The 69,511-nt window shown below is 49.7% G+C and overlaps 3 protein-coding genes across 3 annotated transcripts; 2 read left to right on the plus strand and 1 right to left on the minus strand.

Moving 5' to 3' along the window:
- The first annotated feature begins 1,787 nt into the window (after positions 1–1,787).
- EPHA10 (EPH receptor A10) lies at positions 1,788–35,034 on the plus strand. The gene is made up of 17 exons (XM_054292550.1): positions 1,788–1,878; positions 2,985–3,049; positions 4,839–5,508; positions 14,790–14,945; positions 16,068–16,409; positions 22,110–22,234; positions 24,517–24,670; positions 26,064–26,172; positions 26,882–26,937; positions 27,677–27,802; positions 30,104–30,289; positions 31,158–31,219; positions 31,307–31,510; positions 32,652–32,801; positions 32,924–33,117; positions 33,190–33,354; positions 34,092–35,034. The coding sequence occupies exons 3-17, from the start codon at positions 4,905–4,907 to the stop codon at positions 34,204–34,206; spliced, it is 2,748 nt and encodes a 915-aa protein (XP_054148525.1). The 5' UTR covers positions 1,788–1,878; positions 2,985–3,049; positions 4,839–4,904; the 3' UTR covers positions 34,207–35,034.
- An 11,994-nt stretch (positions 35,035–47,028) lies between these two features.
- Positions 47,029–51,458, minus strand: CDCA8 (cell division cycle associated 8). Its single transcript, XM_054292606.1, has 10 exons — positions 51,317–51,458; positions 51,093–51,221; positions 50,815–50,849; positions 50,268–50,343; positions 49,828–49,958; positions 49,471–49,544; positions 49,084–49,182; positions 48,074–48,200; positions 47,490–47,576; positions 47,029–47,210 (listed from the first exon to the last, which is right to left on the minus strand). The coding sequence occupies exons 1-10, from the start codon at positions 51,396–51,398 to the stop codon at positions 47,154–47,156; spliced, it is 897 nt and encodes a 298-aa protein (XP_054148581.1). The 5' UTR covers positions 51,399–51,458; the 3' UTR covers positions 47,029–47,153.
- A 233-nt stretch (positions 51,459–51,691) lies between these two features.
- Positions 51,692–53,321, plus strand: CUNH1orf109 (chromosome unknown C1orf109 homolog). The gene is made up of 4 exons (XM_054292589.1): positions 51,692–51,957; positions 52,025–52,207; positions 52,303–52,424; positions 52,728–53,321. Exons 1-4 carry the CDS (start codon positions 51,692–51,694, stop codon positions 52,793–52,795), a joined length of 639 nt encoding a protein of 212 aa, XP_054148564.1. The 3' UTR covers positions 52,796–53,321.
- The last annotated feature ends 16,190 nt before the right edge of the window (positions 53,322–69,511 follow it).

Consider the following 69,511-nt stretch of genomic DNA (forward strand, 5'->3'; position numbering starts at 1 on the left):
ACTAGCTTTTTCCCACACTTGAGTGATCACACAAATAACTGTGATTAAAGGTCAAGTGCCTGGGTTTTTCTATTTTACTCCTTAAAAATTTATATGCGAAAGAAAACCTAGAAGTTAACATAGCATGAAATTGTCATGCAGTTCTGAGCCTTTAACGACAACTAAATATCACTTTTCCTCCTGGGTGGCTTGAGAAATCTTCAGTAATAACGGGTCACTTCTTTTGGTTTCCACTTGAGGAAGATTATAAATAAACCCTGTCTTTTGCTTCCCTGCTCTGTAACATGAAGGAGGGAGGGTTTTGGTGGTATGAACACGTGTCCCCAGCCTGCATGGCTGTTCCTGCTCTCACCAGGAGCTCCTGGGCTGCAGGTGCACGGCAGGAGGGGCTCCAGGGCTGGTGCAGCAGCACACCAAGCACTGATCCATGCTGAGCTGTCCTAGATGGGAAGAACATTGATAAATGGATTTCCTCACCAGTAAAGTTAACACAGAGAGATGAAAGGTAATGACCACGTTGAGAAATGGAGAGCTGGAATCATCCTCTGGCTCCAAATGTCCAGCTGGGCTTGGCCTGAAGTCTGAGCATCAGCACCTGTGAGCAGGGCTTGGAATGGGCAACCAGAGCCTGGCCGGGCTGTGCTGGATGGAGGCTCAATGCTTTTAATTTTAATTTATACTGCAATATTTTACATCTGACACATAATCACAGCAAAAGGAACATCTCACAGGAATAAATGTTTGCTTTGGTATCACGGTATCTGCCATCGGGGGAAAACTGGTGAGCATTCAGCCTGACTCAACTTTGCAGGAACCTGCAAGACCTACAATTAGTAATAATCAAACCTCGTTGAGTTCCTTCCCCAATGCAGAAGCTGGCGGCAAATACCTTGGCTTTTACACGAATAAAACAAAAAAGGGATTTTACACGACTAAAACAAGCCAATAAACCCTGTATCGTTAAGGCTTTGTGCTGTGGTTTGCACACCAGCATGAACACCAAGGGTGAGTCCAGCCCTTGGAATCCCAGGGCTGTGGGTGGGGAGGTCACTGGGAGCTGTGCCATGTGCTGTTTGTTTCATCAGCCCCTGGCTTTGCTGCTGGTGTTGGTCTGAAGCCACTTTCAGTGAGCTTGGAGTTGTGCTCCTTGCAGCCAAGGATTGAAGAATCGCCTCTCCAGCCCGGGCAGCCACAGCACTGTGCTGGGTGTGGGTCTGGCAGGACTCGCCCTGGCCGGGCTGCTTTTCTGTGGTTTCTCTCTCTGCATTTTTGCTTTCACAGCAGTTCCTGGGCTTGGAGGACCTCGTCATGAAGCCGGGAATAAAATTTCAAGACAGAAAGGCTCGATAAAACCGACATTCCCGGGCATCGCCTGCAGACAGGGCAGGGATGAGACTGCCCCTCTGCTCTCCCGGGCCCTGAGGGCATGAGGGGGGGCAAAGGGCTGCTGATTGCGGCCGCAGCATCTCGCCATCAGCGAGTGCAGCAGTTCCAGCAGCACAAAGCTCAGCACGGCCGCGCGTTCCCTCAGGAGCCAGCCCGGTGACCGAACCCGCCCGGTGACCGAGCCTGAGCCCTCACGGGGGCCGCCCTCCCTCAGCCGGCTCCAGAGTCACCGCCCTCCCGCCCTGGCCACGCCCCTTTTCGCCCCGCCCTTGCCTCCCATTGGCTGCGCGGGCCGAGGCCCCGCCCCGGCGGCGGCGGTTGGCGCGCAGCGGCGGCGCGGGGCGCGGAGTCGCGGCGCCATGGAGACGGCGCTGCCGCTGCCGCCGCTGCTGCTGCCGGTGGTGCTGCCTCTGCCGCTGCTGCTGCCGCTGCTGCCGCTGCTGCCCGTGCTGCCGGTACTGCCCGTGCTGCCCCGCGCCGCCGCCGAGCAGGGTGAGCCGGGCGTGGCGGCAGCGCCTCCCGGTGCTCCGGCGCCTCCCGGTTCTTCGCCACTCCCGCGCCGTGTCCCCGGTGCTCCGTCACCGCCGTGTCCCCTCGGCGCATCGGCCCCGGCTTTGGTTGCCCGCGGCGGGTTGCGCAGCGCGTTGCGGTACCGGGAGCGGCCGGCTCGGCTCGGCGCTGGGGTCGCTCCGGGATGGCCGGACCGGTTGTGGGGCGGGTGTGCCGCCGCTCTCCGGGGCGCGGGATCTCCCGGAGGAGCGGGAGAGGACGGACGGGTCCCCGTGGAGTGACCGGGTCAGCCCGGGGGGTCCCGGTCCCCGCGGTCACCGGAGGAACGAGGCAGCGCGCTGCCAGTGCCGAGACACGGTTCAACCCTGGGGTTCGCGGGGATTGCGCTGCCACGGACGGAGCCCGCTGGTCCCGGAGGCGAGAGGCGCGTCCCGGAGCGTTCCGGAGCGGTGTCAGGGATGTGCCCGCCCGATGAGCCGCCGCGCCCCTCGTTCCCGGTGTCTGAGCCCGAGGCTCAACCTGCCGCTCCGGGGCTGAGCCTGTTTGCTGGCTGTGGAAGGATCGTGAAGCTGTGAACTGAGGGAGATAGCTCTTCCTGTCAAAGACAGAATTGGCTGTTTTGTGGGAGAAGGCTGGTGTTTGCCAGGGAAATCCTTGTTTCAAAGCAGCTGCTGGTGCCTTTTGGGTCCAGCATCTGCACGCTGTGGGCATGGCACAGTGGCAGTGCTGTCTGAGATGATGGTACAGTGCTGTCTGTGCTGATGGTACAGTGGCAGTGCTGTCTGTGGGCATGGTACAGTGCTGTCTGTAGTGATGGCACAGTGGCACTGCTGTCTGTGGTGATGGCACAGAGCTGTCTGTGTGTCCCTGGGGTTGCACAGTCCTTAGGGCATTGATCAGGCACCTGTGAGCTTGTTCTGGCTGTGCAGTGGCAGCTCCGTGCTCACACGGTGATGCCATGGCTGCTGGAGCCCTGGCACAGCATGGCACTGAGCTTCCCAATGCATGGACACGGTGGGTTTTACCAGCATTTTTTAAACCAGCATTTCCTGTGTCAGGGTTTTCCTAACACGCTGTCTTGCCTGCAGTTGTCCTGCTGGACTCCAAGGAATCTCAGGCGGAGCTGGGCTGGACCTCTCACCCATCCAACGGGGTAAGCACAGGGTGGGACTGTCCCTCTGCACCACTGGGGAGGGTGGAAGGGTCAAATGCTCTGCAGTGTTTGAAGTCCTGCCTGTGAGAGCTTTGCTGATACAGAGCTGAGGTGGGGCTGGCAGCCTCGGGACCTCCTCATTCAAGGTCGATGGGTAGCTTGGCATGATCACTGCCAAGAGCCCCTGGGAGCAGAGCAAGGAGTGAGGTATCTCCTCAAAAGGGATTTTACACTACTAAAACAAACCAAAAAACAATAATAATCAGGGGGAAAACTGTTTGGGCATTCAGCCTGACTCAACTTTGCAAGAACCTGCAAGACCTACAATTAGTAATAATGAAACCTCATTGAGTTCCTTCCCTGATGCAGGAGGCTGCTGGCAAATACCTTGGCTTTTACACTACTAAAACAAAAAAGGGATTTTACACTGCTCAAACAAGCCAATAAACACTAGCTAGTTAAGGTTTGTGCTGTGGTTTGCACACCAGCATGAGCACCAAGGGTGAGTCCAGCCCTTGGAATCCCAGGGCTGTGGGTGGGGAGGTCACTGGGAGCTGTGCCATGTGCTGTTTGTTTCATCAGCCCCTGGCTTTGATGCTGGGATTGGTCTGAAGCCACTTTCAGTGAGCTTGGAGTTGTGCTCCTTGCAGCTCTGGGTTCATTTTCCTAAATGGAAATAAAGTGTTCAGAGGGAAGAGTGATAGGTCTGGAGTCATCTGTGTGGCACAGCTGTTTGTTTGCAGAAGGAACTCTGTTCTGGGTATGTTTTGACTGTTTTGCATAAATTTACCCCCAGAAAAGATTGCTCTGGGAAATTGCCAGGTTGTCATTCAGGCTGTGAGGGTTGAATCATCATCATTTCACTGATCAGAATCTCTGCTGATAGCTTTGGGGAAACCCTGTTTCACTTGCAGGATTGGAGGATTTGTCCTGTTGCAGCTGAAACTTCTCCTGGCAGAGAAGGTGCTGCTGTTCATGAGGGCATTTGACATCCTTATGTGATGATGTGACTGGTGTCCTTAGAGATGGATTTCTTGGAAATCTTGGATTTCTTTGGGTGGCCCAACCCTATCCAGCATTACACTGTGTGGATGCACCTTCCCAGGGATGGAAAATCTGAGGAGTGTGTGGGAGATGAAGGCTCTGGCTCCTCAGCAGAGGATGTGTCCAGAATCAGGCTTTGTTTTCCAAGATCTGCTGCCTTTCTGTTTGTGTTTTCACATTTGCACCTCTGTGGAGAGCTCAGGTGTTGGGTGGTCCAGGAGCAGCTGGTGGGTTTGGTGGGCTGAGGACTTCCAGTGCCTACAGCACCTTTCCAGGGACGGAAAATCTGAGGAGTGTGTTGGAGATGAAGGCTCTGGCTCCTCAGCAGAGGATGTGTCCACAATCAAGCTTGGTTTTCCAAAACCCGGTGCCTTTCTGGATGCGTTTTCACATTTATACCTCTGTGGAGAGCTCAGGTGTTGGGTGGTCCAGGAGCAGGGTTACTGCAGCTGGTGGGTTTTGGGTTTGGGGGGCTGAGGACTTCCAGTGCCTACAGCACCTTCCCAGGGATGGAAAATATGAGGAATGTGTGGGAGATGAAAGCTTTGGCTCCTGCGGAGATGATGTGTCCAGAACCAAGCTTTGTTTTCCATGAGCTCAGGTGTTGGGTGGTCCAGGAGCAGGGTTGCTGCAGCTGCTGGGTTTCGTGCCTACAGCATAATGGTGGGGAGGGGTGGCAGTGACATTTCTGCTGGTTGGTGTGTCTCCGCTGGGCCAGCTCCCAAGCTTTGTGTTCTGTCCCCAGTGGGAAGAGATCAGCGGCGTGGATGAGACCTACAAGCCCATCCGCACGTACCAGGTGTGCAACGTGATGGAGCCCAACCAGAACAACTGGCTGCAGACGGGCTGGATCGCCCGGCGCGACGGCCAGAGGATCTTCATCGAGCTGAAATTCACCCTGAGGGACTGCAACAGCATCCCTGGCGTGACCAGCACCTGCAAGGAGACCTTCAACCTGTACTACGTGGAGTCTGACTCTGACCTGGGCTGGAGTGTCCATGAGGGGAAGCACACCAAGATCGACACCATCGCTGCCGACGAGAGCTTCACGCAGGGCGACCTGGGCGAGCGCAAGATGAAGCTCAACACTGAGCTCAGGGAGATTGGGCACCTGAGCAAGAGAGGCTTCCACCTGGGCTTCCAGGACGTGGGGGCCTGCGTGGCGCTGGTCTCCGTGCGGGTTTACTACAAGAAGTGTCTGAGCACGGTGCAGAACCTGGCGCTGTTCCCCGACACGGTGGCAGAGACAGCATTTGTGACGCTGGTGGAGGTGCAGGGCACCTGTGTGGCCCACGCTGAGGTGGATGTGGATAACCCCCCTCGGATGCACTGCAGCGCAGAGGGAGAGTGGCTGGTGCCCATCGGGAAGTGCATGTGCAGCCCTGGCTTCGAGGAGAAGGACGGGGCATGCAAAGGTAAAAGTGGCCATTGGTGTCCTGGCAGGTTTTGTGTGTGTCAGTCCATGCTGCTGCCAGAGCTCTCTGGTGCCTGAGCACAGTGTGGATAAATGGATATTGGATATTGGATATTTGGATAAATGGAATTGTCTTTTGTCAGCACTATGTTTCTTTAGGTGATGGCAGCTCCCCAGTGAAACACCAGAGGTTTGTTTGGAGGGTATGGAGCTGCTCTGCAGATGCATCAGAGAGGGTTTGGTGGGCTGAGAACTGCTGCCAGAGCTCTCTGGTGCCTGACCACAGTTTGGATAAGTGGATATTGGATATTTGGATAAGTGGAATTTGCAGCAATATGTTTGTTTGGGTGATGGCAGCTCCCCATTGAAACACCAGAGGTTTGTTTGGAGGGCATGGGGCTGCTCTGCAGAAGTATCAGAGCAGGTTTGGTGGGCTGAGGACTGCTGCCAGACCTCTCTGGTACCTGAGCACAGTTTGGACACGTGGATCTATCTTTTGTCAGCAGTATGTTTCTTTAGGTAATGGCAGCTCCTTAGTGAAGCACCAGAGCTTTGTTTGGAGGGCATGGAGCTGCTCTGCAGATGCATCAGAGAGGGTTTGGTGGGCTGAGAACTGCTGCCAGAGCTCTCTGGTGCCTGAGCACAGTTTGCATAAGTGGATATTGGACATCGAATATTTGGATTGGTGGAATTGTCTTTTCTTTGCTTGGGTGATGGGAGCTCCCCAGTGAAGCACCAGAGCTTTGTTTGGAGGGCATGGGGCTGTTCTGCAGCATGGTGATGTGTCAGAGTGGGTTTGGTGGGCTGAGGACTGCTGCCAGAGCTCTCTGGTGCCTGAGCACAGTTTGGACAAATGGATATTGGATATTTGGATAAGTGGAATTTGCAGCAATATGTTTGTTTGGGTGATGGCAGCTCCCCAGTGAAGCACCAGTTTGTTTGGAGGGCATGGGGCTGCTCTGCAGCATAGTGCTGGTTAGGCAGACGTGTCAGAGCTCAGGATGCTGGCAGGCATTTCCCACAGCTTTATCTGTAATGTTAAAATTACTCTAGAACATTAATATCCCTATTGATACGCTTTGGACACGGTTTAGTGATTTGGTGACTTTACAGCTCACAAGGTTGTGTTTAAGGGCAGCTGCACAAATGGATGCACCCTCTGCCTTAAAAAGGCATCCCACTAATGAACCTGGGGCTCTGACCACTTCCATCTTTCAAAGGCAGGTCAGAGCCAGGTGTGGGATGCTGGCTGCCATGCTCTTCCTCAGGGTGTGCAGCCTCTGAATGGAGAGAATTACTGGGCTAATGCCACCCCTGGCACCTTCTTGCCAGCTGGAACCTGAGAGAGGAGGTGAATTCTTCAGTAAAACACGTTTGAAAAGACCCTTTGATGTCCAGATGATACCTTGGATGTCCCTTTTCACCTCACAAACACACTGAGAGGAAAACAGCTAAAAGTCCCAGGCAGGTGGACTTCCCCACACTGGAGGCAGGAGGTGCAGTAGGAGATGGAGCTTTCTGCCCTCCAGGAGCACATCCAAACTGGAGGTTCTGCCTTCCTCCAGGTGGTGGGGTGCCCTTCCCAGTGCTCTGGGCAGTGGCTTCTCCTTAAGAAGACCTTATTAAAGCTATCAAATTGAAATCTCAGTGCTGTTGATTGCTTCAGTGGCTGCATGGCAGCTTGCCACGCTTCCCACATCTGTTTGGAGTGGGGATTTACATAGTGAGTCCCAGAAGGCTTTTGCTAATGTTTCAGGTTTCTCTGTGTTGAGTTTAAATAATTCATATTCTCTGAGGAAAAATATTTGAAGTAATTTAATGGACATAATTAAGTTTCTCTCCCCTCTCACAGAAAGCAGGTCATTAGTCATTCTCTGTGGAGCAGCGTCTGATGTCTGGTCAAATATCAGAAAATAGTTTTTAAGGGTTGAAAGTTTTGGATTTGTTTGCAGCCCTGCATTAGCATAGTGCTAAGTGAATAGCTTGAAAAGATTCCTGATGAAAGCTGTGGGAATTCTTCAGTGAGGACAAAAGCCCTTGAGCTGGAGGCAGCTTTGGGAGTTTGGGGGTGCTAAACCAGCCAGGTGATGGCACAACACACCTGGCACCACCACTGTGATCCTGTGGAGGCTTTGGAGGGCTCAGAGGGTGGGAATCCTACTGGGCCATGAAAATTCTTGGCCATAGTCTCTGTTTCAGCTTTTACGGGCCTTGAGAGGTCTGGGTGGTGGACTGGGGGTGGTGGGGGCTTTGCTGGTGCCTGTGGGGTGGCACGGGGGCCAGGGTGGTGGTGGTGACAGGACTGTGGTGACAGCAGGACTGTGGAGGTGACACCAGGACTGTGGAGGTGACAGCAGGACTGTGGTGGTTGTTACAGGACTGTGGTGGCAGCAGGACTGTGGTGGTGGTGACAGGACTGTGGTGGCAGCAGGACTGTGGTGGCAGCAGGACTGTGGTGGTGACAGCAGGACTGTGGTGGTGGTTACAGGACTGTGGTGACAGCAGGACTGTGGAGGTGACAGCAGGACTGTGGTGGCGGCAGGACTGTGGAGGTGGTGGCAGGATTGTGGTGGTGGCAGCACCAGGACAGTTACAGGACTGTGATGACAGCAGGACTGTGGAGGTGACAGCAGGACTGTGGTGGCAGCAGCAGGACCATGGTGGCAGCAGGACTGTGGAGGTGGCACCAGGGCTGTGGTGACAGCAGCAGGACTGTGGAGGTGGTGGCAGCAGGACTGTGGAGGTGACAGCAGGACTGTGGTGGCAGCAGGACTGTAGTGGTGACAGCAGGACTATCTATGGAGGTGACACCAGGGCTGTGGTGGTGGCAGCAGGACTGTGGTGACAGCAGGACTGTGGTGGTGGTTACGGGACTGTGGTGGTGACAGCAGGGCTGTGGAGGTGACACCAGGACTGTGGTGACAGCAGGACAGTGGAGGTGACAGCAGGACTGTGGTGGTGACAGCAGGACTGTGGTGGCAGCAGGACTGTGGAGGTGGCAGCAGTGGAGGAAGCAGGACATGAACTGCTGAAGGTGTTTAACCTTGGTGGCAGAGCTGGTGTCCCTGTAACCCTGATTGAATTACTGAAAGCATCCTGTACACAAGGACAAGGTTTGTGTCCTCACTCTGAAATTAGGAGATGACAAAAAGGACAACAGGATTTCTGACTCTGCTAATTCTGGCTGCAGGAAAGCTGAGCCTTCCCATGTCCAACCTTCTGTCCTGCACCACTGACAAGTTTGCATGTTTCTGATGAATTGTTTTGGTGTTTGGTGGAGTGCAGCCATCTCTGGGGTGGGACTGCACAACTTTAGTGTCTGTTTAACATCCACCCACGAAGAAGAGGAGAGTTTGTCACTGAAAATACACTCAGACTTGTCTTGCCTGATGTATCTCTGCAGCCAGCTGCTGCTCTGTGCTTCCTCTGACCATAAAACCCATTCCCAGCAGATGCACAGCAGGCAATTGGGCAGCCCTGTGCTCTGTGGATGATCCCTTGCCCATCCCTGTTTTGTTTTCACTTGCCTTCTCAGCTTTGATGTGTTTTTGCCATTAATTTTGTCAGGTGTGAGCTGCAGCCCCTTTGTGCTGGTTGTTTTGTGTAAATGAAGCCCTGATGTGGGGGATCTGCCTGACATTTTCATTCAAAGTTGTCTCCTTCTGCTTCCTCTCTTCTATCCAATCCCTGGTAATATCTGCAAGGAGAATTTCAACAAAGCTCAAGGTTAATATTTACCAGCCAGATTTGCTGCAAATAAGACAACTTAAACCAGACATTGCATTAATATGATGGAGGCCAGTTACCAAAAATAGCAGCCAGCCACTCTTCTTTGACAGAAACAGTAAATTTGTGCTCTGGCAAAGTTTCCTCCTCAATTCATTTCCCTCCATTTCTGACAGCCCTGGCAGGAGCCAGCTCTGCCCTGCTGCTGTGTCCCATGCTCTGCTGCCCCCACCAGCACCTGGAGCCCAGCTTGCTCTGGTCAATGATGGTCTAATTAGTGTCCCTGTCCCTTGGCTACATGGGAATGACATCACTGGAAACAGTTTTAGAGTTGGAATAGTTTCTAGTGCTTTGTCAGGATTTTTAAGTGACCTTTTCAAGAGATGAGGGTTGCTCATCTCTTTAAAACCTCACACAGGAGGTGGCTTCAGTGACAGCCTTGTCCACAGGTGCTGTTTGAAATGGGGAATAACAGAAATTCCCCCTCCTTGTCTGCATCACTCGGTGGATTTTTGAGCAGCATGTTGAATTCAGCCTGCTATGGACAAAACACAAGAAAAATTTATTGTATTTCTCTTAGGGAGAAAGCAGAGGTTTAGGGTGGGAGTGGGATGTGGGGTGAGTCAGATGCTCTTCTGTCCATTGGATGTGTCCCACCACAGCATTGTGTCAGTGCAGTGTCCTTAGGTGGAAAATAAATAGTTCCATTGAAAGTTAGAGCAATTTTTGACAATATTTCGTCATTTACTGCAAAGATACCTCCTGAAGCCTGAGGTCTGCTTTTCTGTTTAAATAGAAAAAAGATGGATCCAAGTGTACAGCACTTGGAGCTTTTGATTTGTTTCATCTTTTATACATTAGCTTACAAACCTGTAAGTGCTCCTGGAGTGTTCTTTATCTGCTGACTGATGCTGGAGGATTATGCATACATTTATTTTTTCCTCCTGGGGCTCTGCAAGTTGCACAGAGCACCAGGTTTTGCTTTCATCACAGATGCAGCCACAGGCATCCCACAGTCAGGCCCTGTGCTTGCTGCTGGGTGGAACTGGAGGAAATTCCAGAGGAATTCTGGATTTGGGCATGTTGAGGGGAGTTTGTGAGGGATGGGATCAGCTGGGTGTTGGGTGCTGCCCACCAGCCACACACATGGAGCAGCAAAATGAGTCCCTAATTTTTGCTGCTGTGTGGAACTGGAGGAAATTCCAGAGGAAATTCCAGAGGAAATTCCAGAGGAATTCTGGAGCTGGACACGTTGAGGGGGATTGTGAGGTGGGATCAGCTGGGTGTTGGGTGCTGCCCCCCAGTCACACACATGGAGCAGCAAAATGAGTTCAAATGAGTCTCTCATTTTTGCTGCTGTGTGGAACTGGAGGAAATTCCAGAGAAATTCTGGAGCTGGGAACATTGAGGGGAGTTTGTGAGGGATGGGATCAGCTGGGTGCTGCTGCCCACCAGCCACACACATGGAGCAGCAAAATGAGTGTCTCTGCAGTAATGTCCAGCCTTGGAGGTGTCCATCCTTTGGGATTGCACGTTCCCTTGCTGCTCGCAGCGTGTCTGAAATAATTCTGCCTTTGGAAGTCGTGACAGATCCACACACAAATCGCTCCGTGACATTTAATTTCAGAGCAAGCTGCTCTGACAATTACAAGCATCACAAGTTGTTTGCAGGATTCCTGTGAGGTTAAGGTCATGGATATCATGGATAACGTGTTGGATGGGCTGTTGAAATCCAGAGGGGACGTGTCTTGCCCACAGCTGAGGGGGTTTGTGTGAGCTCAGAGTGCTCAGCAGGGCTGTCCTTCTGTCTGTCTGTCTGACTGGTCAGCCAGTCCTTCACCAGGAGCTGCTTGGTGGCTGCATTAGGGAGCTGAGAACACAGCAGTGAATTGCACTTGGCTCAGAGGATGTGCCTGCTTCAGTGTGTCCTTGAGGAACATTCTGGCATAAATAGCACAATGAGGTTCTGTCAGTCCTGGCTGGATTCATCAAATGCACTCTCTTAGATATTTCCAGATTGTCTTTCTTCTGGGCTAAATCACGAAATTTAATTTCTGCTGTTAAGAGTTCCTTGTTGGGGATGCACAAGGATCTTGCCCTTGAACTCAGGTTTTCGTTTTAGTACTCCACAAATTATTTAACAAGGACAAAAATTACAGAGTAGCATTGTCTAGAGGTGTCAGAATTGCTGGCAATGTGTTGGACCATGGGCTGCTTGTTGAAAACCAGTTATTAAAAACCTCCAAACTGTGTGGAAGGCTTTTGGATTCTCTGGGGTGGTGCAGCCTAAAGTTCCCATCCTGGCAGACATGGAGCTGAGAAGAAGCCAGACTCAGTGCTTGCATTGATTGCTCCTCATGCTGGCTTTGTCCCTCTCACAGAGGCACAAAGATTGGACATGGGTGCTGTCCCTCCTCTCTGCCTGCAGTATTGATCACAGCTGGTGCAGCAAGGCAAGGTGAGACCTCAAACTCAGCATGGAGGAGCAGGAGCCTCTCTGCCACCTAAGGATGTTTTCAGCAAGGCTCTTTGGCCACCTCAGTGCAGCGCTGAAGCTCTGTCAGTGGTTTACACAGGGTGCCCTGGCTGGTTTGGGCAGGGTGTCCTTGTCCATGGGCACTGCTGGCAGCGTCCGTCCCTCCTTGGGGCTGCTGTCCCCTCCTTCCCCCTGTGCTGGCCTGAGGCACTTTGCCTCTGAAGCACTGATGAAATGTTTGGAGCATAATAAACAGTGACTTGATAATGGGATTTGGATGGATGGAGTAGGGCTGTGCCAGTGAGGGGTCAGCAGGAGCTCCTGTGAGAGATGCATTGGGAACAATTTGGGTGACAGAGGTGACATTGCAGGTTTGAGTGCTGGAAGGGCCCAGTGCTCCCAGTCTGCCCTTGCTGGGAGGGATTTGGGCTGTCAGGCTGCCTGTGGTGCTGTCCTGGTTCCTGCTGTGGCACCCCCAGTGCTGGCTGCCTGTTTCCCCAGCTGTGGCTTTCCTAAAGAGCATTTTTATGAATGTCTGCTTCAACAAAGAAAATTAACACGCATTAAAGCAGATGAACTTCGTCAAATACAATTCCAGGACCAAAACTGGAAAGGAATTGATTTTGGAAGACAACCCAGTTGTAGTGTTAATTATAAATGCCTGTATAGGCATTTTGAGTGAGGCTGCAGCTGTTATTAATTCATGCTGGCACACACAGCACTGCTGCTGGTAGGACTTCACTGGGAAGGGGAATGGAAAGCTGTGCTGTGCCACTGGAGTGGGAAACCATGCATTTTCTAGGTCTGCATCCTCAGTTACCCCTGCTTTCCCCATGGCACAGGCTGGGAATGAGAGAGGACGTTGCTCTTTCCAAAAACACCCTGGTGCTAAGAGAAGCCTTTCCCAAGGTTGCTTCATGCTGGGTAATTAGCCAAGCTGCCTCTCAAATGAGTGCTGCTGCTTTGGCAGTGTGCAGGCAGTGTTACAGAGGGGGGAATGTGCTCTCCCTGGCGGTGACAGGATCCTAAATGTGTTCCTCCCCTCTTGAGGAGCTCCTGTGGTCAGCATGGTGGAGCTGGAGAGAGGCACTTGATCCATCTGACCCATCTGACTGCTTCTCTTTGGCTCTGAGACAATTATTGAATTTCATTGTTTAATAATTTAATTGTGGTAGCACCACAGGAACAGGATGGAAAGCAGTGTACAAAAAAAGAGAATTTCGTTCTATAAATTGATGACCTGATCCCCCAAAGAGCTGTCACATTCCCACTGCAGAAATAAGCAGTGTGAAACGACAGGGACACCTAAACCAGCTGGAGACCAAGAAAAACACTCGTAGGATGAGGTGGAAGAGGGTGGGAGTTTGTCTGAAAAAAGAAACAGAGACACACACATGATGCATGACATGTGCTGGGGGCACTTTTGTTCTTTTCAAGGGCAAGGTTTGGACAGCCAAGATAAAAAAAAAAATCAAATAAAGCTCATAGCTCCTTGTGGAACATACTCACATGTGGTGCCTGCTCCTGGGATGTGCAAATTGGGGCATTTTGTGGCATTATTAATGTCAGGCACTTCTGTAAACTTACTTCTGGCTGTTAGAAAACAGAGTGGGCTATTCTGAAAGACACTTCTAATTGGGAATGTTCAGTTTCCTGCCATGAGATGTCAGATTTGTGTGACAGGCACATCTGAGGGATGGGGTCTGGGTTTAGTGTTGGATCCCATCATGTTTGTAAACAGGATTGATTTTCCTGTCTGATTCAGTGATATTTCTGCCCTGTATTTCTGCCCTGTGTGGTGGTCAGTGCTGCCTAACTAAATGAAAAAGCACACTGTGTCTCCATTCTATGAATACACTACAAGTTTTTATTTTGTTTCTCAACTCTAAAGAGGGAACTGGAAATTTCAGGAGTAATTTTAACATTTGCTATTTTTTCCTGGTTTATCCAGCACCCTAGATAGGGAATGGCATTACTGTGAAAGTGCAGAGCTACAGAACCCAAATGGGTAAAACCAAGGGAATCTTTCTCTTTTGGTGCCAGGATCATGCAGGTGCTCAGGGAAAGCAGCTTAGAGGGTGGTGTCTGCTGGCCAGGGGCAGCAAAGGAGGCTGCCATGAGATGTCAGATCTGTGTGACAGGCACATCTGAGGGATGGGGTCTGGTTTTAGTGGTTGGATCCCATAGTGTTTGTCAACAGAACTGATTTTCCTGTTTCATGCAATGATATTTCTGCCCTGTGTGGTGGTCAGTGCTGCCTAACTAAATGAAAAAGCACACTGTGTCTCCATTCTATGAATACACTACTAGTTCTGATTTGGTTTCTCAACTCTAAAGAGGGAACTGGAAATTTTGGGAGTAATTTTAACATTTGCTATTTTTTCCTGGTTTATCCAGCACCCTAGACAGGGAATGACATTACTGTGAAAGTCAGTGCAGAGATACAGAACCCAAATGGGCAAAACCAGGGGACATCTTTCTTTATTGGTGCCAGGATCATGCAGGTGCTCAGGGAAAGCAGCTTAGAGGGCGGTGTCTGCTGGCCAGGGGCAGCAAAGGAGGCTGCCATGAGATGTCAGATCTGTGTGACAGGCACATCTGAGGGATAGGGTCTGGGTTTAGTGCTTGGATCCCATTGTGTTTGTCAACAGGATTGATTTTCCTGTCCTGTCTGATTCAGTGATATTTCTGCCCTGTGTGGTGGTCAGTGCTGCCTAACTAAATGAAAAAGCACACTGTGTCTCCATTCTATGAATACACTACTAGTTCTGATTTGGCTTCTCAGCTCTAAAGAGGGAACTGGAAATTTCAGGAGTGATTTTAACATTTGCTACTTTTTCCTGGTTTATCCAGCACCCTAGATAGGGAATGGCATTACTGTGAAAGTGCAGAGCTACAGAACCCAAATGGGTAAAACCAAGGGAATCTTTCTCTTTTGGTGCCAGGATCATGCAGGTGCTCAGGGAAAGCAGCTTAGAGGGTGGTGTCTGCAAAGGAGGCTCCAGGAAACAGGGAAATGCACTCATCAGACATGTCAATATTTGTGTGGCTCTCCCCTTAACAGCCTCTCTCTCTTTCAGCTTGCCTTCCAGGGTTTTACAAGCTCTCCCTCCGTCTCCCTCTGTGCTCTCCATGCCCTGAGCACAGCTTCACACATGAGGAAGCCTCCACCTTCTGTTTGTGCCAGACAAATTACTCCAGGTCTCCTTCAGACCCACCATCTGCCTCCTGCACACGTACGTCTCTGTCTGTCTGTCCAGGCACTGTCTGTCTGTCCAGGCATTCTGTCCGTCCTGCAGTGCCCAGGGCTGTGCCTGCCTGCTCTGTGTGCTCACCTCAGTCTGTGCTGGGGAGGGATGGAGGGGATGGAGGGGCTGTCCCTACAACCCAGACTGATGAGGCAGATGTGCAGTCAGGCTCACAGACTCCCTGATAAACTGGGGCACTGTCATTTAGTCACTATAATTCACAAGTTTTAATTAAATAGCCTCTAGTTAATTGGACTGGACTCCAGCTGCTCTGATGATGGATGCTGTCCAGCTGGCAGCACAGAGATGAGGAACCCTCCATGTCTGCTGAGCATGGCTGGGCAGTGTCTGACCTGGTTGGTGCTGCTCAGGGAGGTTCTGGATCCAGCCAGGTGCTCCTCACTGTGAGCTATGGCTGGTGGTGCACACACACCCCTGCAGCTGGCATCCTCTGTCCCACATCCCACTGTGCCTCTGTGTCCCCTCGTGCCACCCCTGGCTGTCCAGGACCTCTGTGTCCCTTTGTGCCACCCCTGGATATCCAGGACCTCCCTGTCCCCTCGTGCCACCCCTGCCTGTGGCTGTCCAGGACTGTCCCCCTGTGCTCTACCCCAAGTGCCTGCTCTGCTGCTCCCAGACAGAACCTTTAGGTTTGTGATGTGTTCCTCTTTGAGCCAGGTCTTATGAGCTCTCAGAGAAACCCATCACACCTGAGACAGCTCAGCTACCCTGAACGGCATAAAATTAGCAGCATGGCTTTTGAGGCAGTGTTGGAAACAGAAAAAGGTTTAATAAAAGGCAAAATGACAAAGCTCTAACAGAGAAAAACCGAGTCAGGTGTTGCAGGGGCAAGAGGTTCTTGCTCCCGCTAAAACACTCCACAAAAGTGATTATTTCCTTTGTTGAATTAGCTAAGTGGGAGCTCTTGGCCTCTGTCCAGTTGGGCAGCCCCAGGTCTGAGGTGAAGTCCCCAAGGTCCAAACTGCGAGAGGAACTTGTGGGCTTTATCCCTTTTGAAGCAGACAGAATAATTCAGTCGCTCCACCAACAGAGAGCACATTCCCATATGTTTACCCCAACACCTTTGCCCTGACCCTGTTTTCCTTGCAGGCCCCCCCTCAGCCCCCAGGAACCTGGTGTACAGCCTGCGCCAGAGCTCGCTGGTGCTGCACTGGAGCGCCCCGGCCGACGCGGGCGGCCGCAGCGACCTCACCTACAGCCTGTGGTGTGCCCGCTGCCCCGCGGGGCCACCAGGGCACTGCCAGCAGTGTGGCACCAGCGTGGGCTTCGTGCCACAGCAGACGGGGCTGGTGGAGCGCACGGCCACGCTGCTGAACCTGCTGCCCCACGTCACCTACACCATCCGCGTGCTGGCGCTGAACGGCGTCTCGGCCGTCAGCCCGCTGGGAGGGCAGCAGTATGCTGAGGTCAACGTGTCCACCGGGCACACAGGTAGGTGACACTGTTGGAATAATTACCGATATAGCTGGATGGGATGTGCTTGAGCTTGTCTGGCCTTGCTGCTGAACCAAACAGCAGCACTGTGGTGTTTCACCCCACAGACACTTTGGGCTGGCTGGGTGTGTGGTGTTTCACCCCACAGACACTTTTGGCTGGCTGGGTGTGTGGTGTTTCACCCCACAGACACTTTGGGCTGGCTGGGTGTGTGGTGTTTCACCCCACAGACACTTTGGGCTGGCTGGGTGCTGCAGCTGGGCCCGTGGGGACAAGTGCAGGCCTGCAGGAGCTCTGGTGGTGCTGGGATGGAGCTTCCCCCCATAACAGGGGCTGCTCCTCAGGTTTCCCTCTGGCAGAGAAGCTTTAAGGCGATGGTGAAGGAAAGGAGTCGGTTCTGATGGAGGGTTTGGATGCAGAGCTTTATTCTGGCCCACAGGCCTCTGAATGCAGCAACAGCTCCAACAGAACTCCCTGAGCCCGTGGTTGCTGCTCCTTTGAACCCCGGGGAGAGAGGCAGGGAAGGGGCAGGGAGCCACCAAGCAGGGACAGGAGGGGAGGGACAAAGGGACAAAGGACACCTGGATGGCCCAATGCCCCCAGGGGTAGAGGGCATCCTTTGGATCTGCCAATCACTCCATGCCCTTCTGGAATGCCAGGAGTGACAGACAGTGCTGGGAGGGGAAAGGAGAGGTGACTGGCACACCTGGGAGGGAATTATCACAGGAGGAACCCAAGGTTCTGGGGTAAACCCTGAAATCACAATGCAAGGGCACACATGGGGACAGCTCGCTGCTTTGCGCCCCTGTGGTTGCTTTGCTCTGGCATGTTGTGTCTGACACTCCTCTGGTAGGCAAGGTGTTGTTGGGGAGGATGAAACAGGAAAGCCTTATAAATATGATTGCCTGGCAAAAGATTTTGAGAATATGGAAACTATAAGTGAGATTGAAATGAGAGCAAGCTCTGAGATCCCTCGGTTACTGAACAACTGGAAAACAATGGCATGGCCAGCTGAAGGTGATCCCCTTCTGATCAAACAATCCCCTCTGCTTGCAGACAGGCCCAAGGCTCAGAGCAGACCCTGCCAGCTTGGCAGAAGGGGCCCAAAGAGGAGTTTTTAGGGTTTAAAATGTAACCCAGTGTGGTAATGTAATGATTCTTCTAGGCTGTATGGAAATGCTGTAGGATTTGTATCTTGTACTAGATTGGTTAGTGAGAATGAGAATATTCAGCACAGATAAGATTGATGGTATTGTGACGGGAACCTCGCTCTCTTACTTTCTCACCCTCTCATCCTCTCTCCCCCTCTCTTCTCTCGGGCCTGCTCTGAGCTGTGTTTGGCAGCTCCCAGCAGGGCCCTGCACCCAGGCCCTTTGCAATAAACCACAAGTTCCAGCCCTGGCTGCAGAGATCTCTGCTCTCTGCCCATCCCCACTGTCCTACCCCCATCGCTCCTACACAAGGAGTGAGCCTGGTGACAGCCTGAGATGTGAAGGGACAAGTCTGCTCTGAGATCTGGCTGCAGTTTGAATTTATAAATCAAAAAACCCCTTTCGATGAAGCAGCATTTCCAGCCCATTCATCAAAAAATCCTCCTTATAACAGATAATTCAAATGTTGGCTATCCTTCAGAAACAAAAAAATTGATTTCCCCTCTCTATCCTGCGCTGGTCTGTGACACAGTTCTTACTGTAACTGTCCCTTTCCATTTCCAGTTTGGCATTTCTGTTCCCTCAGGTAAAGGGAAGTGAGTGCCCATCCTGTGGACAGAGGGGTTGGCTCAGGAGTCCCTCCTGAGGTGTTGTCTGTGCCAAAGGACAGTCAGGTCCCTCCTGTGCTGTTGGCTCTGCTGAAGGACAGTCAGCTCTGGCTTGTCGTGTCCTTGTCCCTTCCTCGGCAGTTACATTATTAATTTGCATGAAAACCCTTTCCCAAGCCACACTTAATGGAGACAGATGATCCTCAGGTACCTCTTGGCAGGAAGCGGCCAACAATTTCATCTGAAGAGATTAAACTTTGATCTTGTTAGAAATAATTTCCCCACCACTTGATCAAATGTTTTTTTGTGCAGGTTGCTGCTTTCTCTTCCCTCATGGCATAATCCCTGTGGCTGCATTGGGGGATGCTGTGCTGCAGACTGCTCCTCAGCTGAGGTGTCACTCCTCATTAGGATCTTTGCTGTTCAAGGATGGATTTAGCTCTGGGAAGGTCTTCTGCCTCCTGAGCTCAGGCCAGGGGCACAGAGAACAGGCTGGGGTGTGGTAGGAAGCCATTCCTGCATCCTGGTGCAGGCAGAGGGACCTGGAGCTGCCCCCTTGCCTGGGCCCCCAGGTCTGAGCTGGCACAAGCTCAGGTGTGGGCAGTGAGTGCCCTGTTCTCTTAGGGAGCAAAGCAGCAAGTCAGAGATGCCAGCCCATGCCTTGGTGTAAGAGCCTGAATGAGAGATGTGGGACTCCAGGCTGTTCTCCAAAATGCAGTTTATTCCATCCAAGGTGTTACAGCAGACCAGGGTTGTGGGTGACAGAGCCTGTGCCCACAGCTGTCAGCTTTGGTTTTGGTTACAATACATTCTATACTTTTCTTTAGGTCCCAATGAATTCTATGCTTTTCTTTTGGTTACAAATGCATTATACACTTTTCTTTGCTGAGCATCTCAATACAGCAGAACCAATCTACACCTTAACTTTTATCTATAGCCTATCATAACTACTATAATTGCCATATTCATGTTACTATTCACCAATCACTAAAAGTCAGTACATTACAGTTTAAGCTAGAAGTTGGTTTTCAGTTTTCTTGCAGTGGAAAATTCTGAGACCTTTTTTCTGCTTGCAACTTTGCTGACTTGTTTGCCTGTGCTATCTTTCTGCTTGGTAAAAACATCTTCTTGTTTGGGGTGGGTTTATCCTTTGCTCTAAGCCATAAAAACCCCTTCTAACTAACACACCCTTTGCCTCCTTGGTTATCCAGTAAGACTCAGCAATTCTTTTCTTCTATATCAAAACTTGCTTTCTTTTCTATTCCTTCATCAGACTCTACATTCAAAAATCTTTCTGCTAAGCACACATATCTGTGAGACTTTCTTGTCAAACTTTCATCCTTCCCAACAGTCCTTGGCTGCTCAGAACAGCTTTTCCCCTGGGGAAGGGGGAAATCTCAGCCCCTTGCTCAATACCATGTAATCCTGAGGGAACTGAAATGCACGTCAAGAATGTGGATAATTAATCCTGTAATCTGCTCAAAATCAATGTCTCTTGTTGAGCTGTCAAGTCTCCAGATGCAGGTGGTGGCTGGGAATTACCCAAGCAGCTGAGGCTTGGAAGTTTCTTGGAACACTGACAGTTTTTATTGCTGGGGCTGCCCTGCCCTGGCTCCTCTTGCCTCTGCACCATTGGCAGGGGGTGACAGTGATGATTAACCCATTCCTATCAGCAAAAAATGGGAGAACTGAGGAGAAGCTTGTCTCCTGAGCTCTGTCTGCTGATAAGCAGGTTCAGAGGAAAAATTAAACAAGAAACAAGACCTTATTTAGCTGTCAGAGCCTGCTCCTCTAATCCAGCTCCGTGCTGTCCTTCCCCTCCAGCACTCACCAGAGGGAATTGTCCATCGCTCCTTGTAATTGCAGCCAAAAGAAGAGATGCAATTTAGTCTGCAGGTGGCAAAATTAATACTGTGTTTTTTCTAATCTGTGCCCAGCATGAGACTAAATAAAAGCGTTTGAGGAGTGAGGGGAACTGTTTGCCTGCAGGAGTGGAGCTGCATTAGCCATGTAAATATGCACTCCAGGCCACTGTCATTTGTATTCCCGGCAGGAATACAAGGCTCCTGCCTTAAAGAGCTTTTAAATCTGCTGCTGATTAATAATGCAGCCAGTGCCAGAATGCATCCTCCTTCCTGAGGCTGGAGAAGGGGGTTGAGCTGGATTTGGTCCTCCAAAGCAGATTTGCCTGTGTGTGCCTAGGGCTGACTCAGTCACCGTGGGGCAGTGGGGCTGCGGGATGAGCCAGCTCTGGGGCAAATGTCTGAGCTCCTGGGGTTTTTGCTCTGAAAAGATGCCTCTTGATGGTGAGGCAGCTTCTCTGCTTTGGAATGGAGATATCTGAGGCATGTTCAGTGTTGGGATTTTAGTAACTGGTGAGGGAAGGGAGAGGTAGCTCTATCTGCACAATCAGGGTGATTTGATGTTTGTGCCCAAGTGCAGCCGTTGGGTGCAGTGAGTTGTTCTGGGGAAGGACACAGTGCCACATGCAGTTTTATGCCTGTTCTGCTGTAGTTTTATGCCTGTTCTGCTGTAGTTTTATGCCTGTTCTGCTGCTACCCTGCTTAATCAACAGGAGAAAACCCACGTACAGGGGAATGGAGTTTATAAAATCAGGCAGAGTGGTGAATAATTTAATGTTTGCTTTTTCAAATAGAGGCAATGATAGGAGAGCTTAAAATATTGATGGGAAACACATTTTTTTCTTCACAGTGTGAAATGCTTTATAGCCTGTGTGATTTTCTTTAATGTTTTTTAAACATGTTTGAGGCTGGCACCTGCTTTTCTGTCATGTACCAGGGGCTCTGCTCTAAATTACATCTGTGAGTAGAGGATTTTTCCTGATGACTTTGCTAACAGTCAGGACCACGCAGTCAGATCTCTCCAGTCCATTTCCAGGACTCAGAGACACAGGAGGGCAGCTGGATGATATTTTATTGATGGGGATCATACAACACAGTAAGGAGCACTTAGCTTATCTCACAGGAGCAGGACCCAAGGCAGGTGTTGGGTATAATGTTGGATTATGTCCCACACCCAGAGGGAGCTGTGTGTGGGCCATGGAGCTGCACAGGAGCCCCTTTGACTCCTCTCACAGGGAGCCAAAGTGACTTGGAATCAAGGAGCAAATCACCATGAATAAAACATCATGAGAGCTTTTTATTTCAGCAAAGATTAATGAGTTAAGTAATAAATACAAAATTTCATGGATATTTAAGTTTACTTTCTAGGGACTTGTTCCTCTCCATGGGAGTCTTGGTGGGACAGAGACAGGTCCAGTGAATATCCTGATTTGATGGGAAGTAGGACAAGCTGGAAACACCCTGTGCAGCTTTTGCTGTGCCTGAGGGCTGTGAGCTGCTGCCTGCATAGTCTGGGGACTTGTTTGGAGCCAAACCTGGTTAAAATGGGAATATTGACAAGTGCATCTTGCAGTGGATGAACTAAATGGATGCATGCATGCTGGGGAGGGAGTTTGTGCTGACCAGAAACACAACACAGGCAGCTCCTGAGGCAGTGCCTGCTCTCAGAGCAGGGGTCAAACCCTCCGCAGTCCAGGGTAGTTCTGGTGTGAGGTGGTTCAGGGCTGTGTCCCACCAGCCCTCCTGATCAAAGATTGTGTTTTGCCTTTCCCAGACATCCTCAGCAGGGTTCAGAGCGCAGGACAGAGCCCATCCTCACTCCAGCAGCACTAAGCGTAGAGGATGCTGTTGGGATTTTTGCCAGATTTCCATTGCAAGCTGCCCATGGATTACAAAGCTGTTGTGTTTTACCACCAGCTTCTCCCACTGAATGGCCACCAACTCATCCTGGACCTATTCCAGCCCTGATTCAGAGAGAGGGGACTGGTGTCTGCAGAAACTGCACACTCTGTGTAAGTGAAATGTTTTACTGGAGCAGCCCCTCAGTCAGTGCCCTTTTCCTCTCTGCATTTCCAGAACCAGCTCCTGTCACTGACATCCGCACAGACAGAGTGGAGCAGAAGAGTGTCACCCTGTCCTGGCAGGAGCCAGGCCTGCTCACTGCCAATGGCACCGAGTACGAGGTCAAGTACTTTGAGAAGGTGAGCTCTGGGTGTGGGAGTCCTTAAAATCACAGGGCTTTGGGAAAGCTGCAAAAGGCAGCCTCAGAAACAGCAGAACTGTGATTGGAGCTAAGCAGAAGCCATGAGATTGGTCAGCAGAAAAATTATGTGAGAATAGAAAGGGACGGACAAATAGAACAATGGTCTGGGTATTAATGCTTAAGGAGTTAGTATTAAGGAGTATTAAGTATTAAGGAGTCTGGAATAACTCCTTAACCTGCAGAAAAGTATATCTAGTGAGATATTAGGAAGTTCTAAGCTTAATAATGGAGCTCTGTGCATTGTGTTTTAAGGCTTACAAGCAGGTATTGTATTTGAAATAAGCAAGCATTGTTTTAACCAAAGGTACATGTGCTTGTGGTGGTTAGATAGAACTACTGTCAATGTGCTTTCACTTTGTGTGATTGGTCAAAACACTTTTAAAATGAGTTGTAACATTGAGTTCTTTGTCTGCTGCCTGGGATGTGAGCTGGTGGCATCTTCCCATTGACATAATCATGTAATGAGACTGATGCTGGAAAATAAAACAGCTCAAGGCTGTTCCCCAGCAGTCCCACCCTGTTTGTGATTTGTCCAAATTCGTACATATTGCCTGGCTGGCAATACTGGGCACTGCCATGGGCTCTGCTTGTGCCGCTGGCTTTGTGCCCTTCCCCTGCCCCCTCAGGAACAGGGGTGCTGTGTGTGCCCATCCATCTGTGACTGACACCACAGTGGTTCCTACATCCTGGAGGAGATGCTCTCTGTACTCCCAGCCTGCTCTCCAGGACAGTGTTGGACCTTGTGCTCTGCAGTGGTTTAAGACTGAGAGCCACAAACCTGTGACTGTGGGTGGCCCTTCTACATGGGAAATATTTTCATGACAGTTTCTTGATTTTAAAAACTGCTGCTGTTTGACAGGTGCAGTAGGTTGGGGATTTTAGGAGAAATACCAGTGGGCAGAGCAGGGACAAAGCTCTAAATGAAAATGAATGCAGTTTATGACACAGTTCTGCAAATTACCTTATCTGCGTGTGCTCAGGCTCGTTCTGGAGCTGATGGTGTGTCAGGCACACTGTGCAGGTGACATGTCAGCATTCTGTATTTAGAAACAAGCTACCCTGAAGCTGATTCATATTAATGTGATTTGCAGCATCTGATAGATTTGAGAGGAGGGATCTGTGGAGGAGGGCAAATGCTGGAGCCCAAGACAATAATTCCTGTGCAAATGGGCTGCAGCAACATGATACTTGGGGTATGAAATGAGGAACCTTCCTCCTTGAGTAGAGAATTTAAATTCAGTTTAGCAGTTATTCACTGAAATGAGCCTCCTGATGCTGACATGGATATCAGCTTAGTTCCTAATCTTTGCTTTTAAAGCTTTTGTTTTTACTGTGAAGATTCAAAGGGGGAAACATATCAAATTGAAACACATTTGGTAGTGATGTGAGCAGTGCAGGGAGTGGCTGCTGCTCATGCCCATGCCAGACTGTGGGGCTGGGACACTGAACTGTGGGGCTGGGACACTGAACTGTGGGGTTGGGACAGTGAACTGTGGGGCTGGGACACTGCCTGTGCTGAACTGTGGGGCTGTGGGACACTGAACTGTGGGGCTGGGACACTGAACTGTGGGGCTGGGACACTGAACTGTGTGGTTGGGACACTGAACTGTGGGGCTGGGACACTGAATTGTGGGGTTGGGACACTGAACTGTGTGGTTGGGACACTGCCTATGCTGAATTGTGGGGCTGTGGGACATTGAACTGTGGGGCTGGGTCACTGAACTGTGCTGAAATGTGGGACTGTGGGACTCTGCCAGTGCTGGACAATGGGGTTGGGACACTGCCTGTGCTGAATTGTGGGGTGGGGACACTGAACTGTGGGTCTGGGGTGCCCCTTGGGGCTGCACCTGCCATTCACCAATCCCCACAGATTTGCTCCAGTCCTCAGCAGCTGCAGCAGGGGAGCAGGGCAGGGCTGGGCAGCGCTGCTGGCTGCTGCCACAGCTGGGCCTGGCATGGGCAAGTTGCCATGAGGGGTGGCACAGCTGCTCCCCACCACCCCATTTTCTACCTTCATGTCCTCACAGCACCATCCATCTCCATCTGCCGTCTCCTGTGACCTTCCCATGTAATTTCTGTTGATCAGACAGGCAGTGAATGTATTGTTTCTTTTGGAGGCTGTCCTGACAGGGCCCAGAACTGAGGACCGGACTGTGCCATGCTGGCTCTGTGTCACAGCTGTCAGTCCAGCTCCATCTCAGGTATCTCATTATTTCACAGGATCAGAGAGATCAAAGCTACTCAACTGTGAAAACCACATCAACGGCCGTGACAGTCAATAACCTGAAGCCTGGTACCCTCTACATTTTCCAAATCAGAACATCTTCCTCTCCAGACTACAACCCTGGCATTGAAGTGGAGACACTGGCAGAGTGTAAGTGCAGCAGGGCTCTGAGCTGAGCCCTGGGGAGGCTGTGCCTGCAGCTCATGCTCCTGGTTTCATGGAGCAGCCCTTGATGCTCTGGTTTTGCTGCTCCAGGTCTAAGGGTCACTGCTGCCCAGGAATTTGCTTCCCCTTGCATTTTCCCATCAGATTTTGATGAGGTTGGTCCTGCCTGTGCTGGGGGAGCCTTTCCTGGCTCTTCTCAGTGAAGAGTCAATGAGGGCAGCTGCTCTCTGGCTCCTTTCTCATGAGGAGGCTGGGACAGGCTCTGCTCTTTGGCTGAGCTTGCCCAAACCCACGCTTAGCTCATGGCTGCTCCCTGCTGCTGTCCTGGCTCAGGAGGCGCTTGGCTTGCCTGCTCCTTGGCTCAGGGCAGCCAGCAGCAGTGTTATCTGCTGAGACTTCTCCTTTTAAATTCCCATTCATAACTCTGGTCCAAAAGCATCTTATTTCACTGAGAGAGGGCTGGAGGGATGTTGGGCTTCAGCACAATCCCCCACGCTGGCTGGAAGAGCAAGGCTGAGCTGGCTGGCTCAGAACAGCTCCCACAGATTGTGTTTAACAGGGCTTTAAATTGCCTTCATTTGCCACACAGAAGACATTTCAGAATTAATTGAAGCCAATAAAAATTTTATAGAGAATGTAGTAGCTATCTAATACCCCTGTTTGCAAAAGCAGGAGGAAAAGGGATTAATGTGATGAAAGAAAACTATTTGTGAGGCCATAAATTTTGATATGTTCCTCTGATAAACAGGATTCTTCCTCAGCTCTGATTCCCAGCACCAGGAGCTGGTGCAGCAGTGCTGGGCTGCTCTGTCTGCAGTGCCCAGCATGTTGGACTGATCCCACCAGCCTGAGCTCTTAAAGCTGAACCATGTCACAGACTTGTTTTCTGAAAAATCCTTTCCTTAGGATTTTTTCTCCTGAGAAGCTGAGAGGCCTCAGGAACAAAATGTAAACATTGATTATCTGATGCTGTGGAATGCAACAGGTGCATCTGTGATTGGGCTCATAGAGTTGTTTTTAATTAATGGCCAATCACAGCCCACCTGGCTCAGACTCTCTGTCCAAGACACAAGCCTTTGTTATTCATTCCTTCTTTTTCTATGATGAAATAATTTCTTCTATTCTTTTAGTATAGTTTTAATATAATATATATCATAAAATAATAAACCAAGCCTTCTGAAACATGGAGTCAGATCCTCATCTCTTCCCTCATCCTCGGACCCCTGTGAACACGGTCACAGAACCAGAACATGAATTGTTGTGAGGATGGTGAAAAAAGCAGCCAAACTCCCACAGCTCTTCTGGCCATGGGAGCAGTGAGCAATGCAGCTGCTCTCCTCAAACCTGGCTGATGAGTGGCTCTGCTTCCCCCCTGCAGTGACAGTGGCCTCCAGTGAGCAGAGCCCCGTGCTCATCATCGCCGTGGTGGCCATCGTGGGGCTGACGGTGCTGCTGTCCCTGGTGCTCGGTGTCATGGTCTGGAGGAGGTGAGCAGGGCCAGCTATGGTCCAGGGGGGTTTGAGCTGGGGTGAGGAGCTACTGCCCAGGTGCTGCTGGGCTCTTGGAGTCTCTGTGGTCAGGATGACCCTGAGATACCTTAGAGAGTCTTTTTCCCAGCCCAGCAGCTGAAGAAGGAGTCAGGATTCTTCTGTTCTGCTTTTCAAGGTTGTTTATTTTCTCTTATCTATAACATTCTTTCTCTGACCTGCTGAGGTCTGTCTGGCAGGTCAGGTTGTGGCACAGTCCCTGCCCTTGGGGTGGTGTTAGCTTTTTATACTAAAAACTACGTGTACTTTATTTACAATAATTTTCCAATACCTATCCCCTATGTTAGACACTCTGTCTCTACTCTAAACCAATCCAGAATTGTCACCATCACAGCAGAAGATGGAGGTTAAGAAGAAGCAGGAGGAAGGACAGGACATGCCCAGATTCCTCCATCTTGCCTCCTGAACCCCCATTCTAAATCCCCAAAATTCTACTTTTTCACCCTGTGATAAATTTACTTACATTCTATTCAAACTCTTGTGGCTTGTAGCTCCTCACACAAAGTTGATAATTGTTTCCATGGGTTTAAATCGAAGGCACAGGTGGTTTTGACTCTGTGCCAAGGTCTCTGAGCCCCCTGTCAGGGTTTTGAGTCCTCCAGAGGAATGTCCTGGGTTCTGACACTGAGCATCTCCATTCTCTTTGCAGGCAGTGTGGGTACAGCAAAGCCAGCCAGGATGGGGATGAGGAGCTGTACTTCCACTGTAAGTGGCACCAGCTGTCACAGCCAGTGTGACTGTGGGGATCCCTGATTTATCCCTGATTTTTCATTGTTCATAACCAACCAAAGCAACCCTGAGCCCTCACTTTTGAAGTGCTGTCACCCTGGGTTATCCCAGAGCAGGGGCCAGCACAGCAAGGCTCTCTGAGGAGCTCCATGTGCCAGTGTCTGTCCTGGCTGCATGGGAGTCACTGTGTGCCAGAGGAAATGGGGACACTTGCAGCTTCCATGGGGTGTGTAAATTATTGTCAGCTTCTCAAGCAAACAGTTTTGTTTTCTGGGGCTACTCTGGATTATTGAGCAGCAATAATTTTACAGTTGTCAGAGGGAATTCAGATGTAGGGACTGATGAGTTTATTTGATTCCAAGCCTATGGAGTGCACACATGCTTTTCTGTTCCCCAGAGCACCTCAGAAGGAGAAGAGCCTGCCTTGACCATTCCACTTGGCTTTGGAGGGTGGGAGCTTCACTGGAGCAGAGGGGCTGCTCTCCTTTACCCAAGAGTTGTGGTAATGGAGCAGAGCAGTTGGATTCACTCAATCCTAAAAAAAAAAAAATCTTAGAAACCTTAGAACTGAGTCTTTTGCTTTGCTTATAGAAAGGTGGCACATTGGTTTTGCCCACAGACCAGGAGATGGATGAGCTGGGATGGTGTTTCCCAGGATGGGTGGGTGGAAGTTCTGCTGAGCCCCTCTCCCCTGCCCTTTCTGCCTTTCCTGCAGTTAAAATTCCAACCAGGAGGACATACATTGACCCCAGCACCTGCGAGGACCCCATGCAGGCTGTGCACCTCTTTGCCAAGGAACTGGACAATGCCAGCATCAAAATTGAGAGGATTATCAAGACAGGCAAGTTCCAGGGGTGGTGGCTGTGCTGGTGTGCTCCCCCTTCCACAGGGCCATGGCAGTCCTGGGGTTACCCACCTGCAGCACAGGAATTTATCCAGTGAGGGTTTTATCCTGAAGCTTTGTTCCTCATTCCTGGTGTTTTCCTGAGGCACTGAGCACAGCCAAGCCACGCAGAGCAGAAAGCATCAGCAATTATCTGCATCTGGGCAGTTTGACAGCAGCATGAAAACTATTTATAAATACGTGAACCTAATGATTTATCGATTTTCATCAACTTCACTGCCTAAAACTTAAAAGCAAATTAAAATCCCCTGACTGGACCCTGGAGCCTTAATGGCTGCTGTGTGCCAGAATGTGGGAAACGTGATCATTCTTTGTCATTTGTTTTCCTAAAGATAAATTCAGCTGTAGCAGCAGCAGAGGTGGAGGAAGGGAGGAGGGAGGGCTTTGCCTGCAGCTGAAGGACAGTGTTGAAGGGGAGAGGACACTGAAGAGGGGATGAGGTTGCCTCTGAACTGCAGGGTGGAGCAGCTCAGAGGAGCCCCATGTACCTTTCATGAGCAAATTGGTGTTCGAAAAATCAAGAAAGAAATTAGTAAGGAAGACATTTAAATCTAAGGAATTTGGGTGTGTGTTTGTCTTACTGCTGACCTAACAATAACCTGATTTCCAAATCAATAAAGCTGCTCATAGCTACATGCTTTTTGCTGTCAAGCCAATACTGGTTTTTTATCTTGGGAATTCTGTAGCTCCTGTTGTGGAGCACATGGCTGTGCAGTGGGATGTTCTTCCTCAAGGATTGCAGGAACCCTCCCTCACAGCCCTGCTGTGTCCAGCTCTGTGGGAAGCAGACCAGGAGGCAGAACCAGCCAGGCCCAGAGCATCACCTTGATGATTACTCCTCCTCTCATGGGCTAAAACACAATATGCACTGGGGCAGAGCATGGAGAGAACACTGAGAGGCTCTGGAGGTGCCTGAGGGTCAGCAGCTTCCATGGGGTGTATAAATTATTGTCTTATGATCACAAGCAGCCTTGTTTTCTGAGGCTACTCTGGATTGTTGAGCAGCCATAATTTTACAGACAACAGTTGTAAGACTATTGGAATTTAACAATATAGCTGGACAGGACGTGCCTGAGCTTGTCTGGCCCTTGGTGCTGAACCCAATAGTGGCACTGTGGTGTTTGACCCCACAGACACTTTTGGCGGCTGGGTGTGTGGTGTTTCACCCCACAGACACTTTGGGCTGGCTGGGTGTGTGGTGTTTCACCCCACAGACACTTTGGGCTGGCTGGGTGTGTGGTGTTTCACCCCACAGACACTTTGGGCTGGCTGGGTGCTGCAGCTGGGCCCGTGGGGACAAGTGCAGGCCTGCAGGAGCTCTGGTGGTGCTGGGATGGAGCTTCCCCCCATAACAGGGGCTGCTCCTCAGGTTTCCCTCTGGCAGAGAAGCTTTGAGGCGATGGTGAAGGAAAGGAGTCGGTTCTGATGGAGGGTTTGGATGCAGAGCTTTATTCTGGCCCACAGGCCTCTGAATGCAGCAGCAGCTCCAACAGAACTCCCTGAGCCCGTGGTTGCTGCTCCTTTGAACCCCGGGGAGAGGGGCAGGGAAGGGGCAGGGAGCCACCAAGCAGGGACAGGAGGGGAGGGACAAAGGGACAAAGGGACAAAGGACACCTGGATGGCCCAATGCCCCCCAGGGGTAGAGGGCATCCTTTGGATCTGCCAATCACTCGATGCCCTTCTGGAATGCCAGGATTGACAGTGCTGGGAGGGGAAAGGAGAGGTGACTGACACACCTGGGAGGGAATTATCAGGGGAGGGACCCGAGGTTCTGGGGTAAACCCTGAAATCATACCACAACATAAGAGGGAATTCAGATTTTGGGACTGATGAGTTTATTTGATTCCTAGGAGTGAGCTAGTGGTAAAGACTAGTTTTGCCTGGGGGTTCATTAGCAGGGGAAGGAGTTGAACCATCATTTTCGGGGTATGGGCCCAATAGGTTGTTTAGCTGACCCTACTAGAAAGTAATATAAAAGAAGTACGGAGGGTTTTGATTCCTGTAGTGTAGGTTCAATTCCTGCTTTTCTAAGTACTAGGAAATGAGAAGGCTGGTATACCTCCATGTTCACTTTATCAAAGTGACCCTTAGTGTTCAGGCACATTTCCAGTAGGGCCTTAGGTAAGGAGGTAGGCCTGCGTAGGTAGGCTCCCACACATGCACAGAACTCAGGATGGCCTGGTGTGAGTGCAATCAGTCCTTCCAGGGATGTAGTTAACCCATTTCTCTGCCATGCAGGAGAATTTGGGGAGGTGTGCCGGGGGTGCCTGAAGCTGCCCAGCAAGCGCGAGCTGCCGGTGGCCATCCGCACGCTGAGGGCCGGCTGCTCCGAGAAAAAGCAGCGCTCCTTCCTGGCCCAGGCCTGCACCATGGGCCAGTTCGACCACTCCAACGTCATCCGCCTGGAGGGGGTCATCACCAGAGGTACATTTATTGGAATATTTACCAATATAGCCGGATGGGACATGCCTGAGATGGTCTGGCCTTGCTGCTGAACCAAACAGCGGCCCTGTGGTGTTTCAGCCCACAGACACTTTTGGCTGGCTGGGTGTGTGGTGTTTCAGCCCACAGACACTTTTGGCTGGCTGGGTGTGTGGTGTTTCACCCCACAGACACTTTGGGCTGGGTGTGTGTGTGGTGTTTCACCCCACAGACACTTTGGGCTGGCTGGGTGTGTGGTGTTTCACCCCACAGACACTTTGGGCTGGCTGGGTGCTGCAGCTGGGCCCGTGGGGACAAGTGCAGGCCTGCAGGAGCTCTGGTGGTGCTGGGATGGAGCTTCCCCCCATAACAGGGGCTGGCCCTCAGGTTTCCCTCTGGCAGAGAAGCTTTAAGGCGCTGGTGAAGGAAAGGAGTTGGTTCTGATGGAGGGTTTGGATCCAGAGACTGCTCTGACTGCTGCAGCTCTCTCCCATGTGTGTGCAGAGCCAGGGTATGGATGTGATAGTTAAATGGATATTTGTGTAAATCCAAAGAAACTAGAGCATGTGAGCTGATTCTAACCCTAAAAACTAGGGTTTTTATAAGGAAAGGAAGTTCTGGCTGAGCTGGTTGCTTTTGCTTTCACTGGGCTGTGCTGTCCTTTGTGATTCAGAGCTTCTGATACTGGGATCTGTTCCCAGCTGGAAATGGCAGGGAAGCCTTGACCTAGTGCTCATTTTAACTTGGCTGAGATAACATCCTTATCTCCCCCAAAAGCCAGGCAGTGCAGGAGTTGGCACCTGGATTTGTAACCCCTGCAGGGTCTGAGTGATGGCAGCACTGACACCGTGCTGTTTGTCTGTCTGTGCAGGGAGCACCATGATGATAGTGATGGAGTACATGGGGAATGGCCTGCTGGACGCCTTCCTCAGGGTGAGTACTGGGGTCTCTGCCCAGCTTGGACTCTCCTGGCCGTGTTCCCATGTCTGCCCTTTGGCTTTTCCTCCTCTGCTTTCACAGAAACACGAGGGGCAGCTGACGGGCACGCAGCTCATCTGCATGCTGCAGGGCATTGCCTCTGGCATGGCATACCTGGCAGAGATGGGCTATGTGCACAAGAGCCTGGCTGCCCACAAGGTCCTCGTCAGCAGCAGCCTGGCATGCAAGATCACAGGGTTCAGACAGCCACAGGAAGACAAGATGGAAACCATCTTCTCCACCATGGTGAGCTGCATTTCCACATTCTGTTGTCAGCACTTTTCCTAGGCTCCCATCTCCTTCAAGTATGAGCAGGGATTCTGCACCTTGGGCTTCTTTCTCAGGTGGAAATCCAATGTGTTTGGTCAGGGACCTTCACAGCACCATGCCTGCTCTGCCCACAACCCTGCTGCACAAATCAGGGCAGAGGGACTTGTGTTTGTACAGCTGTGAGGTGGTTTTCCTTAAATATCAGTGACAAAATGCCATCAGCTCTTCCTGGGGACATCCTCCCCCTCCATTAATATTTCAGGACTCACACTCCAGTGTAGCATACAGTTGCAGTGACATTTTAAACAAATTGAGGAAAAAGTTTTCTCTTAGCACTAAATGTGCTCCTGGCACACGGATTTGCTCAGTGTCCACCCTGTGATGCCAGGTAGGGCACGATGAACACGTGAATGCCTACCTGGGAATTGCCAGCCTTGGCCACATCCTGCTGGGCTCTCAGAAGGTTGCAGTTTATTGCAGCCCCTAGATATTTGAAAAGTCTCTGTTTTGGCTGCATGTTCAAAGAATGAGTCAGAGCTCTTCAGTTCTCGGTCTCAGAGTTGTTTATTGTTCCTTATCTATAAAAATATTTCTCCTGCCCTGCCAAGATCCATCCAGCAGGACAATTCCAGGCACCCTGCCTGCCCCCAGGGCAGTGTTATCTCTTTATACTAAAAACTACGTATAACATGTTTACAATTACTTCCCAATACCTATCCCCTATGTTAGACAGTGAGCTTCTACTCTAAACCAATCCAAAGTGCCAACATCACAGCAGAAGATGGAGGTAGAGAAGAAGAAGAAAGGCTGGACATGTTGAAGTCCATCCATCCTGTCCCCAAAACCCTATTCTAAAAAAACCCCAAAATCTACTTTTTCACCTAGTGATAATTTTATTATTACACTACTTAAACCTCTGTGGCTTTCAGGTCTTCATACAAAGCTGGTAATTTGCTCCATGGGTCATAATCAAACCCACAGGTGTTCTGGGCTGTGTGCCAGGATCTCTGAGCCCCCTGGCAGGGGTTCTGGGAACTCTGGACACCCAGAGGGATGTCCTGAGTTCCTACACTGGGCCAGTAAATCCTAAATCATTGCTGCCCTTCTGCTTGTGCAGCGTGGGAAGAGCCTGGTGCTGTGGTCAGCCCCTGAGGCCATCCAGTACCAGCACTTCAGTCCTGCCAGCGACGTGTGGAGCTTTGGCATCGTCATGTGGGAAGTGATGTCCTACGGGGAGAGACCCTACTGGGACATGTCCCACCAGGATGTGAGTGCCCTGCAGCTGCTCAGTGCATGCTGCTGCAGCTGCAGGAGGGGCTGGGAGGCTTCCCCCAGGGGTTTGCCTCTGGTTTGCAGCACCAGCTGACCCCAGCCCCTGGTGTCCTGCAGGTGATGAAGGCTGTGGAGGATGGGTTCCGCCTGCCAGCCCCTGCCAACTGCCAGCCTCCCCTGCACCAGCTGATGCTCAACTGCTGGCAGAAGGACCGCAGCCAGAGGCCCAAGTTCTCGCAGATCCACAATGCCTTGAGCAAGCTGGTGCAGAGCCTGGAGACCCCAGAGTGCCCCAGCTCCACGTGTCCCAGGTGAGCACACCTGCCTGTCCCTCCTCTGCCCTGCTGTGCCCCACTCCCTGTTCACCCCTTCTCTGCTGGCAGGTCCCATGGCACCTCCATCCCCCTCTCCAAGAGAACCTTCTCGGCCTTCCCCTCGTTCAGCTCCGTGGGGGAGTGGCTGGAAGCTATAGAAATGGGCAGATACAAGGACAACTTCACTGCTGCAGGCTACTGCTACCTGGAGTCTGTGGCCAGGATGACAGCCCAGTAAGTGACCCCTTCTCCTGGCTGTAACCTCGTGTGTGGGTGTAATGAGAGCAGAGCCACATCCAGAGTGATTTACTGATAACCTGTGGTGCTGCAGCACAGGGTGGTGGGCTCAGAGCTGTCCCACACTGGTGTGCTGCAGGCTCCTGTTAGCCCACAACGCCTGGTCAGGGTCAGTGCTAAAGCTTGGGGATTTCTTATTTATGCATTTTCTTACTTGTGCATGTGTGGAATGGGCACTGCCTGGCCTGGAAGCAGTCAGTGTTGGGGCACACAGTGGTCACAGTGATGTGAAATGCACATCAAGAATGTGGATAATTAATCCTGTAATCTGCTCAAAATCAATGTCTCTTGTTGAGCTGTCAAGTCTCCAGATGCAGATGGTGGCTGGGAATTACCCAAGCTGCTGAGGCTCGGGAGCTTCTTATAACTCTGACAGTTTTTACTGCCCTGCCCTGGCTCCTCTTGCCTCTGCACCGTTGGCAAGGGTGCAATGATTCCCAAATGGAAATCAAGTTAGTTAATCCCCAGATGCTTTTATATTCATTAGCCACATCTTAAGTGCTGTAAATACACACTTGAGAAGTGTGTATGGTTAACTCAGTGATGGTTCACCCATTCCTATCAGCAAAGAAGGGGAGAAGGTGAGGAGAAGGTTGTGTCCTGGGGGAGTGGCTGCAAGCTGGGTTTGTCTGTAAGAGTTGTGTGTCCTGGCTGACGTGGGGCTCATTTTGCAGAGACATCCTGAGCCTGGGCATCACTCTGGCAGAGCACCAGAGGACCCTCCTGAGTGGGATCCAGAGCCTGCGGGCCCAGGTGATCCGGATGCACGGCCGGGGCGTGCAGGTGTGACACTGTGTCTGCAGCCCCTGCTCCTGGGGAGGAGAGACCTGCTGGGCCAGCCAGCCCCACCTCTGAATCCTGGGGGTCTCAGGTGGGCTGTGGGAGCTGCTGGGTGCTGCCAAACACATGGTGGGAGAGCAGGGCTTCTGTCCCCTGTGCCAGCCCAGCATCCCCAGGGTGGTGCCTGGGGGACGTGGCTCTCCCCAGGGCTGTTTGTAAGATGAGTCAAACTGTAGTGATGCCATTTCATGTGGTAGTTGAGTTCACAGGGTGGGATGGACCTTTCTGCACCGTCTTAATCCAGAGCCAACACTTCTGTATCCAGTATCCTGCTGGTGAATCCACGGGGACTTTTATACAGCCTGACAGATCACAGCAACCCCACAAGGAGTTTTTATTGCTTTTATATTTAGAGAGCAGCTCTCACCCAATGCCCAACTCCTGGAAGGTGACTTTCCCCATCTGTGCTAAAGGAAACTCTTTCCCAGTTGCATCCCTTCTGCTCCATGAGCTACTTCACAGAGTTTTGACACCTCAGTTGGTGAACAAAACCAAATATTCTCCAGTAAAGCACAGAGAAAATGGTGCTGGCTGCATCCATGCAATCCACACTTTGTTTTGTGAGCACTGTGCTGCCTGCCTGGCACACTGGCAGCTCCCAGAGCTGCAGCCTGATCCCTGAGAAGACATAAATAGCATCTTAATAATACAACTTTCCTTGAGGTTTGTTAATTAAATGAGTATTTGCAGCTCTGTATGGAGTTTTATAAGGTTTTATTGTGATCTGTGTCTCAAGTGAATTATTAATGCTGAAAGGCAAAGATTTACATAGGGGATGAAGGCTGTAGAAGATGCTCAGAGTCTGGTTGGAAGTCTGCTCCAGTCAGAGCCTGGTGTTAGCTGCTCTGAGAGGATGAGGATGTGAATGAGGATTGAGTGCAGGGCCCCTTGGGACTGGCAGGGTGAGCACTCTGCCCAGGAGAGTGCTGCATATGCTCTGGGGTAAACAAGATCTCTCCTTCCTGCCCCCTCTGCAGTTCAAACCATGCTCCAACCCCAGAGTCTCTTGGTCAGTGTTTTTAACAGAAATAATTTCTCCCAGTCTGGCCCATTCCAGTCAGGTTGGTCACTTGCCATCCCCCTGTTTCCCAGCCTGAAGAGCAATAGCAGTGACCCAAGCCCTGCATTCAGTGAAATGCCTGATCCCAAGGATCAAGTGCAATTTGTGTGCTCTCTGTGTTTACATTTTATCTCTAGAGAATGCATATTACAGCTCTCTAGGCAGGGGCTTGAACTAGCTTGGTTCTGGGTCTCCTCTCCCCTGTCCCTGCTGGTGCTGCCTGTTGGGATGCAGGAGCCATGCTGGGAAGCTGCTGCTGGAGGAGCTGGTTCAAGGAGATCTGGAGACATCTAGGGCTTGGTGGTGAGGTGACAGCGTGCCTCAGTGTTTTGGTTTGGAAGGCCAGGAGTCTGCTAAGGAAGGCAGGAGCCTCCCCTGAAATGGAGAATATAAACCCTCCCCACCCCTCCCAATATTGCTATGAATTTTAAATTAAGGGGCTCTCAGGCAAAAATATGGGAATAACAGTTCTTTAATAGGGAAGAAAAAATAATAAAAGGATAAAATAAACAATGCAGTGTACTAAACCAACACTGCCAGAGTCAGAACCCAACCTGACACCCTGTGGGTCAGGCTATTGGCAGCAGTCCCATTGGAATTGTGGCTCAGCCCTCCTGCAGTGTCAGGGCTGCTTCTGCTGGAGCAGGGATCCTGGAGAAAGGTGCAGTCTCTGCCTCTGAATATCCAGGGGCAGAGGCAGCTGCTGTTCCTCTGGGCAATCCAGTGCAGAAGCCGTGCTGGTGTTCCAGAATCTCCAGATTCTATCCGGGTAGGAATGCTTGGCTCCTCCCTCTGGGCTCACATCTCCCAATGGGATGCTGTAGTTCTTATCAGCCATGCAGGGACATTCAATAGCTGTTATCAGCAGGTGTCCCCCCAGAGGGAGGAGTGATTGTGATCACTCAGAGAGAGATAAGGCAAACTGCCCACTTGACAAAAGACAACTGCTATACAGATGGTAATAGAACACATCTTGCCTTGCAATCTGGAACAGTCAGTTTGGAAAACAAACTTGGCCATGAGCAGGCAGCACCGTGTTCCCTCGAGTCCCCCAGAACAGACCCTGCCTTTAGAATAAGGAATGTGACAAGGGGGCCAGCTCGGGGTGCCTCTTGTGGCCACTACAATCTGCTTTTCTGTCCCTCTGGATGCTGCCCAGCTGGAAAAGGATGAACCTCAGCTCAGTTATCTGTGGTCATGGCTGTTTCTCTGGGCTGCCGTGGCTGGGGGCTGGCCAGAGCTCAAATCTGAGCACCTATTGGTTTGACCACCAAACTCCCAAAAACTCATTTACTTTTCAAACCAGGACACTCCTGTAGTAGCTGTGGCTATGTGGAGGGGTCCCACAGGAGCTGGGCTCTGGGATGAGCTCTGACCCAGCACAAACAGGAATCATCAGCTCTCCTGCAAGGAAGGAAAGGAAAGCCCCCCATGGAAGCAGCCTCCCAGCCCAGTTTTTGCAAGAATAAACCCTTTTAATTGAGCTCTCACCAACACAAGATAACAAAATTCATAAATTAAGCTACAGATTGTTGTTATGATATTAAAATTAACTTGCATCCTCTCAGCTTTTCTCCTTGGGGAAGCAGTATAATTAAATTAATCAGCAAGGCTGTTTTGCAGCTGCAAGGGAAATGCCTCAAAATGACCCTGATCTCTTCCCATCCAGCCTCTGGCATGTCCTGAGGCTCTTGCCTTCTCCAGCATCTGCAACACTCCCCTCACTAGAAACCAAATGGGAATCAAGGTGGTTCATCCCCAGATGCTTTTATATTCATTAGCCATGTCTTATGTACTGTAAATACACACTTGAGAAGTCAATATATATTTTTATAAGCTTGAGACAAATGTAATATAATATTATAAAGGACTCTGTGTGCATCTCATGTTTGAACTATAGTCAGACATCTCCAGGGAATCTCAGTTGGTTTGGAATATTTATTAATAATGATAATAATAATAATAATAATAATAATAATAAATGGTAATAAAAATCTATTGACATTTTTTAAATTTTTGTATTTATTGAACCACGGTTGAAGCTGGCAATAAAGAGATATCTAAATATCAATAATCCTGCCCTGGTTTGTCTGTGTGGGTCATTTCAATGTTCTGGGGGAAATGTCACTTTATCAAAGGTGCCATGTGGTGAGTAAGGGACAGTTGTAGTAGCACCAAGGTGTGAAGTGATGCCTTGTTTTGTTAAATGACACCTGTGCTAAGGTGGGTGACACCTGTAGAGGGGCTGGAGGGGTGGTTTCTTGCTAGTGGCACTTTATGGGGAGGGAAAAGCACCTGCTTTGCTTTTCTGGTGCATGTTGTGGTGTCAGAAAGGTGCATGGGCTGGCCTGTGGGCCAGGTGCTGTTCAGAGAGGTGAGAATCCCTCCCAACCACCCCTCAGCATTCATTGCATGGTGAAAGTGAAACCCAGCACTCAACTGGCACCACCAGCAGGTTTGGGGTTTGGGGAGAACAAGGGAGGAACCAGGGCTGCTCCTCCTACCCCTCACTGCAGCCCAGACATGAAATCCATCCCCTTCCCTCTTCCTCAGATATGAAATCATCACCTTCCCCCTTCCTCAGACATGAAATCCATCCCCTTCCCCCTTCCTCAGACATGAAATCGTCACCTTCTCCCTCCCCCTGTGTTCTCTCAGTGCAGAGAGGCTGCCAGACCCGGGTGCAGGGCTCAGGTGAGCCTGGCCTTGCTGCCCCCTGTCCTGGGCAGTGCCCTGGGAATGTTAAAAGGAACCAGGCTCTGGAGGAAGAGCAAGGTTTGAATGTGAATAATGGCTGATTATCAGGAAGAGCAGGTGCTATTTGTCATGCTAATCAGCGATCTGTCGGCTCAAGCAGCTCCTTTCCTCCTGCTGTTCCACGTGTGCCTGGAGAGCCCTGCACAGGCTGGGACACGGCCAGACCCCTCAGCTCCTCCTGTCCCACCAAGGACGGGTCCCCAGTGCCACCCTGGGCTGTCCCCAGCCCCTGCACCCCCCACCTCAGCCAGGATTAGGTGAGTGCCCCTGCACTGGCTGGCCAAGGGGTGCCCATGGTGAAACAGTTGTGGGGATTTGTGGCCCAGCTGAGGCACAGCTGGATGACCCTGAAGTAGGGCTGGGTGACACTAGGACGGGGCAGGGTTACATTGGCACAAGGCTGGGTGACATTGGCAGAGTTGGGTGCCACTGGCACAGGGCAAGGTGACTTGCACAGGGCTGGGTGACATTGGACAGGATTGGGTGACATTGGCACAGGGCTGGGTGACACTGGCACAGGGCAGGGTGACATTGGCAGAGGGCAGGGTGACATTGGCATAGGGCTGGGTGACACTGGAGCAGTGTTGGGTGACCCTGGAGCAGTGCTGGGTGCCACTGGCACAGGGCTGGGTGACACTGGTACAGGGTTGGGTGACATTGGACAGGATTGGGTGCCACTGGCACAGAGTAGGGTGACACTGGCACAGAGCTGGGTGACATTGGACAGTGCTGGGTGACACTGGAGCAGTGCAGGGTGGCACTGGCAGAGGGCAGGGTGACATTGGCACAGGGCTCAGTGACATTTGAGCAGTGTTGGGTGACACTGGTACAGTGCTGGGTGACGCTGGCACAGGGCAGGGTGACATTGGACAGGATTGGGTGACACTGGCAGAGTTGGGTGACATTGGCACAGGGCAGGGTGACACTGGCACAGGGCAGGGTGACACTTGTGCCTTGCCACTCAGAGCAGGGCCATGTGCCCAGCAGCAAGAGCAGCCTGGCAGGCACAGCAGCCATTGAGTGACACAATTATAAACAACTCCAGCCTTTTTATTTTCCTGGGGCTGCCAGGCACCTTGAGCAGCACACAAAGAGCAGCTGTTATCGCTCAGCACAGCAGCTCCTCCTGGGCAGCTGCCACCCCTGAGGGGCACAGACAAAAGCAGAGGAGCTGTGCTGTGCCAGCAGGGCCAGGTGTGTCCCAGAGCCACTGTCACAGCGTGGCCATGGAAGCCCATGGAAGCTGCATTTTCTTTTTCTGCCACCTCCAGAGCCCCAGCAGCAGGAGCAAAGGGGAAGGAGAACAGACACGAGGTTGTTCAGATGTTTCTGGAGTTTCTGTAACAATAAAAAGCACTTACAAGGTGTTCTCCCCTGGCACCTGCTCCCTCACACTGTTTGTTAAGGGTGATGTCTGGCTTAGAGGACGTCAGTAATTAAAAAGTCATTTAATGAGCTCAGGTTTATTGGCAGAGCAGACTTTCAGGAGTTGTTGTGCCAGGAGGAGCATTGCAGGGCTCACAGAGCTCTCTGAAAAGCAGCCACTGTTGGTGGTGCTGCACAGCTCTCAGGGTGGCAGTGGTGCCAAGCCAGGGTCATCGCCCTGCCTGCTCTGCTGCTGGGCACCTCCTTGGGTGCTGTGGCAAATCCCTGCTGTCTTGGGATCTCTGCTGCTCACAGTGACCCCAAGATATTTTAAAAAGTCTCTTTTCCCAGCCTGGCAGTCAAAGAAGGAGTCAGAGCTCTTCAGTTCTCGGTCTCAAGGTTGTTTATTGTTTCTTATCTATAAAATTCTTTCTCCTGTCCAGCTGAGATCCTCTCAGCAGGACAGTCAGAGCCACTCTGCCTGCCCCCAGGGCAATGTTGTTATCTTTTTATACTAAAAACTATATGTACAATATTTACAATAACTTCCCAATACCCATCACCTATGTTAGACAGTGAGCTTCTACTCTAAACCAATCCAAAACTGCCACCATCACAGCAGAAGATGGAGGCCAAGAAGAAGAAGAAGGAGAAAGGCTGGACATGCCCAGATTCCTCCATTTTGCTCCCTGAACCCCTTCTAAAACCCCCCAAAATCTATTTTTCACCCTGTGATAAATTCACTATCATTCTACCTAAACTGTTGTGGCTTTCAGGTCTTCATATAAGGTTGGTAATTTGCTCCATGGGTCATAATCAAAGTCACAGGGGCATTTTGGGCTCTGTGCCAGGGTCTCTGAGCCCCCTGGCAGGGTCCTGGCAGTCCAGGACAGACAGAGGGATGTCCTGAATTCCAACCCCCTGGCACCTGCCGCATGTGGGGAGCTGCCCTTGCTGTCCCTGCGTGGTGGGAGCCCAGCTCACTGCTGGGTGTGAGCCCTGAACATTTCCATTGACTCCCACTGGACTGAAATTCCATAATGGGGCTGAAATAAACCAGCAGCATCACATCTCTGTGGGAGCCCTCAATCATCTGCTCCAGAGGCACCCTGGGGAAGCGTTTGGAAGAGAATTTAGAACTGGGCAATTCAGGTTTTTCTTGCAAATCCCTCCTGTGTAATGAAGCCTGTTCCTGGTGGCTTGTTCCCAGGGGAATATTGTGTCTCTGTTTGCTGGAAGCTTAATGTAGGCCATGTGTGATGGGGCAGTGATGCCTCAGGTTTAGCTTTTATATTTTTCAGATTCTGTGCTGCTTTAGTGTGTGGGTCTGAGCTTCACATTAGGGGATGGTGAGCTCTGTGCACAGAGCAGGGAGACAAAACAATTCCTGCTCTAGCTGGGGACCAAGGACAAATAATCCAAATTTCAGGCTCAAGGGCATAAACAACGTGGGCTGGAGAGAGAAAAAACAAGAAGGATGTGACTTCATAATTGGAGAATTAACTCCAATATGCAAATGGAGCAGAACTGATAGAAGTGAGAGACCCCATGACCAGCTGTCCATTTTTGTGACCATTTTAGTTCATCTTGGGTATAGCTGGGTATGTGCTCTTGTCCTGCTCAAGGTGCATCCATTGAGGCTTCCTAATAAATCCCTAATTATTCTTTAGCTCTGTCCAGTCTCTGTTCTAGGGCAGCCTTCTGAAGGCATCAGCATCAGTGGGGAGCAGCCAGTGCTGCCGGACCTGGCTCACAAACCCTGTGGCTGCAGGCCCAGGGACTCCTGGGGTCCTGAGCAGGAGATGATGGGGCTGAACCCTCAGGCAGCCCTAGGGGTGGCACTCAGCCCTGGGGGTTTATTTGAAGAAATAGATATTATTTTTAATATTTATTTAATATTAATTAAATATTTTTAAGTTAAATATTTTTAAGTGATTTCTATTAAACACTAGGAGGCAAAAAGATTAAGAGGGCAATGAAGAAGATTTTGGTGAGATTTAGGTGTTCCTGGGTGATGGCAATTTTGTGTTGGATAAATGGCTATTTGTGAGTGTAAATACATCTCCCAGGGTAATGGGATGTACATCAGGAATGCTCTACACCCCTGGGAAAAAACGGGCACCTCAAAAATGATGAAAGTTTCCCTGAGCTGGTTAAAATCATCGTTTAGAAGTGCTGTCCCTCCTGAGGAGAGCTGGGTGGATCTGTGAGGCACACACTGTCTCACAGCAATGCTCAAATCCCTGCCTTGCCTCAGGGGGAAAAGGATGTGTTAGGTATCACATCACACTGCATCAAAATGAGAAGCGGCACAATGAATCCAACTCCCCAAAATAAAACTTTCTTCCAGAAATAAGCTTGTCACTGTCAATTTAAACTCTTGCCAAAGAAGCGTGATTTGAGACAGGTTCCTCTTGCCAGTGATTTACAGTGGTGGGTGTGTTTAATCACTATTTCTGATAGCAAGTGTCTAAAGAGAGGTGTTCCTATTCAAAGGTCCAAACCCAGATCCTAAATGCAGCTCTGATACAGCACAGCTGGGAGGAGAGAGCACAAAGGACAATGCAATGAAGGAAAAGGAGCTTTTCCTGCATTTCCACTTCTCCAACACCACCCTGGTGACACAGGAGGGCTCTGGGCAGGACCACTGCCCACCCAGCCACAGCACTGGCCCTGCTCCTCAGCACCCTGAGGGGGTTTAAGGGGTTATTTAGAGACAAAAATCTTACAGAACTCTGCAGGGAGGGAGGGGATCCTGCCTGGTTAACAAACTGTGGGAAAAGCATCAGAGTGCCAGCTGGGGAATGGCCTTTGTCTGGAGAAAGGCCTGATGTGCCATGCATGGCACCAATCCTAGTGGTTCCATGTTGGGGAAGGTGAAACAGGAAAGCCTTATAAATATGATTGCCTGGCAAAAGATTGTGAGAATATGGAAACTATAAGGGAGATTGAAATGAAAGCAAGCTTTGAGATCCCTCAGTTACTGAACAACTGGAAAACAATGGCATGGCCAGCTGAAGGTGATCCCCTTTGGATCAAACAATCCCCTCTGCTTGCAGACAGGCCCAAGGGGCAGAGCAGACCCTGCCAGCTTGGCAGCAGGGGCCCAAAGAGGAGTTTTTAGGGTTTAAAATGTAACCCAGTGTGGTAATGTAATGATTCTTATAGGCTGTATGGAAATGCTGTAGGATTTGTATCTTGTACTAGATTGGTTAGTGAGAATGAGAATATTCAGCACAGAAGATTTATTGTATTGTAAGGGGAACCTCACTCTCTTACTCTCTCATCCTCTCTCTCTCTCAGCCTCTTTACCATGCTCTTCCCTTCTCTCTCTTTACCACTCTCCTTACCTCTCTTTCCCTCTTGCTTTTACTCTTTGATCTCTCTCTCTGTCTCTTTCTTTGGGGTTCCTCTTTGGGCCCTGCACCCAGGCCCTTTGCAATAAACCACAAGTTCCCAACCCTGGCTGCAGAGATCTCTTTTCTCTGTCTGTCCTGACCATACTACCCCCGATGCTCCTACAGCTCCCTTATTCCATCACTAGGGGATGGGATGGAAATGCTCCTGGGCTGGTTTGCTGTAAAGACAAATCCCTGCCATGCCCCCAGAGCAGCACAGCCGTGCTCAGGGAACCCACTGAGGCACCAGCTTGTGGCTGGTGGGACGCTGTAAGACCATGGATGTGCTGTTTGGTTCCAATCTGCAACAGGACCCTTCAAGGCTGAGCCCAGCAGGGGCTCTGTCACTGGCTTGAGCAATGTTTCAAACACATCATTTATTTTCATTACACTTGTACCAATATCTCTGTCCCAGCTTTTCTGATGCAGGTAGACAGCAGTCCTCAGGAATGCTTTAATTGTGTTTTCCTGGCTTTGCACAGCTCTTATTTAATGCCTCCTGGCTTCATTAGATTAGACACCTCTTGTCCCGAGGATGTTGTCATGTTTTCAAATGGCTTCAGTCAGCACCTCCCAGGCTCTGGCTATTTCAGGATACAATAAAGCTGAACCTCATCCAGGCTGGTGAGTAATGGAGGTGCATCTCCCACCCCCGTGCAGCCTGGCTTTAAATTTGCCTGCCTGACATCCTGTAGCTGCAGGCAGAACACAATTAAACCTCTTGTCTTTCAGGCATCGTCCACGCTCACACACAGCTCGGGAGGAAGAGCTCAGCAACAGCAACTGGGTTTGTAATGATCTTGTCATCCAGAAGAGCAGAGAGAGATAAATGAAAGAGTGAGGAGACAGCCAAGATCAAAGCCAGCTCTCCAGATGTCCAGGGCATGGCAGGTTGCAGGCTGGCTGTGCTCATCTCCTCAGACCCACGCTGGCACAGGATGCAGGGACGTGTCCTCAGTGCCAGGGAGTGAAATCCAGAGGGAGCAGCCTAAGCCCACCCAGCTTAAAGAAGCCTCCCATACCTGGGGGCTTCTTTCCAGGTTTGACTGCTCATAAACCTCATCCTGCAGAAGTGTTCCTCCTCTTGGGGTCCCAGGATCCCTCACCAGCCTGTGTCCCCACCACCCAGCTGCAAAGTGCCCACAGGCTCAGGAAGGAAACCGAGGTGGGAAGGGACAAACCAGACCCCAGGGTGGGGACAGAGACCCCCAGCTGCTCTCTGGGGGAGAGTGATGGTGATAGTGGAGCCCTCGAAAAAGTTAAAGATAGAATCTAAAATGTTAGGCTTTGTGCTTCCCCAGATCAACTGCACCTGCGTAAGCAGTATGATAAATTATATAATTGTTAGATGTGATGATTGTTTAGTAATTAAATATAATTATTATATAACCATAAGAATAATGAGAAACTATGTTGGAAATTCAGAGAGGGGCTAAATTTATGTATACAATAGAACAATATAAGTTTAATAATTAACATGAAAGTTATATAACAATAGAGTATAAAAACATGATAATTTTGGATGCATGGTCGGAGTCAGATTTGGGTAGAATATACCCCTGGCACCCAGAGCTCTTAATAAAAAGCACCGCATATAATCCCTCTGTGACTATGTGATTTTGAACGCTAACAATGGCTCCAGGACAGTCCCTGCACTGTGTCCCTCCTGCAATCCAGCACACCAATCCCAGGCACTCTCCCCTGGCAGCAGAATTTCCTCAGCCCTATCTTCTTATCATGAGCCACCACAACATCAGCATCGATCCCCTTCACCCCACAGGCAGTATTTTGACTTCTGGAATTCATCTTACCTAGCAAGGGACTCTAAATATATCCCAGACAATTTCCTCTCCTCATTTTTAATAATCTCTTTCAGCCTTAAATTCATTTTTGAAAATATGTATTGGGATGATGGGCTTTTTATCACAGCTGATGGACAATATCCATCACACCTGTGTCCTACAGCTCACAACACACACACACACATTCCTTACAGCACTGCTGCATCAATTTGAACAGCACTTAATTCATTACAGCCCCATCACTGCCTGTGCCTGCTCCCCTCAACAATGGCACTGGTGATTTGTCACTTGGGTCCCTGTAGGCAGCTCTGTCCCACCTTGCAGAGCCACTGTCACTGCCTGAGCCATGGGATGGGGTGGAATAGCTCTGTTCAAGCACAGCAGGTGTAAAGGGCGCTTGTGGAAACCCAGGGCACTGGGAATAGTTCCCTGTCTGCTCTGGGGTGCTTTGATTCCTAGGGGAGCACTGACTTTGACCATCATTTGTGGAGAAAGTTTCCTAAACTCCAGAATAGCCTAAAATCCACTAGGTGTGAAGTAGATTGTAGAGAGCAGTGTAGATGCATCACTGAGGTGGGAAATTGAGGTTTTAGGATTTTTAGTATGTTGAGGATGGAAGCAAAAACCTGAAGAGACTGAAAAGATCCAGTGTCTCTCTTTCCTGACACAAAACCACTCCAGGAGGGCTTTTTCTCCTGGGAGGGCCCAGCCAGAGTCCCAGAAGTTGAGGAATCAGCCACAAGTACCCAACAGCTGCTTCACTGTCCCCACCCTGGAAACCTCCAGAAGGTGGCAGGTGGGAGAGCAGAAGCAAAAATCCCTTTTCTGTCCAGGATCTCTTGTCTCACTGGGCACAGCAGGGCTGAGGCTGCGCTGGCACATCCTCCCAAACCCTGAATCCTGGTGAGACCAGAGGGCAGCCATGGGCACAGCACCAGGGCTGCCTCTCTGAGCCCCCAGCTCAGTCAGGGTCCCCAGGACAGCAGCTCCTCTAGGAAAACTTCAGTAAATTCCCATTTTGCTAGAAATTGGGCAGGACCAATGTGTCTCTCTGGGCCCCCAACTCAGTCAGCTGACTCAGGAAACACAGATTTTTGGTGGAATTACACAGGTCAGGGGAGAGAGCTGCATGTGCTGTCCTGCACCTACAAATCAAGAACTTCTGCATGAAAAATCTGTCTGGAGATGGCTCTAATTTGTTCCAAATCATCATCCCTTGCATCAGCAGGCAGGGAATTGTTATCTGTTTATGTCTTACACTGCCAGCTGGAAGATGTTGAGGATGACAAACCTGGCAGTGCAGCTCTGCCAGGCTGCTGGAGCTGCTGCTCAGGAGCTCAGAGCCAGCACAGGGGATTCACTGATAATTATTTCTCAGATCAATAGTTTTACATTTCCATTAATAATTTGGGCAGAAATGTGGAGCTCTCACAGCACAGCTCAGCACACACCAAGCCCCCCAGGAGGCCCTGAAGGAGGGCTGAGCTCTGGCACAACCAGGGGAAGCAGAAATGCATTTTCCCTGCTAGGCTGCACTTAGCCAGCCCTGGGGAAACAGCCACGTGCTTGTTCCCTCTGCAGCTTCCTCTTTCCTAAGGAAAACTTCTTTTGGAAGAGCTTTGATCTTAAAAATTGCAACTCAAGCTTTTAAATCAGTTAATTGACCAGTTAGAGCTTTTAAATCAGTGTTGATTTAGAAGAATTGTATAGCCAGGCTAAAAATACTAATTATTTTTGTTTTCCTTTTTTAAAGCAGAATCTCAGCTTACACATCCAAAAGCACATCCATTTTTTATTTACAGCTCAACTAATAATGGATGCCTTTAATCAATTAATATGTGCACAGCAGAGCAAGGCAGGTGTAGGTGGAGCTGAGTGGGATATGTTATTGCCACCTGCAGTTAGGACTCAGAATCTGCTCAAACCTCTCAAAGACAGTTTTCCAAATCCATGAGGTCTTCCATACAATAAAATGCTTGCTCTCCAAAAGGAAATTAATGGATAAATGCTGTTCTATAAGCTTTGCCACACCCTGCACCAAAGAGCTCTGATTGCAGTTTATCTCCATTTTAACCATTCTGCAGGCCTGGTTTTGTCAAAAGTGGAACTTTTCAAATACAGAAAAGGTTTCAAAATCTCAACATCCTTGTTTATAGCCCCATAAAGAGGCTTAAAGCAAGGACAGTGTAACAGCTTACCAAGAAACAAGCTTTTTTTCTAGAAAAGAAAATTCAAGACAAAGTTAGAGAGAAGCAGAGTTCTTTATTCTGAACATGGCTCTTAACATGACAACCATCAGGCTTTCTGCCCACTTGTTGATCTGCAAGCCCAAGAGAAGTGTCATGGTTTCAAACCTTAAAGGAAATTATCAATTAATTTTATTTCTCTCCAAAGTTCCATTCATTTTTCTCCCATTACACACCATAGATAAAATAACCAGTTTTTAGCTTCCATTCTGTATAACAATCAAAGGAATATACAAATAAAAACAAGAACTACAGAGGGATGTCTTGCTCACTGACTTCCATCCAGGGGCAATTTTGCCCCATTGCAAGCCTGTGTGAGACAAACCTGAAAGGAAAGAGAAATCCATCAGTACTCAGAGCACCTGCAGCTCCAGCCCAAAGCACAAATCTGTTTTTCAGAGTGACAACAGCTCTTTTCCCCACTCTGTACTGAGCCAGACGTGATGCAAAGTTCCTGCTTCTCCCTTCTTCACCTCAGCCAAAATTCAGGACAAGGGGTCAGGGGGAAATAAGGAGTTTCTATTGCAGCTCAGCAATCCCCCGAGTGGTGGCAGAGGGACAGCACTGCCGTACAGCCATGGCTGACAAAAACACCCAGACTTACTGACAGCTTCTGCATGAGCCCTTGGGCCTTGGGGTTCAGCTGAAGGAAATTCTTCTTGGTCAGATCCTTTTCTGTCAAACGTATGCTCTGTGGAAACAAACACAAAGCTCAGGTTTTCTGTCTGGCCAGCAGAAGACAGTAAAAGAGTTAAATAAAAGAGGTTAAGATCTAAGTATAGACAGGCATAGAATTACATTCAGCTCATCTCACACCTTCCCTGCAGTGCATTAATGCATTAGTGGCTGTGGTGGTTTTAAATAGCTTGATTTGTGGTGAGGGGGGATAAAGCCACTGAGTGAATGATTTTTTTGTGGGTGCACTGGCATTCAGCCATCATCAAACCCACTAAAGCTGCAGTAGTGTCAGTGTAAGTGCTTTAAAGTGAATGCACAATGAAACACCCTCCTGTTGCTTCAACCAGCTTGAGCAGGCCCCACTCCTGGCTAAGAGCCTCCTCAGGTTTGTTCGAAGCTCAATCAACCCCTCAGATAAACTGCAGTGGCACAGCTAAAGAGACAAGAGGGGCTGAAGGGAAGCAGGTGAGGCTCCAAGAGGTGCCTGGGCAGTGAAGGGTCAGGATTTACCTCTCCCCCACCGAGGGGCAGGGTGAGGATGACATCCTCAGGCTCGGCCAGGGGGCTGCCCTTGGCAGAGAAGGTGTAAACACGCTCGTTGATGGCGGGAGTGCGCAGCCCCGGCGTCTTGAACATCCTGAAACAACGAGATAGGAGAGAGGGATGTTTGCTCACAGCACCTGCAGACCAGTAAGAACCTGAATGAGGGATGTGGGACTCCAGACAGCTCCTCAGAATGCAGTTTGTTATACCCAAGGTGTTACAGCAGTCCAGGATTGTGGGCAACAGCTGTGCCGACAGCTGCCAGCTCCAGATGCAGGCAGGCCTGGTGACCCTTAGTTTAGGTTACTTTGCATTCTATACTTTTCTTTTGGTTACAATGCATTCTATACTTTTCTTTTGGTCACATTGCATTCTATACTTTTCTTTGCTGAGCATCTCAATACAGCAGAACCAATCTATACCTTAACTTTTATCTATAGCCTATCATAACTACTATAATTATCATATCCATGTTACTGTTCTCCAATCACTAAAAGTCAGTGCATTACAGTTTAAGCTAGAAGTTGGTTTTCAGTTTTCTTGCAGGGGAAAATTCTGAAACCTTTTTTCTGCTTGCCACATCGGCAGGTTTGTTTGCCTGTGCTATCTTTCTGCTTGGTAAAAACATCTTCTGTTTAAAGTGAGTTTATCCTTTGCTTTAAGCCACAAAAACCCCTTCTAACTAACACACCCTTTGCCTCCTTGGTTATCCAGTAAGAGTGGCTCAGCAATTCTTTTCTTCTACATCAAAACTTGCTTTCATTTCTATTCCTTCTTCAAATTCTACATTCAAAAGTCTTGCTGCTAAGCACACATATCATGAAACTTTCTTATCAAACTTTCATCCTTCCCAACACAGTCCAAGTCTTTCATTTCAGGTCCAAAGAGCCACTAAAGGCTGTGTTATAAACAGATGGTACAAAGCAGATTGGGTTAGAGATAGAAGGGAAATGCATTTGTTTTCCCTGTTAACAAACCTGGGATCAAATCTGGGTGTAACCATGGAGGTGCCTCCCTGAGCACACATATCAACCATTCTGCCAGAAGCTGGAGTGATGAAGCTGTTTTTGCTTGATCTGTAAAAGGGAAATAAATATCTGCACATAACACAACCTCTAACAAGTGTACAGACACTTGGAGAAGGTGACCACCACTAACCCCAGGGGTTATCATTAACCACTGACCCCCAAACTGGGGACAGCTTGTTCTCACAGGACAGCCAGCTGTCCATCCTTCATTCACATAAATTTTGCCCTGTAGTGAGGCACAACTCTCCCCCCCAAACCAAAGCCCATCCCACCAAAGAGAGATATTGATATTTGCACTCTCCATTTCCAGAGAGGAGACAGAGACATCCCCTTTACCTCTTGTTCATGCCCTTCACTCTCGCTGAGGGAGGTCTCCTGGCCACACGTGGTTTTTTGGCGGATGCCTTCACCTGCAGCACACAACACTCACCACATCAGTTGCTCCCATCTCATGGGACAGCTGAGTCCACACAAAGAGGCTTCCACACAAAATGCTCAGTCCCTTTCCATGCACAAGAGCCCAGAGCAAACAGCATTCAAGCCTTTGGGACCCTCCCCACTGCCAGAACTCTCTGGGAAGCACCAGCTGGGTGCAGTCCCCCTCAGGGCGTCCTGGGCAGCCCTAGTCAGCAGCTCGGTCAGGAATTCCTGTGCTGAGGATAATTCCACCCCAGAGAACAGCTATTCACTCACCTTGCCAGTCCTTGCATCCCCACTCTCAGCCTCTGAAGGACACTGGCTGGCAAGTCGAGATCTCTTCTGCTGTGGAAGTGATGGAGGCTCTGCTTCCTCATCACCTTCAACACTCCTTTTGATTCTACTCACTGCAAAGAGAAACTGTTATCTAACTGAATATTAATTTCAAATTATTATTTAGCAGGGAAGACAAACAGCTAGAAGCAGTTTTAGCAACAATTTGCTTCAGAAATCCAAATTCCAAAGCCTAATTGTTGCCAGGGCACTACTTTGGATTATTCTGAATGTTTTAATGAAATTAATTAGAGGTACTGTAGGTACTAGGGATAAAAGTAGAATTTTTTTCCTGGTTTAAGCATACTGATGGATATGAACAAGAATTGAATTATTATTCACATTAAGCAACCACAACATGCTTCCACAATGTTTAAACTCACCCTTCTCAGCAATATCCAACAGGGGATCGACGATATCTGCGCTCAGCCTGCGGATTTTCGTTATTTCTGTGTCTGCCTAAAATTAAAAACACTTGTGGCACCATTGGGATTGTTGGCAGCCAAAAGTTTGTGTAAGTTAAAGTTGCAGAGCAAACCCCCAATAATTTTACAGCCAGATGAGCTCCATGTTTGCTGTTGTGCTCAAACTGGGCCTTTCATGCATCTCTGCCTCCCTCAGGACTCAGTGCCTGGTTGGCAGCTGCAGGTGTGCCTTTCCTACACCCTGCTGCTCAACCAGCTTAGAAATGCTGTGCTTTACCACAAAGTCCCAGGGATTTGGGAGTGCTACCTAGCAGATAAGGAAAGATCAACAGGGAGGAGCAGCATCATGTAAATCACACCGCTGATACAACCTGCCTCTCTTTACTGTTGAATTTTAAAGAAACCTTTGTGAAAATATTGATGTAACTGTTTCACTTGTAATCATCAGTGTGAGGAGCAGAGTGGGATAACTTTGGAGAGCTTTATGTTTGTTCTGAAAACCTACCTTAGCCATGTCCTCCGGTGTGTTTTCACCTCTTGCTAGAGCTAGAAAGAAAATGAATCAGATACATCAGGACATGTCGGGGACACTCACACAGCACAGCAGGGCTGTCACCAGGGGGGTGAAAAACCCAGCACAAACCAGAGAACAGAAGCAGTGGTGTAGTGGGGTCATTTCCTGGGGATTGCAGGCAGGGTAGATCCCATCTCCTCCCTTACACCCATTTATTATCCACAGGGGAAGGGGTCCCTGAACCCAGCACCCCCATCCCCGCTCCGCACCGAAGAACTCCAGCCAGTTCATGTCGCGGATGGCGGCCGGCAGCCGCAGGATGGCCATGTCGTACGCGTGCTCCACTTCTTGCACCATGCGCTCCCCGTCCGCCTCGATCCGCTTCAGCCGCCGCTCCACTGCGGGGAGACGAGACATTAGCCCTGCCCGCGGGCCCGGGGCCTCCCTCCTCTCCTCCTCGCGATCCCCTCACTTCTCCTTCCCCCTGCCCTACCTTCTCTGTCGAAGTCTTGGAGGAACGCCTCCATTTTGCGGCAGCGGGCGCTGGAGTTGCCCTTTTTCTTGGTGGGCGCCATTGGTGGTTTTGTGGTTCTCTCCTCAGCGGATTCTTGTTACGGGTTCCTTACTGCGGGTTCTCTCTTCAGCGGGTTCTTATTGCGGGTTATTTATTGCTTATTGCGGGTTATTTATTGCTTATTGCGGGTTATTTTTTGCGGGTTCTCTCCCCAGCGGTTCCTCCGGGCGGGCTCACTGAGGGCTCCCTCAGCGCTCGCTCCTTCAAACGCAACCGCCGCCCGGGCTGGCCAATGGCGGCGCGGCGCGCTCCGATGACGAGCGGCAGCAGCGCCGGGCGGTAATGGCGGCAATGATGGCGGCGGTGATGGCGGCGCCCGTGGCCGCGCTCCGGGCCTGGTCGGAGGCGGTGGCGCGGGCGGAGACGGCGGCACGGGCGGCTCTGGCAGCCACGTCCCCGCTGTTGGACTCGCTGGCCGCGCTGGCGGCGCAGATGCGGGCGGCGCAGCGGCTGCCATGGGACGCGACGGCGCTGGGCGCCTTCCCGGAGCTGCGGGCGCGGCTGTGGCGGAAGCAGCGCGGCGCGGCCGAGGCGCTGCTGGAGCAGCTCGGCCAGCGGCGGTGAGGAGGCGGCCGGGGCCGGGCGGGCAGGGCTGCCAGGGCCCGCCTGACCCCGCTGTGCCGGCAGGGAGGAGCTGCGGGCCGTGCGGGACGCCGTGGGGGCCGCGGGCAGCGCCGTGCTGCGGCTCGTGGAGGAGCGGGGCCCGGCCGAGCTGGGGCTGGCCGCGGTGCTGAGGCGGGGGCCGCGCTGCCCCTCGCTGGCCGATGTGTTGGAGGGGCTGCAGGACGTGGAACGCTACTACCGGCACCTGTATCCATCCTGCCGGGGGCTCTGGGCGGCACTGGGGGTGTCAGGGTGGTGCTGGGGGGTTTCTTTTGTCCTTGTTGTCCTTAGCAGGCACGAAGGTACTTGGAGATCAAACTGCTCCTGCAGCGCCTCAGCTTGGACAGCCTGGCAGACGTGGAAGCCCTGCCGCAGTCATGGGAGAGGATTTTGGAGCGTTACAAAGAAGATGAGGTTGCTCAAGGTACCTCTGTGTATAAAGAGCTGAGGGGTGATGTTCCCTGGAGACAGGCCTGGCTGTGCTAGCTCTGTGGCAGTGTGTGACCCTGCTCTGAGATCTTGGTCAGCTTCAGGTGAAAACACTCACCATCACACCTGGGCACAGCTGGAAGCAACATCCTCACAGTGTGAGGGCACTGAGCAAGGGCTCCGTGCTCATCAGTTCTACCCACACTTTTTTTAATTGCCTTTAGGACAAGTTTTTGGGATACAGAATACAGGTAAAGCACATTCAGCTGACAGGGTTGTTGTTTTCTCTCTGTCTCAGATACACTCCTGAAGGTCTCACTGTTTGTGGAGAACCATCACGAGGTGAGCTGCTCACCTGGCTCCTGACAGGCAGCAGGGACTGGCACTGCCTAGCTTCTGGAACATTCTGTGATGCTGCAAAGGGGATGAGGAACTGAGGGAGCTCTCCTGGTGCTTTTTGGAAGCTGAATGAGTTGAGTCTTCGCCTCAGCATGAAATGCTTGGACTGTACCATTTTCAAGTGGAAATGGCCTTGGTCTCTGAAGAGGCTGAGCCAAAAAAGCCATGAAGATAGAAGGGAGTCACCTCCAGCTGTGGAACTTGTCCTTTCCTCCTTCTGCCATGCCTGTTTTGTGTCATGGCAAAAATGTTCATACTTACATGAGGTGCTGCAGGTGTGTGAGTGTAACAGAGTCCTTCAGGCTGCAGCCATGAAAGATATTTGTCCTTACAAATAAAGAAAACTTGTCAGATTAGAGTTTAGAAACAGTGCTCACCTCGTGTCTTTGAGCAGTGTGTTTGCACTCATCCCACCTGGGCATGGAGGAGCAAGGAAGCAAATCTGAATTCACTCTTAAAATTTCACTGTCTGGTAGCCACTGCTGACAGTTCAGGGACAGATTTTGGTGGCCATGGCACTGATCCTCGGAAGGTTCCCAGGAATCTGTGGGGTGTTTGTCTCCCAGCTGTGTATTTGGTGAGGAGCTGCAGGGTGACATTTTCTGGGGTCCCCTGTGGCAGGAAAGAATGAATCTGATTTAATGTTCTTACAAGGCGTATAATATATGATATGATATAATATAATGTGATATAATATAGTATAGTATAATATAATATAATATGCTATAGTAAAGGATAGAGAAAGCGTTTTAATTAATATCTTGTTAAGCCTTCTGTAAGTATCCTATCTCTAGAGTCATGACACAGCCAGACTGTGATTGGTAAAGTAAAAACAATTCACATGTGTGTGAACTGTGATTAAGTAAAAACAATTCACATGTTGGGTAAACAATCTCTAACCACGTTCCAAAGCAGCAAAACACAAGAGAAACAAATGAAATTATATTATTTTCCTTTTTCTCTGAGGCTTCTCAGCTTCCCAGGAGAAAAAATCCTGGTGAAGAGATTTTTAAAAATTTAACAATAACACTGCAGCTTTTTGTAGAAAGTCAATAAAGAATTGCATGGGGCAGGTTGTGGGTGTGATGTTTGTGCTCAGGTTTCTGTGTCCCCAACCTGGTCCTCGTGGCCACCTGAGGGCACTGCATGACCCATGACCACTGAGGGGAGCAGATCAGGGTGCTGGGGGTGCCAAGGGTGGGAAAGGGCTGGCTCAGGGCTAGGGCTGCCAGTGCTCCCATCAGGGACAGGGGATCACGAGTTCTAGCTGCAGTTCTTCACACACAGAGTTGTAATTGCAAAGAAAAGCAGCTGCAAATAAAACCCTCTCCTGGTGCTGGATGCCCTGCCTGTGGTATTCACATCCTCTGAAAAAATTCCTTCACCCAGGGTCTTCTCCTGGGAAGCTGAAAGGCAGTGAGAAACCTCAGAGAAAAAGGAAAACAATTCTTATCTCATTTGCTTCTCCTGTGTTGTGCTCATGTGGAATGAGTTCTCCTGTGTTTGGAGATTGTTTTCCCACAGGTGATTGTTCCATTGCATTCTGCTGTGAGTTGTTTTCACTCTTTGGCCAATTGGTGCCAAGCTGCTTTGGGACTCTGGAAAGAGTCTCAAGTTTTCATTATTATCATTTTAGCATTTAGTTAGTATCCTTTTTGTATTCTTTAGTATAGCATTCTTTAATATATAATATAATTATATATTATATAATAAATATAATTATATAATATATAATAATACAATATAATAAAATAATAAATTTGCCTTCTGACAGCATAGAGTCAGATGAATTGTTCTTCCCTGTCACAGGGCTCACTGTGATTTACAATCCCCTGCCCAGGGTGGAGGTGAGGTGGGTTCTGCTCCTGGTGGAGGCTCACATGCCTGTGTAGCCTTGGCTCCTTACACAGGGTTTGGAGCATGGCTGGTGGCTCAGGGTGAATCAAGGGTGTCATCCTCACAAACCAGATGGTGAGCTTGGATGCAGAATTGTCCTTGCATGTGTACAACCCTTCAACACCCCTCTCCTGTCAGCCTCTCTTCAGGACAGCTGCCAGTGAACAAATGGATTTAAATTCAGGGAGATGTCCAGCACAGTTCAGTGGTGGCCCTTCTGCTTCTCCCAGATGTTTGGCCCCTGATGTCTGTCTTTGTGCTAACAAAGTGCTGAGGGAGCTTTCTGCATTGAAAGTGGCCATGCCCTGACTCTGTCTGACTGAAATGGGGTGAGTGAGGTGCTCATTGAAGTTCTGGTGTGATTAATTGCTCTGTGCTGTTCCTGCTTCCTGGGCTGTGTCACCAGCTGCATTTGCCTGCAGCTCTCTGTGGGGTGTGAGTGAATTTCTGCATCAGAGCACTCTAATTGGGATCAGCTGTGGGTTGTTCCACTGCAGATCTGCATTTTCTGTCAGGATGGCTGCCAGAGGCCCCAGAGCTGAGGAGGACATGGTTCCTTGTGTGTGCAGAGCTCCCTTCAGCCTGGGAGTCGCTGTGAGCAGAGCAGGGTGGGCATTCAGCCTGTCAGTGCCACACAGGTCCTCAGGCAGGTGCAAAGGCCACTCCTTGCCATCACCCTGCCTGTCAGGGTGATGCTTTTTCCTTGATCCTAAAGTTAAGAGCCAGACACAGTTAAGGGATAAAGGATTTTTACCTTGTAATTTAATTATGATCCTTACGGTGCAACACTTCATCAAGGTGGAATGTGCTGAAATGTACACCTGAGAGATTGTGTGTACAATTTAATAGATTTTACAAATTAGTATATCTAATAAAGATGCTTCAATGAGACTCTTGAATGAGTGTGACATTTTCTCATCTCAAAGTATTCCCTTTTGGATGGGCTTAATCTTAGTTTATAAGATATATTTTAGATGGGACCTTGGATTTTCAAGATAGTGTAGGGCTTTCCAGCTTTCATCCACAAAGCCTTTAGGATGTTTGATCTTCTAGTCTGACAGAATACCAGCACTATATTAAGTTTACCAGAACTATATTAAATTATCAGACTTCAAGAATTACAAGTATGTATTCTAAGAGCACTGAGAATACATGAAAGATACAGAAAAGATCTATAAAAGATATATAAAATGCAAAAATTCATCATGGCATCATCCAGCCTGTGCTGTGTCTTAGTGAGGCTATGGGTAAGGCAGCACTAAGGGCTCTGAGATCAACTGGTAAAATATATGTAACCATAAAAATAAATCCAAGTACCTTTATTTTTGGAGTAGAGCTCTTAAAAGTATCCCTGCACGGAGATCTGTCTTTGAGGAATGCAATAAAATGCAGTTAGCAGCTGGAGCTACCTTGTTAAAGGAAAATTGTCAGGAAACACAAAGCTCACACTTTGATTTTCAGCTTTGCCTCCTGCTAACTCCATTGGAAAACAGTTATTCTTCACTTACAGGAAAAGCACAAACTCAATTCAGCTATTAAATTCAAATGCCCACAAACATTTACAAGAGCACCTGACTTGTGTATGGTTGGGTTTTTTCCTCCCATAGGGGTGGGCACTGCTGGTGCAGTTCTGCTTAGAAATGGGGACCTGCTCTTGGTAACACCAGATTTCCAAAACAAACCCAAAAGCTTTGCTTCAGCCTAAGCTCATGGATTTGAAACAGATTTCAAACATGAGTGTATTACAAGAGCCCACAGTTATGGAAAAGACAAAGGATTTGGCACCTGAACTGAAGTGCAAAGTGGCTCAGAGGCAGAAATATGTAATAAAAAGCTTTGTGATTAATTTAATAAACCAAGTATGGGCTTCACAAGTCCCTGTGGTTTTTGAGCTTATTCTTTGAGACTTTCGTCTTGGCCTGAAGCAGAACTCCTCTGTGACTTTGCTGAGGGGCTGCCTGAGTACTTATTTGCTCTGAAACACAGCAAATATTCTCCACAACCTGTTAGCTGACTTTTTACTGTTCCCCAGTCCTGGCTCAGTGTTTCTCTAGTGCCTGTGACTTTGTCACAGCTTTTGCCCTGTTGAGCTCCAAGGAGGGGCAGGTTCTGCTGATCTGATGGGTGTGCAGTGAGTGGGGGAATGGTTCTGTGCTGTTGGCACCCCAGGTCCAGGAGTGGGGATGTGCTGGAAGGATGAACCTGCCTTGTTGCCCTGTTCTTCCACCACCTCCCCAGCTACCAGTGCCTCCCCACACACCAGAACATACAGAAATATTAATCATCTATTTGATTTCCCAAAAAAGCACCCTGAGATTGGGTTCCCCTCTGTCCCCCAGCATGCCACAGCTGCCTCTTCACTGATGGCTCCCTGTGTCACCATGATATTTTATGAAAAATCTTTTTGCTAGGATCTTTTCTCCTGAGAAGCTGAGAGGCCTCAGAAATGAAATGTAAACAATGATTATCTGCTGCTGTGGAATGCAACAGGTGCATTGTGATTGGTCTCATCACAATGTGGTTGTTTTTAATTAATGGCCAATCACATCCAGCTGTCTCAGACTCTCTGGTCAGTCACAAGATTTTATTATCATTCCTTTCCTTCCTTTGCTAGCCTTGTGATGAAATCCTTCTATTCTTTTAGTATAGTTTTAATATATAATTTTCTTTTAGTATAATAAAATAATAAATCAACCTTCTGAAACACAGAGTCAAGATTCTCACCTCTTCCCTCATCATGGGGACCCTCAAACACGCCCACACTCCCTGTTCTCCCTGGTCCTTCTCTCCACAGCCCAGACAGTCTCTAGGCTGCCTAGGGAAAGCAGAATGAAGAACATCAAGCCAGTAAGTCTCCTAACCATTCTGCTATGTGAGGAATGAATCCAAGAGCCTTTGCACACTATTAATCTTTTCCAGTTCCTAAGAAAGCAAATGATCTCCTCCTGCTCCCATAAATCCAACCTCTCTCTCCAGCTTCTCCCCTGGTGTTTGAACTGCTCGCCAAGAGCTTTATTAAAACCTACAAGATGCAGTTTTGTTCCTCACTGAATCCTAAACAACTGTGCTAGATGGAGAAGAAACATTTGGTGCTGTCAGCTTTAGAGCATTTTTGTGTGTAGTCCATGGCCACTTGTCAGCCTCAGCCCCACTCTGAGCCCAACAGAACCTTTGCTCTGCTCCCCTGAGGTTGGGAGATAAATTCAAGCTGGCCAAACCTCACGGCCTCATGTCCCAAAGCACCTGGCACTGATCCCTATGGGGGCAGCAGGAGGGATGGGTGCAGAGTGCTCCTGTGGCACCCTGCCCTCCTGTGCCAGTATCTGCAGCTTGCCAGTGGCCTTGGGGACATTGCTGGGCAGCTGTCACACCCTGGCACCTCCTCTCCTGCTCTGAGTGTGAGGCTTCCTACAAACCCAGTGTGTGTCCCCTTGGCATGACCCAGCCAGTGCCACCGTGGGGGTGTGGGGCACCAGGGGATGGTGCCCAGGTGTTGGGGTGAGCAGAGAAGCTGCAGGTGGTGTGGGGCAGCAGGGGACGGTCTGTCAGAACCCAGGACATTCCTCTGGTTCCCTGGGTGACTCCAGACCCTGGCAAGGGACTCAGAGACCTTGGCATGGAGTCAAAAACACCCGTGCCTTTGATTTTAGCCCATGGAAACAATTACCAACTTTGTATGAAGAGTTACAGGCCACAAGGGTTTGAGTAGAATGATAGTGAATTTACCACTGGGTGAAAATGTAGAATTTTGGGGTTTTTAGAATGAGGGTTCAGGAGGCAACATGGAGGAATCTGGGTGTGTCCTGTCCTTCTTCTTGTCCTCCATCTTCTGCTGTGATGGTGACATGTCTGGATTGGTTTAGAGTAGAGACAGACTGTCTAACATAGGTGATAGGTATGGGGAAATTATTGTAAATAAAGTACACGTAGTTCTTAGTATAAAAAGATAAGACTGCCCTGAGGGCAGGGACTGTGCCACAAACTGACCTGCAGACAGACCTCAGCAGGACAGACAGACAATGTATTAGAAAAGAGCAAATAAACAACCTTGAGAATGAGAGCCAAGGAATCCTGTGTTCTTCTTCAGTCTCAGGGCTGGGAAAAAGAGACTTTCCAACACCTCAGGGTCATCCCAACACCAGAGACCCCATCAATGGTGCCCAGGAGCTGGGGTGAGCAGAGAGGCTGCAGCTGGTGCTGGGCAGCTGTGGCTGTGCAGGGACAGCCAGGTGAGGGTGAGGCTGGCAGGTCCTGTGGGACAGCAAAGGTGAGGAGCACAGCAGAGCCCTGCAGCTGCCCTGCATCACTGCTGGTTCCTGGCACATCCTGCAATGTGTCACAGCCTTCTCCCTTTTGTTTCCTAATGTTCCCTCCGTCTGAAACTCATCAACCAGAGCTGAGAGAAAACACTCACAGACGAAGCCAAAGCAGAAGTGAGCAAAGCTGTTCCTTTGGCTGGGTTCCTCCAGCTCCTTGTGTGCTTGGTTTGAGCAAGAGCCACCTGAGCCATGGGGAGGGACAGCAATCCCCAGCTGCTCTGGGGGAGAGCTCGAGTTGTGGCTTTGCCAAGGAGAACTCCCTTTCATGGTGCAGAGCTGGTACCTCAGCCCAAACCCCAGGGAAGGGGTGAGACCAGGTTGTGTGAGAGGGAAGACAAGGCTTGCACAAGGAGTGCTCTTAAACTTCAAAAATCTGCTTGTGAGGAGCAGGAAAGGGGAGAAAGGGATGAGAAAGCCAGCACAGCTTGCCCAGAGGAGGAGCAGCTCTGGAACCAAGAAACTGCAGCTGCTCTGCTGGAAGCAGGGGCTGGGGGCACCTGGGGCACTCACAAAATCCTGCTCATGAGGAACCTGAACAGGAGCCCCTGTGCAAGCCCCATCTGGGGAGCCCAGAGCTGGCACAGGGGGGTTTGGGCAGTGCTGGGGTGCCAGGGAGGACAGGGAACCAAGCATGTGGAAAAGCCCCAGAGGTGAATAAGCCAGCCCAGCTTTGGCTGGACACGGCTCCCCCAGCTCTGAGAGGCTTTTTGGTCGTGTTTAATGAGATTAGTCTGTAAGCTCTGGAGATGTCAGCCTGCTGGCAGCTCCCTGTTCAGTAGTTCCTCGTGTGCCAGGGAATGATGTTCATTTCATTGGCCTTGACTCTGCTGGATCAGGCTGCTGCTCTGCTCCTCAATTAGCTGCATCTGCGTGGCAGTAATGAGCTGGAGGTCACACAGCCCAGAGAGGGGTGCTGAAAAGTTCACTGGTGTGCAAGGGAGCTCTCCATGCTCCCAGACAGGACATGCTGGGGCTCTGCACCCAACCTCACCCCTATTCTCCTCAGGAGCCCCACTGGGGTCCAGACCCTTCTTATCACTGCACAGCTGAGAGGCTGTGCTTGTGAAAGCTCCAGTCTGGGTCTGTGCTGACATTATTGAAGCTACTGGTAATAAAACATGTCACTACAGGGGCCAGAGCCACATCCGAGCCTGTGAAGGGAAAGCAAAAATCCAAACAAAAAACCAAAACCTCCGAAAAGCTCTAACCAAGCACATGCTGAGGGTAGGGCTGGGTTTCCAGGCATGCAGACCCCACTGCTGCTCCCTGCCAGGGTGACAGGCACCTCCTGGCCCTGCTGGGACACAGGAGCCCCAGCTTCCCAGTGCTGAACCCTCCCTGTAGTGCAGGGAACTACAAATAAATGCTGTTGATGCCTCTGCCCTCTCGTCAGGGATTGGGACATGCTGGAGCAATTTGCATGGGGATGAAACTTGGAAGAAATGGCAAAGCTGAGGGAATATGATATTATTTATTATTGCCAGTTGCAAGGGAACAGCAGCAGCCTCCAAACTTGTATAACTCTGGAACATGGCTATTATTAGAACGCAAAGTTAGCAAGCAATTAGCTAATTGCAATTCACATTGTCTGTTGGCAATTATAAGGAGAACAGTTATAAACCCCAACAGATGGAACCCAAGTGGGTCAGCCTCTCTTTTTCTGGTTTATTTTTTCCATCCCCCAAAGGCATTTGCTACGAGCTAAACTCAGGTTCTCTCTAGCCAGCCTGTGAGTCAGTGTGCACCGGGGTCCCTGCAGGTCACAGTCCTGCACCCCAGCCCTGCACATGGGGCTTGTCCTGTCCAGACCTTCCCCAATGACCCAGTTTTGAGGCCAGAGAGCTCAGTTAAAGCCCTGTGGTTTCCATCATTTGCTGTCTGTGCTGGTGTTTTTTTAGTGGCTGTGGAAAAGCAGGAGCAGAGAAATCCAGCTGCAATTTGTCTTTGTTTCCATCCAGCTCTTCACAGCTGTATAGCTTCAGGTAATACCTTCCCTTCCCTCTCCAGCAGTGACACAAACTGATGGTGCCTCCCTGAGCAGGATTTCTAAATCTTTTGAGGTTATTTGAGGGATTTTCATTCCCTTCTGAGGCTGAGGCAGAATGGGGATCTCTGCAAAGATGAGCAGGCAACAAAGCAGCTCTGCTTCCCCTCTCCTGCAACAAAAGATAGCAGCAGAACAGCTCCCACAGGGCAGAGATTATCCCATTGCTTTTGTCAGGAATGCCTGGGTGATGCAGCACCAGGACATGACAGAAGGGTACAACATGAGCTCTGGGCTTGAGGGGTCTCTCAGTGCATGGTTTACATCTGTTTAACCAAACACAGGTGCTCCTACCTGTGACACTTTGCGCTCCTCTGGGTGGGTTTTGTGCTCTCAAGGGGTGCTGTGACAGGTGTCTGCTCTGAGGGTCATTCCTCAGGTTTAGGTTTTATATTTTTCAGGTTCTGTGCTGCTTTAGTTTGTGGGTCTGAGCTTCACATTAGGGGATGGTGAGCTCTGTGCACAGAGCAGGGAGACAAAACAATTCCTGCTCTAGCTGGGGACCAAGGACAAACGATCCAAATCTCAGGCCCAAGAGCACAAACAGCTTGGGCTGAGGAGAGAAAAACAAGGATGGGACTGCATGGGCTGGAGCTGTAATTGGACAATTAACTCCAATATGCAAATGGAGCAGAACTGATCCAAGGGAGAGACCCCATGATCAGGTGTCCATTTTGTGACCATTTTGGTTCATTTGGGTGCAGCCCTGGCTGGGCTCTTGTGCTGCCCAAGGTGGATCCATTGAGGAGATCCTTTTAATAAATCCCTGCTTTATTCTTTAGCTCTGTCCAGCCCCTGTTCTAGCTCAGCCTTCTCAAGGCATCAGGGGGGTGAGAAATCATCATCTACCTGGCATTTCTCTGCTGTAGCACACCAGGGTCCAAGCTGTGCACACAGATCAGTGGGTTTGACACCAGAGCCATACCAGGGGCACACATGAGAGCCCCAATACCCCAAATGTTGCAGCCTGGCACGTGCCTGCCTCTTCCTCAGGTTTAGAACACATGCAGGAGTGAGGCAGCAAGGCTGCTCTGACACCTGGAAACTCATCCTGCGTTTCAGATTATTGGAAACTCAACCTGCATTTCAGATTCAAGGAAACTCATCCTGCATTCCAGACTCATGGAAACTCATCCTGCATTTCAGACTCATGGAAACTCCTCCTGAATTTTCAGATTCATGGAAACTCAACCTGCCTTTCAGACTCATGGAAACTCATCCTGCATTTCAGACTCATGGAAAGTCCTCCTGAATTTCAGGTTCATGGAAACATCCTAAATTTTCAGATTCCTAGAAACTCATCCTGCATCTCAGACTCATGGAAACTCCTCCTGAATTTTCAGATTCATGGAAACTCAACCTGCCTTTCAGACTCATGGAAACTCATCCTGCATTTCAGATACCTTTTTAGAGTATCTAAAGTATAGATATAGATATAGATATAGATATAGATATAGATATAGATATAGATATAATCCAGAGTATCTTTAGAGGGAGCAGTACAGGCAGATTTGGCCTTAAAAGGAAACATCACAGAAGGTATTCTGAGGAAATATTTCACTAAAGAACCTCATATCTGCTTTCAGATGCTTTGTGGCCATGGAAGGAGTTTTGCCCTTATTTTTACTGAGTGCTGGTGATGCCAGTGACCATGGCAAAAGAACATCCTTGTTTTGGGGCAGGCTGATGCAGACACAGACACAGCTGGGTGATCTGAAACAGATTAGGCCCAGCAATATGAATTTCATAAATAGCAACACAAACCCACTGCACACCTTTGGCTGATATTAAACAGGGGATGGGTTGGAATTCATCTCAGAGCAAAGGCACTATAATGAAATGGAAACATCAGGTTCTACTTAGAACTCCCAGGTTTCCCATAGGAGGCAGTTTGTGTAGGCCCCATTTATTAAAGACAAATGCTATCATTTGGAACATATCTCATGGAGAGCAGGGGACTGGCTGGGGCAGGGCAGCAGTAACTGGAGATGGAGCTTTGCATTTACAAGCAGTTGTTGTCAGCAGGCTCTGCATGTCCTGCCAGGTGTGCTGAAAGCTGCCAGGTGCCCCAGAGCCTGCCCTGGCCCTGGCCCTGCCTCCCACCATGCACAGCCCCACGGGGGCCCTGACCCAGGTGAAACATGCTGGACTTCAATGAGTATTTAACAGCAGACAGAAAGATAATCTGGTTATCAGAAGCCAGGCAATCATGGGCTAAAATAAGCAGGTATGGATGGGGGGCCCAGCTCTGGCTCCAGGTGCTGAGCCCTGCTCTGTGCTCCAGGAATCCCTTGAAATGAGAGCCAGCTCCTGCAGAGCATCTGCTGGGGATGCCTCAGGTCTGAGCTTTTGTGTTTTTCAGATTCTGTGCTGCTTTAGTGTGTGGTTCTCAGCTTCATATTATGGGATGGTGAGACAAAGGGATAGGGAGACAAAACAACTCCTGCTCTAGCTGGGGACCAAGGACAAACGATCCAAATCTCAGGCCCAAGAGCACAAACAATGGTGAAGTGAAGAGAGAGAAAAACAAGCAGGATGGGACTTCATAACCTAAAGCTGTAATTGGACAATGAACTCCAAGATGCAAATGGAGCAGAACTGATCAAAGTGAGATACCTCATGACCAGGTGTCCATTTTCTGACCATTTTGGTTCATCTTGGGTGCAGCCCTGGCTGGGCTCTTGTGCTGCCCAAGGTGCATCCATTGAGGAGATCCTTTTAATAAATCCCTGTTCTATTCTTTAGCTCTGCCTAGTTTCTGTTCTAGCTCAGCCATCTCAAGGCAGCCCTGGGGCCAGAGGAGACCCTGGCCAAGGGCAGCAGTGACCAGGATGTCACCTGTGCCCCAGGACACGTGGCAGCCTGCACATGGGACCTCCCCACAGCTCCTGAGGCTCTGGGGTCTCTGATTTGGGGTCCTCACCCAAAAATCTTCAGAGGGCTGTGCCTTTTGGAGGGAGACCCTCCCTGGTTTAGTTTGTTCCTTTTGAGGCCCTTTTGGTGTCAGCACCTGCTGATGTTCCTTTCCTTTCATGAGTGATGGTTCTGAAGTAAAAGGCAAATGCAGAACAGGAACAATTGCTGTTATAGTCACATCTGCAGGCACCTTTAGTTCAGGTACTCACCTGGAAAGAAACAGTGTCCAGTTAATTAATTGGAAAAAAAATACCCTTCTGGATGGGTCCTGGCATCCCAACAAGATTGCTGTTTGTTCTTTGAGATCAGAATCCAGGACAGACCTGTCCTTCCTGGGCAGTAGCAGGTAAAGGTGCATCCTTTGGGAAGTACAAATTCTGCTCTTTGCATTTGGAGAACTTCCTGCCTCGATGCAGGATGCTGTGACGATGAATTGGAATAAATTCCATATTTATGCTCCATGCAGCTTTTAGTACATCAGACAGAGCATTCATATGGGACACAACAGTGAGTGCTGCAGTGCCCATGCAGTCAGTCCTGCCTGTGTTTCCCCTCTCAAGTGATCATTAGGGATCTGACATATGATGCCACTGCTCCTTTTTCTTACAGAGCTCCCAGAGGCCAGTTCATGGAGTCCTACAAGAATTCCTATTGGGAATTCTTGATTCCCAAAGATTGATTAAGAGATTGATAAAGGAATTCCAATTTCTAGATTCCTTTTGGGTAAAAAGCAGCTCTGGAGCAAGAGAGGTTTGGGATCTCTCCCACTCCTCATTCTGGGTACTGGATGGGAGGTAGACCCCCTGCAGTGTGCCAGGGAGGAAAATTAAATAACATTAAACATTAAAATATAAATTACATTAAACATAAATTACAGCCAGGGAGGGCTGTAAATTAGGGTCACTTCATGGAGTCCTACAAGAGCCATGGATTTCTTTTGGGTAAAAAGCAGCTCTGGAGCAAGAGGGGTTTGGGATCTTTGCCCATTTTTCATGCTGGGTACTGGATGGGAGGCAGATCCCCCTGCAGTGTGCCAGGGAGGAAACATTAAATAACATTTAAAACATAAATTACAGCCAGGGAGGGCAGTAATTTAAGGAAGAATATTGACATTGCTGTGATCCCCCCAGTGAGCACTGCAGGCATTGGGGAACCTCCCGTCAAAATACAGGCACAGAAGAAGGTGCTGGACTCAAGAATCATCATTTGGCATCCCTTAATGAGAAAATCAAACCTTGTCCTCACAAATAATAAATTTGTGTTCTGCTGCAGGTGGCCTGACCCTGGGAATGTAGCTGGGAGAAATCTGCATCTGTGCTGAGCCTGCCTGGCCCCTGCACAGGGTGGAATAACCCCCAAAAGGCAAATGGTATCAGACAAGGGATCTCCTGACTGCCTCATCCTGCCAGCTCCACATCTGGGAGGGGAGCAGGAGGGCAGAGAAGTGCTCTGCCTGCCTGCTCCATGCAGACAGCCTGGTGACAGCTCAGCAATGTAAATGATGCATAATAAGCCCTAAATAAAGTGTGAGGAACATGTTTGGGATCAGCAAATCCATTCTGACAAGAAGAAGCAAAGGAATGAAATCCCTTTTCCCAAACAGACTGCTAAATCATGGAATAGATGTAACCTAATCCCACTGAGAAATGGCTACTGGAGATTTCTACCTGGAAATCCCTGATCTGCTCCATGGTGCACCAGGGGACAGGGGCAAGGAGAGCTGGGCAGGGAGGGGGGGCCACATTCTCCTTCTAAAAATGCTCAGGTTCTACTGAAACCACTTTGTGCACGTGTTGGGGAAGATGAAACAGGAAAGCCTTATAAATATGATTGCCTGGCAAAAGATTTTGAGAATATAGAAGCTATAAGCGAGATTGAAATGAAAGCAAGCTTTGAGATCCCTCAGTTACTGAACAATGGGAAAACAACGGTGTGACTGGCTGAAGGTAATCTTCTTTTGATGAAATAAGACCCTCTGCTTGCAGACAGGCCCAAGGCTCAGAGCAGACCCTACCAGCTTGGCAGAAGGGGCCCAAAGAGGAGTTTTTAGGGTTTAAAATGTAACACAGGATGGTAATGTAATGATTCTTCTAGGCTGTATGGAAATGCTGTAGAATTCGTATGTTGTACTGGATTGGTTAGTGAGAATTAGAATATTCAGGACAGAAGAAGATTGATGGTATTGGAACGGGAACCTTGCTTACTTACTTTTCTATGCTCTTAAGTCTTACCTCTTGTCTCTTAGCTCTTGCCTTTTACGCTCTAACCCCTTTTACTCCCTCACCCTCTCATCCTCTCTCCCCCTCTCTTCTCTGGGGCCTGCTCTGAGCTGTGGCTGGCAGCTCCCAGCAGGGCCCTGCACCCAGGCCTTTTGCAAGAAACCCCAAATTCCAAGACCAGAAGAAGATTTATTGTATTGTAATGGGAACCTCACCCTCTGATCCTCTCTTTTACTCTCTCATTCTCTCTTTCCCACTCTCTTTCTCTCTCTCTCCCTCTTTGGGCCCTGCTCTGAGCTGTGGCTGGCAGCTCCCAGCAGGGCCCTGCACCCAGGCCCTTTGCAATAAACCACAAGTTCCCAGCCCTGACTGCAGAGATCTCTGGTCTCCGTCCATCCTGACTGTGTAACCCCCTGACACTCCTACATGCTCTCATTTACAGCCAAGTCTCTCCCATTTCCTACATCCCCCACCAGACATTTATCTCCAACAAGGGGTGGCGTGAGCCAAATATTCCCCTGACCCTCCAGAGCCCTGTGAGTCCTCCTGCCCTGCTCAAGTAGGAGAATTAAGATAAGCCCAGAGGAGTCTCCAAAAAACACAGGGAGCTGATGGGTGACAGGCTGTGCTGGCCAGATGAGGAGAAGGGGATTCTCTTCACAGTTTTGTTGTGCTTCAGGTAGCCCCATTCATCTTTTTTGCCCATAAATAAATTTTGCACCTTTAGGACTCGTTCTGAGAGGAAAAGGGGATAGAAGAAGCACAGTTTGTTATCAGAAACTGCACTCAACCCTGCACATCCCTGCTCCTTGCTGTCTGCAACATGGACAGACAGACAGCAGGACAGAGCTCTCCTTTGCTTTTAGTTAGTTTTAGCTGAGGCAGAAAAGTTCCCTGGACTGTGGTTTTTCTTTTTATTGGACCTGTTTAAACCTGCTTTGGACTGAGCACCCTGAAGAAGTCCAGCAGCCCCACCTGTGGCCTGGGCACTGATAAGAGACTGATAAGGAACTGATAACAGGCTGATAAGGGACTGATAACAGACTGAGTGAGCAGAGCTACAGCCCACTGAGGGGCTTTATGAGTTTCTGAGTTTGTCATCTCTTTTGGAGCAGCAAGAATTTTTTTTGGGGGGGGGGGTTTGTTTTGTTTTTGGAGTTTTTTGTTGCTTTTTTGTTGATTTTGTTTTTTGTTGGGTTTTTTGAGTTTTTTTGTTTGTTTGGGTTTTTTTTGTTTGTTTGGTTTTTTTTTTTTGCGCTGGTGAAGGCTTTACCTGTTAAATAAACAATTTTCCCCACTTTTCTCCAAGAAAATCTTGTTCCCAAACCAGCTGGGGGAAGGGCTGCTTGAATTGGTTTTCTAAAGGAAACCTTTTCACAGGGTTTTCTCCCAAAATTGCCCTAAACCCAGACAAGCAGACAAGGTGCAGCAGCAGTGCTGGGAGGAGCTGTGGGACCTCAGGGCTGCTCCTGGGAGCAAGGACAGCCCCATGCTCCATGCAAAGTGTGATCTGGCCCAGCTTTGTACTGTTAATTTTCCCTGGTTTCTATGCCCACTCCCTCTGCTGAGCCACCTCCAGGCAGGTCCATATTTTCCAGGGAAAATGCATTTTTTTGTCTCATTTTTTGCCCACGCTGGGAGGTGCTGAGGCTGTTCCTGTGGAGCCTGCAGGGAATGGCCCTCCCTGAACTTCATTGGGACTGTGAGTTTTTAATCAGCTTTTTCATGTTCTTTGTTGCCCTTTCACTTGAGCAGGGGCCAGAAAGGTGGGATCCAGATTGCAGGTGTGTTTCTGGTGCCTCTTTCTGTGTGGGAGCTGCTGCTCCTGCCCTTTGTGGGCTGCACTGAGGGTCTCTCACTGTCCCCTGGATTGAGAACCACAGTCCCCCCAGGCTCTGCAGGTTGAGCAGGCAGCTGTCCCAGGACTTGGGGCTGCACTGACTGCACGAGATGCAGCCTTGGAGCACAGGAGGCTGCCAGGACACCTCATCAGAAGGAGATTGCCTCTTTGTTCCTCTGAAAACCACAAAGAAAAAAGTTTCTCCCGTCACAGTTCACTGATGCCCAGACAAAGATGATGTGAAATCTGTGGGAAGAGTTATTTTATTACAATATAGGAATGCACAGAACCAGATGTTGAAGCTTAGCTGTGGCTCCTCCATGTCCTCCTGTCCCTGATCACGGGGTGATGTGCAGCACTCAGAATGTGACACAGCACCCTCACATTCTCTGTGGGACTCTCACAGACTCTGGGCAAGTCCCCAAGAGATGCTTGGAGTCAGGGACAGGAAGGAAGGAAGGAAGGAAGGAAGGAAGGAAGTGGCGGAAGGAAGGAAGTGGTGGAAGGAAGGAAGGAAGGAAGGAAGGAAGGAAGGAAGGAAGGAAGGAAGGAAGGAAGGAAGGAAGGAAGGAAGGAAGGAAGTGGCGGAAGGAAGTGGCGGAAGGAAGGAAGGAAGTGGCGGAAGGAAGGAAGGAAGTGGCGGAAGGAAGGAAGTGGCGGAAGGAAGGAAGTGGCGGAAGGAAGTGGCGGAAGGAAGGAAGGAAGGAAGGATCCGAGTCCATGTTCTCAGAAGGCTAATTTATTACTTTATTATACTATTCATATTATACATATTTATATATATAATATATATTATTTATATCTATTATTATATATTTATTAATTATATATTATATATTATATATTATATATTATTATAGATCTATTATATATTATTATATTATTTATATAATATTATATCAAAGAATACTAAACTAAACTGTAGTAAAGAATACAGAAAGGATACTTACAGAAGGCTAAAAGATAATAATGAAAACTTGTGACTCTTTCCAGAGTCCTGACATAGCTTGTGTTTGACTCTGGCCATTGAGTGAAAACAATTCACAGAAACCCAATGAAACAATCACCTGTGGGTAAACCATCTCCAAACCCATTCCACATGTGAGCACAACACAGGAGAAGCAAATGAGATAAGAATTGTTTTCCTTTTCCCTGAGGCTTCTCAGCTTCCCAGGAGAAAAATCCTGGGAGAAGGGATTTTTTTTCAGAAAATATGAATGTGACAGGTCCCCTGTATCCCTGTGCCACATTTCCTGGCAGAGCAGGTGTCCCTTGGTGACCCCAGCAGGGCTCACAGCCCCATCCCCATCCCCATCAGGTGCTGCTCTGCAGGTCCCAGCCTGTTTTGCCTTTCTGTTTTCTCCTGAGGCCAAACCCTGCTCCTGGTTTTCTGTTTGTCTCTGCTGCTTCTCCACTGAGTTAAACCAATCCAAGTCCAGCCAGGGCTGT

This window comes from Melozone crissalis, unplaced genomic scaffold, assembly GCF_028551555.1.
Source record: "Melozone crissalis strain CALT ecotype California unplaced genomic scaffold, PUWL_Pcris_2 ptg000111l_1, whole genome shotgun sequence".
Taxonomy (NCBI): Eukaryota; Metazoa; Chordata; class Aves; order Passeriformes; family Passerellidae; genus Melozone; species Melozone crissalis.

Bases quoted from the DNA above. Each gene is read 5' to 3' on its own strand.
- EPHA10 (XM_054292550.1), top strand. From the start codon at position 4,905: ATGGAGCCCAACCAGAACAACTGGCTGCAGACGGGCTGGATCGCCCGG. The intron at 14,946-16,067 runs GTACGTCTCTGT...TTTTCCTTGCAG, and splicing joins ACCATCTGCCTCCTGCACAC to GCCCCCCCTCAGCCCCCAGG. The intron at 16,410-22,109 runs GTAGGTGACACT...CTGCATTTCCAG, and splicing joins CGTGTCCACCGGGCACACAG to AACCAGCTCCTGTCACTGAC.
- CDCA8 (XM_054292606.1), bottom strand. From the start codon at position 51,398: ATGGCGCCCACCAAGAAAAAGGGCAACTCCAGCGCCCGCTGCCGCAAA. The intron at 48,201-49,083 runs GTTTGTTAACAG...TCGTTGTTTCAG, and splicing joins ACACCCAGATTTGATCCCAG to GATGTTCAAGACGCCGGGGC. The intron at 47,577-48,073 runs GTAAATCCTGAC...TTGTTTCCACAG, and splicing joins TGCCCCTCGGTGGGGGAGAG to AGCATACGTTTGACAGAAAA.
- CUNH1orf109 (XM_054292589.1), top strand. From the start codon at position 51,692: ATGGCGGCGGTGATGGCGGCGCCCGTGGCCGCGCTCCGGGCCTGGTCG. The intron at 51,958-52,024 runs GTGAGGAGGCGG...CTGTGCCGGCAG, and splicing joins GAGCAGCTCGGCCAGCGGCG to GGAGGAGCTGCGGGCCGTGC. The intron at 52,425-52,727 runs GTACCTCTGTGT...TCTCTGTCTCAG, and splicing joins AGAAGATGAGGTTGCTCAAG to ATACACTCCTGAAGGTCTCA.